The sequence below is a fragment of the Podarcis pityusensis genome (genome assembly GCF_964106645.2).
Source record: "Podarcis pityusensis genome assembly, chromosome: 8".
Taxonomy (NCBI): domain Eukaryota; kingdom Metazoa; phylum Chordata; class Lepidosauria; order Squamata; family Lacertidae; genus Podarcis; species Podarcis pityusensis.
The window spans coordinates 27,727,929-27,788,104 of NC_138033.1; the positions used below are offsets into that span (position 1 = coordinate 27,727,929).

The 60,176-nt window shown below is 44.1% G+C and overlaps 4 protein-coding genes across 6 annotated transcripts in view; 3 read left to right on the plus strand and 1 right to left on the minus strand.

Annotated features, from left to right (window-relative positions):
• The first annotated feature begins 326 nt into the window (after positions 1–326).
• On the plus strand, positions 327–12,698 carry FUCA1 (alpha-L-fucosidase 1). Its single transcript, XM_081015612.1, has 8 exons — positions 327–725; positions 3,373–3,507; positions 3,639–3,776; positions 4,847–4,952; positions 6,433–6,633; positions 7,915–8,105; positions 9,365–9,464; positions 12,108–12,698. The coding sequence occupies exons 1-8, from the start codon at positions 355–357 to the stop codon at positions 12,246–12,248; spliced, it is 1,383 nt and encodes a 460-aa protein (XP_080871738.1). The 5' UTR covers positions 327–354; the 3' UTR covers positions 12,249–12,698.
• Positions 12,699–15,573: 2,875 nt separating this feature from the next.
• On the plus strand, positions 15,574–29,870 carry HMGCL (3-hydroxy-3-methylglutaryl-CoA lyase). 2 transcript variants are annotated; one of them, XM_081015625.1, is made up of 9 exons: positions 15,574–15,729; positions 18,466–18,549; positions 20,538–20,645; positions 21,277–21,372; positions 22,793–22,941; positions 23,470–23,533; positions 24,451–24,639; positions 25,875–26,000; positions 27,016–29,870. In XM_081015625.1, the coding sequence occupies exons 1-9, from the start codon at positions 15,694–15,696 to the stop codon at positions 27,115–27,117; spliced, it is 954 nt and encodes a 317-aa protein (XP_080871751.1). In that variant the 5' UTR covers positions 15,574–15,693; the 3' UTR covers positions 27,118–29,870. The 2 variants fall into 2 exon arrangements, with proteins under 2 accessions (XP_080871751.1, XP_080871750.1); XM_081015624.1 differs by lacking the exon at positions 15,574–15,729 and adding an exon at positions 17,287–17,413.
• A 6,786-nt stretch (positions 29,871–36,656) lies between these two features.
• Positions 36,657–44,257, minus strand: LOC308483623 (uncharacterized protein). Its single transcript, XM_081017679.1, has 4 exons — positions 44,230–44,257; positions 39,870–39,902; positions 37,027–37,188; positions 36,657–36,923 (listed from the first exon to the last, which is right to left on the minus strand). Exons 1-4 carry the CDS (start codon positions 44,240–44,242, stop codon positions 36,847–36,849), a joined length of 285 nt encoding a protein of 94 aa, XP_080873805.1. The 5' UTR covers positions 44,243–44,257; the 3' UTR covers positions 36,657–36,846.
• Positions 44,258–51,905: 7,648 nt separating this feature from the next.
• Positions 51,906–60,176, plus strand: part of GALE (UDP-galactose-4-epimerase) — a 16,403-nt gene continuing 8,132 nt past the window's right edge. The window contains exons 1-2 of one of the 2 annotated variants that reach the window (XM_081015622.1): positions 51,906–52,022; positions 59,731–59,857. In XM_081015622.1, coding sequence (XP_080871748.1) covers positions 59,737–59,857 — 121 coding nt within the window. In that variant the 5' untranslated portion in view covers positions 51,906–52,022; positions 59,731–59,736. Of the gene's footprint in view, positions 52,023–52,596; positions 52,618–59,730; positions 59,858–60,176 lie in introns of those variants that run through there. The other variant, XM_081015623.1, reaches the window with a different exon arrangement.

The following is a 60,176-nucleotide window of genomic DNA, read 5'->3' on the forward strand; positions in this document are numbered from 1 at the left end:
TTTGACTGTTGTTACGCCTTTCTATCTTAACCTCGTATGGAAACCGCCTTGGGAAAGACTTCCGTCTAGCGAGTCTTCTAAAAAAAATGAAATACTGTACAAGCCACACCGCCCATTTCCTTTCTCGAGACCCAAGCCCTTGGGAAACTGCTTGAGTTCCGCTCCTGCCCGTTATAATGTATGCCACTCTCACTCCCTCGCGCTATCAGCTGCTCGCTTTCATCGCCCGGGCGGGTCGCGCGCTTACTATGCATGATTTACATATGGGAGCGAGGCTGCGATTGGCCGAGGGAAGCGCTTAGTGGCGCCAATAGGCGAGCGCCGTTTTGAGCGGCGATTCCTGAGGGGAAAGACATGGAGACGGGCCGGGGGCTTTTCCTGCGGGCGGCGGTGGCGTGGCTCTGCTTCGTCGAGGCAGCCTCTGCCTCGGCGCCCCCTCAGCGCTACACCCCCGACTGGCCCAGCTTGGACGCCCGGCCGCTGCCGGGCTGGTTCGACGCCGCCAAGGTCGGCGTGTTCGTCCACTGGGGAGTCTTCTCGGTGCCGGCCTGGGGCTCCGAGTGGTTCTGGTGGCACTGGCGGGGCGAGAAGCAGCCCGACTTCGACCGCTTCGTCCAGGCGCGCTTCCCGCCAGGCACCAGCTACGCGGACTTCGCCCCGCGCTTCACCGCCCACGACTTCCAGCCCCGGCAGTGGGCGCAGCTCTTCCAGCAGGCCGGCGCAAGGTCAGCAGCAGACGGGCGGAGCGGGCAGCAGAGGCCGCTTCTGCATAGCGGCCGGCCTGGGGCTTAGCACGACTGAGCAGTAATAATAATAATGGTGTATAATAATCCATGTGACAAACAGCACAGCGAGGACTGTGTTAATCGCAGTTGTTGTTATGAATTTCCCGCCCTTCACCCTAAGGTCCCAGGGTGGGCTACAACATAAAAAAGAACATCAAAAGCAGTTTAAAACAACAGTCACAGAAACAATATCAGGAATATATATATATATATATATATATATATATAGTACAATATTTTTTATTGCGTGGCATTTTCATTGTTCTGCGATGGATAAAATACTCTTGCATAGAAAATTATTGTTACTACACACCGTTGCTCTTTCATAATAGAAATCATTGCAAAACTATTATAGCATTCATAATAATTAGGATATAGCTATATTTTCTAGGCTTGAGTCTAGCTTGAGTACAGTCTTAACCTGCAGAAGAATGAAGGTGTTGCACTGAACTGTGTCACTTCCTCTTCCAGCTTTACCTGGAGATGCCAGGGAATGAACTTGGGATCTTATGTCTGCAAAGCTATGGTCCTTTCCTAAATTCTGTCACAGCATCACCCAATAAAATTGACATGCAGTGGATTTTGGGACTTCCAAAAATGTAAAATACATACTAAAACACATAATTAAGTTTTGAAATTTCCTGCTGAAAGATGTGGCAATGAGAAAACTATTGCCTTCAGACATGTCCTGTTTGGGGACTTCCCAGAGGCATCTGGTTGGTCATTGTGGGAAACAGGATGCTGAACTAGATAGACAATTAGTCTTATCGAGTTGGGGTGCAAAAGGTTTTGCTGTAGTCCTCCCTCAGTCATTCAGTTCTTGACCAGCTAGCACACCCTATCTCTTGGTGAGGCTTCTTACGAAGCTGGGCTAGCCATTTTCCAGACATTGCTGTTGGGATGATCTAATTTAAAATTATAGGCTTATTGAGGAAACACCTCAAAAGGTATGTGCCATACAATTGTATCCAACTAAGTCCTACTTCAAGTAGACCCATTGAAGTTAATCGACTTAAGTTATGTTCATTATCTTCATTGAGTCTGACTCTGTCGGAATAGCATTGTATACAACCCTTGATTTAAAAGGACTTATCCATAGAATACAATACAGTAAAGGGAGGGGGAGGATACAAAAGGAAGTGGAATGGGGAAGTCAATGCAGAAGTTACAAGAGGTCGAAGATTTTGGGGAAGAAGTTCAATCACTCGCAGAAAGGAAGAGATAGATAAGAAGGGGCCAGAGTATGAAAATAAATAAAGAAAAGTAGTAACTGGACAAAATGTAGGGCAATGAAGAAACAGAAGCCAGCAAAACAAGAAATGGAAAAAACCCAGCTGTACAGGCACCAGAAATAAGAATGGAGGAGAAAGGGTGAATCTGAGTGTACAAAGAGAATTTCAGTCATCAAACTGGGAAAATAAAAGAAGAGATCTGTGTTTTTGCAGAAGATAACAGAATACACGAGCAATAGTTGTTTGTACAGTGTCTTGAAGAGTACTGTACACAGGGAGAAGGCAAAATAGAAGCATTACTTAAGTGTCTTTCAGGCCAACTTGTTTATTAAGTATTTGTCCTAATTTGGTTGCAGGGAGATTAGATGCCATTGGCTATTTAATGAGCATTCATTCTGATTTGTTCGTGGGGTGGTTGAATGCCATTGCATCAAAGCAAATGTTATCCCAACTTTCCAGTTCATTTTCCTGTCGCTTATCGCAAAAAGTCAGACCTTTGGAGGAAGCGGATTTGCTGCGAGACCTCCCAATCAGCTATAATTGTACAACCTGAATTAGCTGGTACATGATTGAATCTCACATGAAATTAGTGACAGTCTGGAAGTGCAGCCAGAGTGAGAGAAAATGAAGTGATTTAACAAAGTTGGGAAGGCCCATCTTGGTCTAGTCTCTCCAGCTCTCACCTACCCTCCCTGTTAGATTTGGGAATATTGTTGATTAATTTTGCATGCTCTGGTTATCTCCCGCTTGGATTACTGCAATGCGCTCTACGTGGGGCTACCTTTGAAGGTGACCTGGAAATTACAATTAATCCAGAACGCGGCAGCTAGACTGGTGACTGGGAGTGGCCGCAGAGACCACATAACACCGGTCTTGAAAGACCTACATTGGCTCCCAGTACATTTCCGAGCACAATTCAAAGTGTTGGGGCTCACCTTTAAAGCCCTAAATGGCCTTGGTCCAGTATATCTGAAGGAGCGTCTCCACCCCCATCGTTCTACCCGGACACTGAGGTCCAGCACCGAGGGCCTTCTGGCGGTTCCCTCACTGCGAGAAGCCAAGTTACAGGGAACCAGGCAGAGGGCCTTCTCGGTAGTGGCGCCTTCCCTATGGAACACCCTCCCACCAGATGTCAAAGAGAACAACAACTACCAGGCTTTTTGAAGACATCTGAAGGCAGCCCTGTTTCGGGAAGCTTTTAATGTTTGATGTATTATAGTATTTTAATATTCTTTTGGAAGCCGCCCAGAGTGGCTGGGGAGGCCCAGCCAGATGGGCGGGGTATAAATAATAAATTATTATTATTATTATTATTATTTTCTTCCCTTCTAATCCTGTGTCTTTGGTTCCTACAGATATGTGGTGTTGACAACAAAGCATCATGAAGGCTTCACCAACTGGGGGTCCAACGTGTCATGGAACTGGAATTCGATAGATACGGGGCCCCATCGAGACTTGGTGGGTGAACTGGGGGATGCTCTCAGAGAAAGGTATCTATGTGGGTTAACAAGTGGGGAGAGGAAGCTTATTGCTGTGCAGGGTCCTGGGCTTCACAGCCTTCTGCTGACACCCAGACCTATCTAATTCTATTACTGTGTTTCCCCCTTTGTTTAATCTTTAGGAACATACACTATGGACTGTACCACTCCCTCTTTGAATGGTTTAACCCGCTCTATTTATTGGACAAAAAAAATGGCTTCAAGAGTCAGTTTTTTGTCTATGGCAAGATCCTGCCTGAGCTTTATGAGCTTGTCTTGAGGTAAGATTGAACAACCTCCACTTACATGCTTGCTCCCTAGCAAGCCCCATTGAACAAAGTGAGACTTTCAAGTAAATTGGGTTGCTCAGAGGTTTCCCCTTGCTACTTGTTGCCGTGGTAGATTGTTATTGTTCTTGCAACACTTAACAGAGTGTATGGGGCTGTATAAAGTTACATAGGCCGCCTCTGCCATAGTCCCAACATTTTACCACCATGTTTCCTACATTGAAACCATGACTTAGCTATGAAATCTCAAATGGTTCACTATGTGTCCCCTTAAACTACCTTGGTGGGTTGTTATGAGGATGAAATGGGTAAGTTCATAAGCAGTGTCCTGATCTCCTTGAAGAAGGTCAGGATATATATGCCAGGGCTATATATGCTTGTATTGTTTTGATAGTCTTAGAGGGGGAAATAGCTGGGCAAGCCGCTGAAGCTCTTCCTCTTAGGCCCTGTCATGGTTACTTATTTAGAAATGGTAGCCAAGCTTTGCCCCATCCCCTTCAGCTCTTTGTAGGCATGTTTACTCAGATGGAAATCGTACTGTGTTCAGTGGGGTTTGCTCACAGGTAAGGGTGCATAGGATTGTAGTCTTAGTGAGTGTAAAAGTCAACCCCTTTTGTTTTGCCCACAGTGGCTTCCAGAATTTCAGCAAACAATGCTGACAGACTTTCAAACATATCTTTACAGACGAGAGAGCTAGGAACATTAAAAAAACAAAAAACACCACTCAAGTTCTGTACCTGGTGTCCAATTTTATGCTTTATGGAACTGCAGTACATATGCAACCCTATAACTTTGTCATTTCTAAAACATGTTTGTAGTGCACAAAGAACTCCAGTTTTGTAATAAGAATGTAGGTTTCTTGCGTGCAGACCACTGGCACAATAGGCTTCTGTCCACCCGGTCATTTGTAGACAAGTGTAGTTATCACACTTGGTGTAGAAAGGTGGGGTATAAATTGTTGTAATACATTTACAAAATAATTCAATACCATAAGCAGCTATTAGTGGCTCATCTCTGCAGAAAGACCAACTCGGATTTATGACGCAATGGTACTTCCATCTTAGATACAAGCCAGATCTCATTTGGTCTGATGGAGACTGGGAGGCACCAGATACTTATTGGAACTCAACCTCTTTCCTCGCCTGGCTTTACAATGACAGTCCAGTCAAGGTATCTCAATTTCCTTCATGTTTACTGATCAGTTAAACAGGTTAAGAACTGGGTAGTCTCCTTGTTTGCATTTGAGATGAATCTCTTAGAATGGTTTCTGGTATATGGGATTGTCACATTTTTTGTGCTCCTTTGTAAGTTCTGCCCCTTTCCCTTTCCTCCGGGGTGAGATGTATTAATTGCTTGTGATGCAGGATCAGCTTATGGTTATGATTATATATGTGTTGCTTTATTATACCCAAAGGTCTCATGGCAGTTTATAAACAAATATTTAAACCTACAACTACAATAACTAAAAAAGATCACACTATGTGTCCCTCCAAGAGTGCACTTCCTGCCATAAAATTAATCACACACAATCACCGTAAAACCATAAGCAGCTAAAAACCTTCCATTGAGCTAGCGAGAGAATGATGTCAGTATTCAAATATTGGGGTTTACAGTATTTTTTTTAAAAAAACCAACCCGACAGAGAAAAGATGTTAGATTTGCAGCCAGGTGCACCTTTCTGGGGAAGGTAATCCAAAGGCAGAGGGCCTCTAAGAGAAAAGGCACTTTCTCACGTGGCAATTCTCTGCACCACCGTTGGAGATGGTATTCAGGAAAGGGCTCCAGAGATGACCAGGGGGTTCAGAGCAGGTTCATAAGGGAAGAGACACCGCATAAGCCTTAAGGCAATAGAGTGTTCATCCATATGACACTTTATAGGTTAAAATTAGCACTTTGAATTTGGCCTGGAAATCAGCTGAAAGCCCGTACAGATGGCACTGTTATTAGATTATTCATCATCCCAGTTCCACTTATAAATATGGCAGCCAGATTTTGCATCAGCTGAAGTTCATGAAGCCTCTTCAGAGGTAGCCCCACATGTAACATGTTATACTAGACTTAATGCGATGTTACCAGAGCATAGGCAGCCTATCCCCATCCAGCACCCTCATCCAGTCTGTCACTGCAACTAGGCAGCTGAATGGGTGTACAAACTCAGCTGAAAGGCATTTGCTTAAGGTGAGGTGATACAGAAGTTCCATCAGCAGTGGCTCATTCCCACATGCAGATTGCCACCCAATGCTGCAGTCATCTGGAAATGGGCAGACAACAAGCCAGGATTCTGTGACATTGAAACTAAACTGTAGCAAAGTCTTTTTCCTCACTGCACTGTCAGGGAGCTGGGTGCAAGCCCAAGCCTTTGTTAAGGCTCGTTCCAGCTCAGGCACAAGTCATGGTTTTGTGTGAATGAGGCCACTTTCTTCAGAGTGCTAACAGGGATTCTACAGCCATCTATAGGGCCACGTGTTGCTGTCCCCCGTCTTTGATCCAAAGCAAAGTGGACGAACAGAACACACTGGATACTTCCATTTTTATCCTGAAACATTAAGCTCTGTTTTATCTGGAGGATTTCACACGCACCTGTAATTATTGAAGATTGTAGCATAAGGCAAAACAGCTGCAGTTATTTCATATGAATCTCTCCCTCTAGGATACTGTAGTGGTGAATGATCGATGGGGCATCAATTGCTCTTGCCACCATGGAGGTTTCTATAACTGTCAAGATAAATACGAGCCTGGCACTCTGCCAGACCACAAGTGGGAGATGTGCAGCTCTATTGACAGAAGATCTTGGGGGTATCGAAGCAACATGCAAATCTATGAACTCATGGATGAATCCAGCATCATTCAGGTGAGCACTTTGAAGTGTAAACAAAGGCCAAGGATTGGCCATCCAGCAATGATGTTGCAAAAGCTTGCAGAGAGTTGCCTGGAGGTTGCAACAGCCGGAGCAGAGATTTGAATTGAGCCTCATCTCTAGTTAAAGTAGGCCACATTCTTTAGGAAAATGCTAGATACTTTTGTACTTCAGCTTAAGCACATGTAAATGGTGCTGGACAAGCTCAGTATCTTTTTTTAAAAAAGGCTTTTTCAATCTTCCCCAAACTGACTGCCTCCTACAACCACAGATGAATACCTGAAAAGAGAACAAACCATGCAAAACCATAAGCAGTCATCCTTTTTGTTGACTTTTGAAGGGACTGCATAAGATAGAAGGTGAAGGAGAGGATAAGAACTGGCATGAAATGCCACCACCACACCTGCTCAGACAGGCCCTTTTCCTTCTTCCCAACTTATACTTAAATCCCCCACAAAAGTTCGAGGCATCAAACATGAGCATGCAAGATATTTATGTTTGGTGAAAATTTTGCTTTGTATATTTATCAGAATCAGTTTGTTGAAATTACTGCAAGAGCAGCAGGATACATTCTGCAATGTGAATATTTTACTATAATGTTGGATACTTGTGAGGTTATGGAATTTCCTAAGTCAGGAAAAAGGAGGCAGGTGTCTGTGTGTTGTTCTACAGCAGGGGTGGCTGATGTGTTGTCCCCCCAGATTTTGGACTGCTGCTGCTACTACTACTATTATTATTAACATTTGTTAGTTGCTTTATCTTGCCCAATGAAACCCAAAACGACTTATGAACAGACAGTAAACCCAACATAGATACATTAAAACCAAGAGGAAAGAGAAGGACATTAAAACATCCCATTTGCTTCTAAAAGGTCACAGATAGTTAAAGGCTAAAGACCTGTTTTTGCCTGACACTTAAAGATATGTAGTGAAGGTGCCAGGAGAGCCTCCCTGGGGAGAGCATTCCACAAATGGGGGAGCCCCTGCAGAAAAGGCCCCTTGTCATGTTGCCACTGTCCGGACCTCTAACAGAGAAGGCACATGAAGAAGGGCCTCAGAGGATGAGTGCAGGGTCCAGGTTGGTTCATATGGGCAGAAGCGGTCTTTGAGGTATTGTGGGCCATGTTATCTCCCCTGTTCTAGAGTATCCTTTCTCAGTGTAAAGGACTGGACTAGTTAAACAGGCACTTGCAATTTTATTGCTGCTTTGGGGAATGACTTTCTTTCTCTCTTGACTTAAAAATGTTTATATGTTCTGTTTCTGTCTTTACCACAGGAACTTGTGCAAACTGTGAGCTATGGTGGAAACTATCTTCTCAATGTGGGACCCACAAAAGAAGGGGTGATCGCTCCAGTCTTCCAAGAGAGGCTCCTAGCCCTTGGGAAGTGGCTAGGCATTAATGGGGAGGCCATTTATGAATCAAAGCCATGGAGAATACAAAAGGAGAATTGCACTTGCAGCACATGGTATGGCAAAAACTAATACAAAAGTGGGCTTCTTCTTGAAGATTCAGGGAGGTAGCATCTAATGCTTCAGCTATCTGTAGTTAACCATTATTTGCATAGCAACAAGAGGATATGTCACAGTGTCTTCATGTATATTTGGTTGCAGTGTTGGCCTTAATGTGATGAGTAAACTGTGTTAGAACCTCTTTAGGAACGAGCACACTTGCACAAAATTCCTTTTGTAGTATCTTACACAAATTCAGGTGTGAAAGAAGATCTAGTCTCTATAAGCCTTTATTACTAGACACTATTTTACTGAGGTAGTAAGAAGGGCAAACCTTTTGCATGTGCTGCAGTAGTTCAAAGGAAACTGAAATGCAAGAGGCCTCACCTTAGAAAAAGAAATAAAGTATTGTCAATCACAGGTGATGCAGGCTGTTAAAGTATTTGATTGGACTGCACTTCTCTGCTCTTTCAGCACCCAAAGCCCATGAAGGTGTGCTATTCAGATTAATGCTTTCTTTTCTTACTGTGCTTTGCTTTATTTTACTTAATGAGAAGGTTTGTGTTAGATTTAACATCTGAAGCCACAAATGGCTTTGTTTTGTTTAAATTCTGGTTACACTTTTAAATTTTCTTGGTTGACTTTTTGGTATTTGCTACATTGGGGGTAGTTATTTTATTTATCTAAAAGGTGCACAAATTGTCAATAACCAATTATCTCCAAGGCAGCTTTTTGTAGATCACAGAATTGAAGAGTTGGAAGGGATCCTGAGGGTCATCTAGTTCAACCCCCATTCAATGCAGGAATAATTTTTGCTATTAAAAGCTCCCTCATACATCAGCTATGACATGGTGATTCGCTAAATCCTAAGTAGAGGGAGAGATGAGAGAATACCAATTCTGAAAGTCTTTCAGGAGCAGAGAACATTTAAAAGAGAATAGCCCAGCATAGAACTCTAATGGAAAGTTTCCACAGGCCCCTGCCAGACCCACCTCCATGTTGGTGACGGCAGCAGTTGAAAAGCAAGGACAGACCGTCATGCAATGTTTGCTTTTAGGGGGTGTGAGTGTAAAGGTGGACTTTGAGGCTTTCATCATTCTTGGCCACGCAGCCACAACATGAGAAGGTGGAAGAAGCGCTAGATCCCTGCAAACATCAGCAAGGGAAGGTATTTCCGAAACAGATGTTCTGCTCCTACAAAAGATGGGTGCTTTTTCTTTGCTTTGGAACTTTTGTGTCTGTTTCCACAACTTTGCTTTGCTATATATTTTCTCAGGTACACTTCAAAGGGAGAAACAGTCTATGCCATCTTCTTGACTTGGCCAGAAAGCAGTGTGTTGATTCTTCCATCACCTGTCTCATCTGCAACCACTAAAGTAAGGAAAGAAGGGAAAGCAGGCCTGAAAATTGCGTCTACTGGCATCTCAGTAATTTTTAACATTTCTTGAGCCTTTGTTATGACAAAGAATAATTTTAATGGCTCTAGCAGGAACTTGAATACCCCGTATTCAATACAAATATGAAATTGCCTTAGTCTGGCTATTGGTCTGTCTATTCCAGGCATGACCAAATAAACGCCCTCTCAGTTACCTTTGCCAAGATACAGTAGAAGTTGTGCTGGATTTCGCTTGAAAGGAAATGCACCACAGAATCTCCATATCAGATTCATATGCATATTTGCTCTGGAAAGGCAAAGTACCCCTTCAAGTATCACTTCATATCATCCATGTTCATGTGCTCCATACATGGGTACCCATTTCTGCTAAATGATGGCAACTTAAAGCCTGACTGACTAAGAGGAGGCTGGATTGTTCCTGATCCTGAACGTGGCTGCTGGTGGTCTTGGGCAAAGCTCTCTCCTAGCTCTGCTTCTTGAGATCTTTTTAACTGGAAATACCAGGAGTTGAACCTGCATCTTCATGCTGTTAGGGCACTTCCCCAGTTATCTGATTAGCTAGGTTTAACCTCTGAGGGGCAGGGAAAACTGCCCAGCATGAAGGCAAGTAGCTCCTTCCATCTCCCCCACCCCATGCACTGCTCTTGTTGCTCTTGCCCACTTTAGGGCTGTAGATTTGCTGGACTTCCAGCTGGCTCCAGGTCACTATGATGCCCACACCGGAAAATAATAGGCTTGCATTTCCCTGTCAGTCATGTGTCTTCCTAGATTCTCTTCTTTTCCTTTTGTGAGGAGGCCACAAATTAACACAGAGGCTGCAGCCTCTGCTCCCTATAAGTAATACAGTTGGGTGAGGTGGGCAGCAGGAGAAGTAGTAACTACAGTGTAGGAAGGCAGCCTGTCAGTGGTTAATCTAGTCGCTGAGTATTTCCAAGAGATTAATTTATCTGGGATATTTATAATTAGCCAGTCTCAGAAAGAGCTCAGGGTGATACACATCAAAACATATCAACAAAAATGCAGCAAATATAACTAAAGCATATTCAAATGAGGGTGGAAATTGTAACAGCGAATTAAAACACATATATTGATGCTCAGGGTAAATCTTCTATTATCAGACTACAGAAATAAATTGAACTGAAATTCACTTGTAGAGGAGATCATTCCAGAGATGTGGTCTTACCACAGATAAGTTCCTTCTATACATCCCCTCACCCTGAATCCTGGCGGGGCCTGTGAACAGAGCTGCTCCCTCCACCTCCCCACTGGCTGATCTTAAGATCAAGCTGTCTGGCATTGGAGGAGATGCTCTGGCAGATATTTGGGCCCAAAGCTGGTTAGGGCTCTTAGGCCATCTCTAACGCCTTGAATCATGCAGGCAGTGTAGAGCTTTCAGGGTTGGCACATGTTCCCATCTTGCTGCGCCATCTGGCAGCCATAGGTTTTCCCTCCTAAAATTGCCCTATGACTCTTCAGAAAATTAGATTGCTGCAAATAATCAGAGAAGCTCCTTCCTTCAATAGGCAATTGTAGCTAGATACTTGCCAGAATGTTCTGTAATAGACTTAAACAGCAAAATGCCATCTGAAAACAGAATTCACATCTTAAAATGCCATTTTATAAGAATGTTATTTGCTTCCTCTTGCATCCTGTGTATGTGGTCTACCCCGTGCTCTGCAATCACTTTTTAATTATTCATTTCTGACAAGAGATCAATCTATGCAGATGGATACTGTGTCCTCTTGTTGGGAAGGAAGCAGTGGTAGTTTTGTGCCTGTTCAGGCTACCCACAATCCCTAGACTCTTCAGGCCTTAAGCCAGTAAGCAAGTGCTTGGCAGATGTCTGTGCCTTAAAGTTATTTTTTCTTGGCATTTTCTTAACTGCAGTAAGCTTGATAAAGGCAGTCCCCTCCTTACAATCTTGGTACAGTTTGTTTTTACACTGGTACAGTTTTCTCTTAAAGAGCACAGTGAAAACCTTATCCCTAATTGAAACTTGCCATTTCCATATTCTTCCTTTCTTGGAAACTCTTACGAAGCAGAGGATATTTCTGAAATCATTGTGCTTTATTCTGAACATTCCTTCCACCCCAATTCTGAATGGTTTGAAGACAGTTGAGTTGTTTAGTGCAATGGGGATCCTTCTTGGAGTAGTTGTTTGTTTATATTTCTCATGTTTATATCCCACCATTCCCCCAAGAAGCTTAAAAGCAGTACATTGTGCTCCCCCACTCCATTTTCTCCTCACAGCAACCCTGTGAGGTAGGTTAGACTGAGAAACTGTTACTGGTCCAGGATCGCCTAGTGAGCTTCATGGCTAAGTGGGGATTTGGACCCTGGTCTCCCAGTCTAACACTAACCACCACTCCTCACTGGTTCTCCCCATGTGATTGACACACAGTACCTGCATTGGGCTCATGGCCCAGCTAGGATGCTGCGGCGGGGTGGCCATGTCACTGAGAAAAGATGTGCAATCATAATATACATTACTAGTCAGGTTATGAGCTGTTTGGTGGTTCCGCAAGACCAATATGGAGATTGGTAGCTATGTGAACCAGCCTAATTATCTTACAATGTTTTTGTATAAAGTAACAAATAAACAACTTTTGTATCCTTGTTGTAGGTGACTATGTTGGGATTCTCTGAACCTTTGAAATGGCAGGTAGCCCCAGACAAAGGACTGAAGATCATGCTGCCCTCTGCTGTTCCTTCACTTCTCCCTCTGCAGCATGGCTGGACTCTTAAGCTCGTTGGAGTGGCATGATGGTGAAGTTGGAAGGAAATTGAGGAACGTCTGTTTCTCTCTCAATGACGAACCATTCAAGCTGGTGTGATTAGTGGCATGAATGGGTTTGAATGGTGGGTGGTTGGGGCTTAAAAGATGGGTCTGCAATGCAATGCAGTGTTTATGTGTTAGCAATCCTCAGGTGTTGCATTTCAGTAGGGAGAAACCGAAGAACGGGCACTCTCCCGGCAGGATTTAATTTGCCTGACACAAATGTCCAAAAGCACTCTGCTGTAGTGCATTGAGCATCATTTGCACAGAATGAGAACTGTCTCCAGTAACTTCTCGGGGAAATCAGCTTGGGCTGTGATGAGTTCCACTTCACTTACATGTTATGGGAAACTATACCTAGTGGCTAACTGAACACCAAAGTTATTGTGATCTTGGCCACTTAGCTTGAAATAAACTGTGATCCTTGACTTAGCATTATACCTGAAGCAGAAATTGTGGTTTGTTTCAGTCTCAGCATACCCTGATCTGTAGCCAAGGTTTGTCCTTGGCTTACTGATGATGCTTTGTTAGAGCAAAAGAAACCATGATTCCTGGCTTAGCATTACCTCCAAAGCTGGGGTCATGGTTTGTTTTGCTCTAATGCTAAGCCAGGGATAATGGTTTGGGTCCACTTGCAGGAAAGGGACAAAAGCAGCTCTGAAAAGCACATTCCAGCAAACCATTACCTGGTATACTGTGATATGCAAACGTAGGCCATCGATTAGAGGCAAAATGAGCAGAGCTCAGCAATTGATCTCAGTTGAATTAGAGCAGGTCTCCCATTTATGTATCGCTTTACACAGGAGGAGTCACAAAGCAGTTTCCAGAGACAACAGCATACAATCGACAATAAAAAAATATCAAAATGAAACATATATGAAGTATAAAACAAAATAACTATATTAAGTGTTCATTCACAAAAATCACTCAAAAACATGAATAACTGCCCCATCCAATAAGTATGAACAGCAAAAATATATGTCCAAAATATAGACCATTAGTATTAAGAGGTACTAATTAGAACTTTGAAAGCTTCTGAAAAGTGTTTTGCTTGGAAGTGGAAAGGAGAGGCCTTGTATCTAAGTTCACAAACCAGCAAAGTCCAATGGGAGGGAACACAGAATTAACTAGAATCACTGGTAACAAGCCATCAATACATCACAGTTGTGGGGCAATAGATAATTAAATGCCAGATTTTGGTGCAGTGATTTGAGGGGAACAAAACAACTTTGTTCTTGGAAGGCAGTGATGATATGACCTTCATGCTTTCAGAATTGTGTAAGTTCATCTCTTGCAAAAAGTGGAACGTGAGCCCATGTAGAACAGGGAAAGGACTCTCTTAGAATGGGTTTCAAGGTCTAGACTTACAAATCAATTAAGAATTCACTTGTAAATAAGAAAAGTAGCTGGTCCCTCACTTGCCTTTCTCATGCATTCTATTGATGAAGAGTTAATGCTATCCTGAAACATCCAGTTAATTCATATTGCTGCAAATGGCATTAAGTGCCTTTTCCACAGGCATGGCTGGCAAAATTTAGAAACTTTCACCATTGGCTGCTCATCTCACCCCATTTTTCCTTAGCTAGTCCCTTCCCTTATGTCAAGGGTAGCAAATCTGGTGCCCTCCAGATGTTGGACTTGAACATCCTTGACAACCGGTCATGCTAGCTGTGACTGATGGAAGTTGTAGTCCAACATCAGGAGGATACCATGTTGGCTCACCCTTCCATAGCATATAAACTTACCTTCTAAATGAATAAACATACAAGATGGGGAATACGATTGCAGGACCTTTTACCCCATTTCTTGAGGGACGTTCTTGTGCTCTGGAAGTACAAGCTAATCATGCAGTCGAGGGCAAATGTGGCTCTGAGTGAAGGGTATGAGTAATTGGGTTGAAATGTTGACCCTGCAAGGGATGGATGTGGGATCTGTAGCACTACAGATGTTAGTCCTGCTCCCATCTGCACCAGCCAGTTGAGGATGATGGAACTTGTAGCCGGGCAACATCTGCAGGACTACAGGTTCTCTATCTCTGCTGCAAGGGTTATGTAACAGTTAACTGCATTCTGCCACCCCCACCATGGTCTCTAGACTATGATCAAGCAATGCAGTAGATCCCAGCAAGTTTAAGGAGTGTGTTGCAGTTGCTTAGCAACTATAACAGGTGATTTCCTCACCTCCATCATATGGCCTATCATGACAAAATACGACAGACAGTATATTTCAAAGAGAAACTCGTACGGTGCAACTCTGTAAATGAAGGACTTTAAATCAGATGTTTAAATCTTATATATATATATAAAACCAAACTGCTAGATTGAACCACATGGTATGAGTGGTCCTGATGTGTTGTTCTGCAATGTATTGATCACAGTGCCTTTTCTGTTTTTCATATCTGATTTGAAATGTTGGTTTTGCAAAAATAATAAAACATTGGAATTGAAGTAAAAGCATTGCATGATCTGAATATAAGGCATTGCAACAAGTGAGGTTTGGAAGCAAAATGGGTAAGAACTTGGGAAGGGGTAGGCAGCTATTAGAACTGGCTTGTGAGAATACCCTTTGTGGTGTCCAGTTTTTCTGCACATAAAATGCAGCTTTTCAGTTATCCTTTGGAATAATAATAATACCACATTTAATCACCATCTTAGTATTATTATCTCCATAATAGATAAGCATAGGATGAGAGAATAGGGGATTTATCTAGGACTTAGCAGCTCACAGCATGGACACAGGTTCTTGAGAAAGCCAAGGAGACATCAGAGAGGTGCCATTGTTTTACTCCAATACTTTTCAGAGGTATCCATTACCTCTGAGGCAAAGAAAATCCTCTCCCAACCCTTTAGTTACCTTCAATCATTTCTAAAATTATTTTTAACACATTCAAGGGGAAAGACCTATGCGTGTTCCAAAGAAAGGTGGTTTCCAATGAACATCCTGGTTCAATCATTAATTGCAGTGCTGTGAAGTAACAGTCAACCTCAAAAGCTCAAGCTCAATGCCAGCTAGGGGGATCCAAAAAATGCAATTGATGTCATCTGTCTCCTGGCTTGGGGACATTGGCAAATAGCTTTTGGCATTGATCATCCCTTGCAACATACTGAGGAAAATGCCACGATGCTAAAATACTGAGTATATACTGGGCATACAAACTCTCTTGGCACTGGGTTGCAACCATTGTGAACTTTGGTGGGAGGGAGGAGAATATAGTAACACACCTTTTTGCTTCATTCCATAGATCCTTGGATAAAGGGAATATCTCAAGTAAATAAAATTGGCAGTTTTAGAGCCAAAACAAATAGCTCTTATCTCAGAGCCACAGGTTTCTGTTGCTTTAGTGGTATAAATGCACATAGGGCAGTGCTGCAAGTCACCCGTGCGGCCAAGCTAAGTCAAACCCCTGTGTGAGCAGGAGACACCAGAGTGCAAAATGGGACCTTTACGAAGAGGAAGCCTGATGGGACAGGTATATTTTTCAAAAATGGGTGCAAATAGTATGTGTAATGAGTTGTTTAGAAAAAATCATGGTTATCTCTTGTATCTTCTATGCCCACTTGAGAATTTGGGTACACCTGAAGAAAGATGCATAGTACCATACTGTATAGGTTGGGGATTTTTTTTGAAGGCCACTATAAATATGTTAGGCTGATAAGTGTAGCAAGCAAAATGAGGTGTAATTGATTATGTGTCATTACATTGCTTTCTTCAGCCTCTAAGTTGTGAAGAACACAAAGCAGGGCAGAAAGGTGGGGTCAGCAGCAGCAGTTGAGAGTGGTCAAAAGCCATGTAGGGCTGCCGTTCCTATTGTGCATAAGCTCAGATTGTTAGCAGGAAACTTCATAGTAGCCATGTGACTAATGCTAAGAGGTGGAAAAGTTATGGGGCAGAGAGATAATCAGGCTTGACCAGGAAGAGCTTTGAAGGTGAGGGATTTGCTTCGGATGTTGAGGTTCAAGCATACCTCAAATATGCAAAAATGTGAAACTGATGGGGAATTCTTTTATGGCACAGTATCCTGTCCATGTTGCTTGTGTGTCGTGCTTACCTTTGTCAAAAAGAATCCTTGTTATGCTTGTATGAGTCTGGTGTCATTTTATACATACAGCGAGCTGGATTTAGGTTTGATGAGGCCCTAAGCTACTGAAGGTAATGAGGCCCTTTATATGTCCAGCTGTCCTTTGTCAACAACAAATTGTCACTGTTTTTTGTGTTGAATATATGCTATATGGTAATTTCTGGACCTAATAGGTATCTAAAGCCATTTGCACATAACAAATAGGAGCCTACACAACACAAAACACTGCTGCTATAGGTTCTATTTTATTTGTTTTTTATCTTATACTTCGGAAATGTACATCAGTTTTTTTCCTTTTACTTTTTTGGGGGCCCCCAAGAGAGAGGGGCTCTAAGCTATAGCTTGTTTAGCTTATAGGTAAATCTGGCACAGAGCTCTAACAGTTGTAGCCGGCCAGAAAATACAGGAAGCGCCTATTCCCTTCTTGAAAGCCTCCCGGGGGCAACGCCTGCTTCGAGGCGGCAGCTACTAATGCCAAGAGCAGGCATAGGCAAACTCCGGCCCTCCAGATGTTTGGAACTGCAATTCCCATCATCCCTGACCACTGGTCCTGTTAGCTAGGGATCATGGGGATTGTAGTCCCAAACATCTGGAGGGCCGGAGTTTGCCTATGCCTGGCCAAGAGGATGTCTGCCACAATAGGCATTTCGCCCAATTCAGCAAAGCACTTCTTACGCTGTCCTCTCAAGCTCTGGTTCTGGATGCCGCACTCCGAGCTGCGCGGCGGCTGCACTCCCAGCTGCTACTGCTACTTAGCCAGGGGCGAGGGAGGCACTCTGCACATGCTCAGGCGCAAAGGGCATAAAACAAACCGCCCCCCTCCCGTGGCGGGGTCTCCCATTCTCGGCCACTTGTCAGGCAGAGATTCACCAGGTGAAGCCCTGCCCACATTCCTGGGAAGGCGAACGCGCCAGCGCCGCCCACTCCGCCGCACGCGCATCGAGGGAAGCGGGTCACGTGGAGGAACAAAGCCACCGTCACGTGACCCGCTTCCAGTCGCTGGAGAAGAAGGAGAAGCGGCGACATGGTGGCGGCCAAGCGGGCGCTCCCGCGGCTGGTGGCTTCGCTGCGGCCGGTGAGCGGGAGAGCAGAGCTGAGGCGGGTCCAGGTTGGGAAGTGGGACGTTGCTGTTGCTGCTGCCGCTTCGGGCGCTGCGGTTGTGGCGGCTCTCCGTGGGGAGAGGTGTCCCTAAGCTGCCCTGGCAGCTGCTATGGGGTGTCCTGCGAACGGCAGGGGCCACCTCCAGTTGTTTTCTATATCGTCCCCAGACAGGCTGCTTTTAGGGCCTGTGGGGAGGGCACGCTTCAGGTTACTTGTTGCACTGCAACCTCCCGAGCTCCAGCAGCTGCAGCCCAGTGTGCAAGGTAAACACTTGCAAAGGCGCGCAGATTGAGACTGGCAAGAGCAACAATTGCGCCTTTGCCGAAGAATGGTAGAGGTCCGTTTCGTTTACAGGTTCTCCAGAAAAACAAAGACCAGTTCCAAAGGTTTTTACTAACTTGTGAATCACTGAACAAGAACATGTTTTATGTACAGGAATATAGGGTTTTTTTAAATGATGCACTTACCCAGGGGTCTCTGGGGAAATACATGAATAAAGTGCTGTGAGGCATGAATAATCATTTGGAGGTGGGCTTATAGTCCTTCCACGCACAAACCCATTCCAGTTTAAGCTTTCTTCATTTCAGGATATTAGGATTCACGCCCCTCTCCGGGGATGACATTTTGTTGTTGCTATTCTGAAACAATTGGGAGTCCTTGCTGATCTACTGTAAATCTCCCAGAGATCTACCAGTACTGTAGATCATGGTCTACATTCTGCCCACCCTTCCAAAAATGCTAGAAGGGCAGATGTCAAGCTTAGTTGAATCTACTCTATATTTTGGTTTTTGCCCTCCGTGAATTGGTTTTAACCTCTATGAATTTGTCCTGAACCCCATTTAAAGCCATCCAAATCGGTGACCATCGCTACATCCTTTAGTTTAGCTATGTACTGTACCAAGATGGACTTCCGTATGTCTTTTCATTATTTATTCATTAGGCATGTTGACTGATAAGAACATTGTGAAAATGTATTGTTCATCCCAGTTGTAAATAAATAAATTTATCATTTTTCCCCCTCTACAGCTCAGCTCCACAGCAGCTGGTACGCTTCCCAAATATGTGAAAATAGTTGAGGTCGGTCCAAGAGATGGCTTGCAAAATGAAAAGGTAAATGACTCCTGATAAGCTATTTGTCTTGTCGTGAAACATACAGTAATTTGTTCTTATGAACCTGCTCTTTCAACATCTGTGCTGTTTTGATTTTGCTGCCAACTAGAACATGGGTCACAGCTCAAAAATTCCATCCTCAGCCTTTCACCCTACTTTGTCTGTTTCTGGCAATTCCTGTATATTGATCACTAGAAATGCATCAATCCAGGCTGATGGGTCACATTAGACTCACCTCAGAGACTTACGCCTGGGCAAACTGCAGTCTCTGCTGCTCAATTTCTCATTTGTTCATTTCAATACAGCAGCTTATATAAATTAAATCAGTCTGTGAAATGGGTACAACCTACTGCGCAGATGATGCAAAGATGCCATGGACCATCATAAGGAGCACCTGGAGAGATAACATTTCATAACATGCTCTAATCTAACATTTTGTGATCTTTGTTGCATTTCATCAGATTCATATGAGCATGCACAGTAGTATGTATAATGTTTGCAGGCTCTGGTTGAAAAGCACTCTGCATTACACAGACCTTGATAGTTTCAATTTTTAAGGATTTAAGGTGGCATTGTGATGAGGAGACTGGCACCCTAATGAGTGATGCTGACAATAACATTTAGTATTTATGTCCCTCTTTCTTTGCTCAAAATGCTTTTGCATACCTTATTTTTGTTCAAACAGCAAACATGTAAGGTAGGTCAGTGGTGTTGTACCCATATTGCAGATGGCAGATTGAGGCTCAGAGAATAGTCTGCCCTAAACTACTTCCATAGCAGAGACAAGATTTGAACTGGGCTCTTCCTGGTTCATAGCATCCTTAGCTTCTTAGCCACTACGTTTTACCAGCTCTTGCCTTGAAATGGCATAATTCAGAAATATCGAAGGATTTCTGTACTAGGAGGAGAAGCTGCAAGAGCCCAGGCATGAAGTCATAATTGTCCTGTCTGCCTCTGGCTTCATGGGAGTCTTTTCAGCTTGTAGGATGTGTATGGTTTTGTTTATGCCTGTGAACCATATCTTGGAAGTTCCGTTGGGGGATTTTAGCAGTCTTACCTGCACCCCATGGAGATACTGACTTCATAAAGGCATAATGAAAAATCCTGTTGGAATACCAAGAATACGTCCCCCTCAGGCCAGTGTTCTGTCTAGCCCCACACCCAGATTCCCAAGTGGCCCACACAGTGCCCCTGAGAAGCCCACATGAGAGTAATGGGCCTCTCCTGCTGCTTTTGCTTCACAGCAACTGGTATTCAGAGGCATAATGCTTCTAACCTGGAAGGTTGCTTATTGGCATCTTGACTAGCAGCCATTGATAGACCACTTCTCCTCCCTGAATTTTTCCGATCCTCTTCTAAAGCTATTTAATCATTGCAGGTAGCCAACTAGATAAAACAGTACAAGTTCTGATCTACGGCAACTGTGGAGAGGGGAAAATATCTCCAAATACACAGAGTCAGAGCCAGGGAGTTTGTTTAAGGCTTGATGTGAATGTTTACCCATTGCAAAGTCTGTCCAGCATTACCACGTTGCAAAACAGGAAATCTTTGTCCCTCTGGCAGGCTGTGTGGTATGCAATACAGTGATGCAAAACTGACTAACCACGTAAGCTCCACTGAGTTCAGTGTAGCCAGTTCTTACGTATTTATTGTTTATTATAATAGGAGATTTTTAGTCTTCTCCATTCTCAAAAGCTGAAGGTCAGATGCAGTTTAAAAATTAAAGAAATGCAAAAAGGTTGTGGTAATTCATCTATCTGTAAAAAATAATAATAAGATCATTGTATCAAGATCCCAGCCATTTCCACTCCCTTGTCTCCAATAAGAGGCATCCTTCTTGCCTTCCAGTTTGTGATCCTCCACCTCAGTGGCCTTCCCCAACCCTTTGAAGCCACTTTTGTTCTACTTCAGGGAAGGGTTTGATTAGACTTTCTGGAAGGGATTGTGGAATTGCTATAAGTGGGAAATGTGTTTCTCTCTTTTTGTAGAACATCGTCCCCACCCATGTGAAAATTGACTTAATCAACATGCTGTCGGAAACGGGTCTTTCGGTCATAGAAGCTACCAGTTTTGTGTCTCCCAAATGGATTCCTCAGGTCAGTATGGGTGAGCCTCAAATTCACGTTGCTGACGTGTGAGTCTCATAGTGGGATGCAGTAAAGAGAGCGGGTCCCTGCTTCTCCCGTAACCTTGCTGGGTGGCTTAGATAAATTACTGTGTCTCAACTTGGTTTCTTTCATAGGCTGCATTTGCATAGAGGTAATTCCAAACTATAGTTTAGTGCAGGTCTGGGAAGCTGGGAGCCATTCTCTGATTCTCAGGACTTCCCCCCCAGGGCTGCTAAGCGTAATGTGGCTATGCAGCAATTTAACACAGCAGCATGCAGAGGCGGTTGTTTCTGTTATAAAAAGTTTCTGATCTTCGTAGATTACTGAGCATTGTTCTTAAAGCCACCTGTTATTGTAAAACATTGTTCAGAAAGCTAGAGTCCCTCTTTAAAAACCAGCTAATAATGGAAGCGGAGATTGCAAGAGGAGTCTGCTTTTCATTGAGGAAAGTCTGTCTTGAATATGCCAACATTTTAAAAATACTTTTCATTTGCCGCCTCACAATCCTATTTCTTTTTCTCATTTTGGTCTGCGGGGGTTTGGAAGCTTTAAGGTGCTCCCCTCTTTTACAGTGGAAAATTAAAATCCTGTCTTCTCCATTCTTTGTTTTGCAACTTAGATGGCTGATCATACTGAAGTCATGCAAGGGATTCGGAAGGTTCCTGGGATCAGCTACCCTGTTTTGACTCCCAACCTCAAAGGCTTCCAAGCAGCGGTAAGGAAGATGGCAGTGCAGAAGCTCTGAGGCCATGGCTTTAGTAGTGAGAAATACACAACTATGACTATAATTTCATATCCTGTTCCTGGTATGGTGCACCTGGACAGGCAGCTCATTTATTTAAATAGGGGAGGCACATCTCTCCCACCCACCCACCCCCGAATTGAACTCAGTGAAGGTGCTTGTATATGTAAAAACCTGTAGGCCATGCTGGGAAAAGTCTCTCCAGCATCACAGGAATCTTAATTAGCTCAATGTAGCCTTTAATCGGATCAACTAGACCCATTTTGGTACGATTTTTGTACATTATTTATTTGTTGATTGTATTGATTTAGTTAATTTTTTCCAGAAAGGTGAACTCAGGGTGACTTACAAATAAGAACTTTAAAAACGAATGAAAAGAAGAATAAACACAACCTAAAATGGTTGTGCCAATAATACATATAATAGATCAGATCCACCCCACTAAGACAGAGGTTCCCTACTCTGCACCTTGCAAAGGCTTTCACTGCTGTCCCAGGCTCTAAGTTTTTTATAAAAAACAACAACAACCCAGTCTCTATTCCTCATAGGAAGAAAGTTTTGGGGCAAAATGTTTAGGTACCTTCTAATCAATTTCTGTGAAATGAGAGCGAGTGTGATGTCGCCACCTGGTGCTGCGAAATGCCTTCTGTTATTACACAGTAACATCATTTATACGTGTAGAATCAATATTACGTGATCTCCACAACCAGGAGCAGCTGGACGTAGCTGACTTCCCATGGTTAGGATAAGGTTGTTAGGGAGGTACCATACTTTTCTGTCTATAACACGCCCCCGTGTATAAAACTACCCCTCAAATTTTAGAAAAAGGGAGTAGATGGCTCAGAGTTGTTGAGCTTTTTTTTTTTTTTGCCAAAATGTGCTCACCGACACGCGATGCGAAGTCAGCCTCCCATCTGTCCCATCGCCAGCAGAAGCTGCCAATTGCCCACCCAACTGCTAGGATATCAGCCAATCAACACCGTTCATTGACACAGCAACCAATAACATGCAGAATAGTGATTGACAGCCGCGGCAGCAACTAATCAATCATCCACCCTATGTACTACCCATGTATAAGACAACCCCCACTTTTTAGCATAATTTTTAAAGAAATAAACACAGTCTTATACACGGAAAAGTACAATAATTAATTCTGAGTTATGCCACGCCGCCCCTAGCCATTTTGTGACTGGCCCCCCACAGCGCTTCTCAACATTCAAAAAGTGCCCCCGATCCAAAAAGGTTGGCGACCCCTGCGTTAAAAGATAAGCAGAAAATCAAGATTGCTTGCAGTCACTACCTGAGTTTGACAATTAAATTGTTGTCACTCACCAGCACCTGAGTTCACGTATCAGAGGGAGTGATATATAGGGCATATTCCCTGTATTGGCAGGTGGCAGCAGGAGCTAAGGAGGTGTCAATCTTCGGGGCAGCATCAGAACTTTTCACAAAGAAGAACATCAACTGTTCCATTGAGGAGAGTCTGGACAGATTCAGTGACGTCCTGAGTGCAGCTAGAGAAACCGGCATCCCGGTCCGAGGGTAAGCTTTAGGGCTATGTGCTAACTGAGGTGTTGAACGTTCCTCTCTACCTGCTAATCTACCGTGATTTATTTATTATTGTTATATTTACATTTACAAATGGACTGGTGAAGTTCGGGAGAGGTGAGGGGATTCAGAACCAAAATACTGGACCATCTCTGAGATGGCCTGAAGGAGCTTTCCATAACGCGGTCCTGATGAGCCATAATTGGTGTGGGGGGGTTGCCATCGGTCACTGTCTTTCATGTATGTGAGGAATTAGCTGCCACTCCCCAGTAGGTGAGTGAGGGAGCTCTTCACATTTTATGTGATGGAGTGAAGATTCTCGTGTATATAACAGGCTGCGGTGAAGTTTTCATACCACAGGCTTGGTCGTAAATCCCTAGGAGCTACTCTTATTCTGCAAATGATTTATAGGTCATGTGTGAGGCTGGTGGTCTGAGGCTGCCATTCTGGTTGTGTAAAAGGCATTTGAAACTCCTGCATGTATTGGGTATAATAATGCCTGTTCTTTCCCCCTGCATGCAGGTATGTCTCCTGTGTCCTTGGCTGCCCATATGAAGGCAAGATTTCTCCTGCTAAAGTAGCAGAAGTGAGTATACTAAAAGGCATTTGTGGGCTGTGGTGGCCTTCTGGATTTGATATTCTTGGTAACCTCAGTCACGCACCAGCACTGCATGTTGCAGCTGCCGTCGTTTCAGTTCTCATTGCAAGGTGGAAAAAGCAAAAGGCGCCTTTTTCAAGATGGAATTGCATTTTGCAAAGAGCATAGGGCTGCCATCCCAAATGGCAGCCCTGTATCAAGTTGGTACGTGTATATATGTGATATAGGCACACACACACACACACCCCATTCACCTTGCACTGTGTTCTGACAGCAGTGCAAGGATGGGAAGAGCCCAGTACTGGGCCAGGTGAAAGAATGGGTTGACTTAGTAAAAGGCAGCTGCATGTATTTCATCCTCACCACCAGCAGCCAACAATGCGAAGAGCAGGAGAACGCACACTGTAATATTGAGACATGGGGTGAACGGAAGTATATGTTATGCAAAGGGAGGATGGAACTCAGCCAGGGGCTCCCGCTTTTTGCTTTGTCCCTGTGCTCTTTACATTGTGTAGCTCAAACTTTAAATGGTAGGTCTGCATGGGAAGCGCAGTAGTAGAGCACATGCTTTGCTGCGCAGAAAGTCACAGATTCGGTCACTACCCTCTCCAAGTAGGTCTGGGGACAGCCCTGTCTGAGATCCTGTAGAGCCACTGCCACTCACTCTAAACCAGGGTTTCCCAAATGTGGGTCTCCAGCTGTTTTTGGACTACAACACCCATCATCCCTACCTAGTAGGACTCGTGGTCAGGGATGATGGGAGTTGTAGTCCAAAAGCAGCTGGAGACGTAAGTTTGGGAAACTCTGCTCTAAACAACAGTGAGCTAGATGGGCCAGTGGTCTGAGTTTGTGTCAGGCAGCTTCACGTGTTGGAAATTCTGTAAATGTTCTGTTCTCTGCCGCAGGTTTCAAAGAAAATGTATGCCATGGGGTGCTACGAGATTTCCCTTGGGGATACCATTGGCGTTGGGACCCCCGGCAACATGAAGGACATGCTCTCTGCTGTCATGAAGGAGGTGCCTCTTGGAGCACTGGCTGTTCACTGCCATGACACTTATGGGCAGGCACTCGCCAACACACTGGTAGCGCTTCAGGTGACTTCCTCGCTGTTTTCATAGCTCAAGACAAAATTCACTAAAATGGGTGGCACAAATCAACCGATCCAATCCACTTGCTAGCCATGAACAAGCCCTGGTCATTGGCCAATCTTGCCTGAGATAGAGATTATCTATTTATTTTGACTGTTTATGTATCACTTAATTAGAATTGCCTGTAAGCCATGTACAAGAAAATAAATTGAAACAAACAAAAGATTAGAATTCTGTTAAAATGCCTGCTGGAATAAAAAGCAGTCTTCAGTAGTAAGTAGTAACAAAGAGGGGACCTGTCTGACCTCAGCTGGAAGGAAGTTCTATAAAATTGGGTCCTCTGAATGCACAGCCTCTGGCACATATAAGCCGTGCATCCATAGGCGCCGACTCCATAGGGCCTGAGGGGGCCCGAGCCCCCTCAAAAATTAGTTTGGGGGGGCTCCGCCCCCCCAATAATCTTGGGCGCCCCTCCAGCAGAGCGCCACCGCCACCCCTCCCCCAGCCCAAAATGCACAGGGTCGGGCTGCATGCCTCCTGCCCTCCCTCCCGAGCAAAAGCTCCACCCAATTTCCTTCGGAGCTGATTAATAGGCGCAGCACGCTCTCCCCTATTCGCTCACGAGGAGGCGGCGCCACTTTATTTGCATATTCATGAGCTCATTTATTATTCATGAGCTTTCGCGGGCTCCCCCAATATTTTTTATAAGTTGGCGCCCCTGCGTGCATCTGAGCCATGGGGGACCACTAACAGTGACTCTCCAAAGAGCTCAGTGACCTGGAATGAATAAAAGGGTCCCTGGGGCATGTTTTGGCCCCACAAAAGGCATTCGGACTACATATAAAACAGGATCCACGCAGAAGGAATGCTCTTAGGAGCCTTTCCAGCATACATCCACCTTCCCCTAACCATACAAGAATTTCTGATACCCTGGAAGAAAGGGAGGCGACCTATTTTTATTTTATTTTTTGCAAAAGAAAAGGGAGGCAGAACCCCTTACCTGGATTTTCAGTCTAATTCAGCGATGGGAAACCTGTGGCTTTCCCAGTTGTTGGCTCACAGCTCCCCTCATCCCTGGCCATTGGCCATGCTGGTTGGGACTGATGCGAGCTAGGAACCACCCACATCAAGAGGGCCACCGCTTCCACATCCCTGGTCTAGTTAATCAGCCCATAAGTGGCTATTTCACTGGACGGACCAGGCAGGACTTTTCCTTAGAACGTCTCTGCTTCTGTTTGCAGATGGGCGTGAATGTGGTCGATTCCTCAGTCGCTGGCCTTGGTGGCTGCCCCTATGCCCAAGGAGCATCTGGGAATGTGGCCACAGAAGACATGGTGTACATGCTCAACGGTCTTGGCATCCACACTGTAAGTACTTGGTCATAGGAGGGGGACACACTTGTCTTGGCTTTGGGAGTTAGTACCAGGCTTTGCTTTGATAGAGATGGGTGTCTGTGGCCCTCATTGGCTGATCAGCTGCTATTGTACTTGATGTCTCTCTTAACTAGAGCATCCAGCCAAGCTTTATCTGCCACTGTGTGTAAAGTTGTATATGTGTTGGAAACAGGTTGTGTGAAGTTTTACTACATGTGGTCACTGCATGACTTGCCTGAAAATTATATTCTTCTGAGTAAGAGATGTATCTTTGGTCACCTTCATACCATCCATTTAAAGCACTCCTATGCCACTTTTAAGTCTATCCCCACCCCCCAACAAATCCTGGGAACTGCATTTTGTTAGGGGTGTGCATAGCTGTCAGGTGTAGCTTTGTGGGGGAAATTTGTTGTTTAGTCGTTTAGTCGTGTCCGACTCTTCGTGACCCCCTGGACCAGAGCACGCCAGGCACTCCTGTCTTCCACTGCCTCCCACAGTTTGGTCAGACTCATGTTTGTAGCTTCGAGAACACTGTCCAACCATCTCGTCCTCTCTCGTCCCCTTCTCCTTGTGCCCTCCATCTTTCCCAACATCGGGGTCTTTTCCAGGGAGTCTTCTTTTGTCATGGTGGGGGAAATAGGGGGTCTTCTAATGAGCTCTGTTAACAAACTACATTTCCCTGGATACTTTGACGGAAGCCATGGTGGTTAACACAGTATAGGTGTACTTTAAATTCATGGTGCGGATGTGACCTCTGGGGAAGAGCACATGTTTTTGGGTGTAGATGGTCTTAGGTTCAATTCTCTGCATCTCCCCTTTTTTAAAAAAAAGAAAGAAAGTGGGAGGACCTCAGTTTACTGGGCTGGAAAGACCAGTGTCTGAATCTTTGGACAGCAGCTGACAGTCTAAAGAGCAGGCAGTACTAGACTAGATGGACAAATGATCTGACATCATTTAATGCAGCTTTGTATGTACAAGTAAGCAGCTGTGTCTCTTCTTCCCTATGAAGGGTGTGGACCTCACGAAACTTCTAGACGCAGGAACCTTTATTTGCAAGGCGTTGAACAGGAGGACCAATTCGAAAGTGGCACAGGCCTCCTGCAAACTGTGAAGCAGAGCAGCGCCTTTACGGGACTTGTTGGAAGCAAAACTACAAGCGACACTCTGGAATCTGCCATGTTTGCACTTGGTCTCCTCTCCTAACTTTATTTAAGCACTCTCCGGACTCGACGGCAGGAAGATGAGTCAGCCAAATTTTACCCTGAAAAGAGACATTAAAAAAAGTAGTCTAAAGCACTGTATTTGCACTTGGTTGGATATCTTGGGCTTCGCAAAGAACCTGAGTCCTTTCCACTGGTCACAACTTGCCTCCAAGGAACAGATTTGTTGCAGGGGGTCATAAAAAGAGCCCTGCTGGGTTGGGCCAAAGGCCTATCATGGTCCAGCATTTTGTTCTCACAGTGGCTAACCAAGAGTCCTATGGGAAGCTCACAAGCAGTACCAGAGTGCAGTGGGGCCCTCCTCACCTGAGGGTCACTCCAAATGATATTCGGAGGAATCCTGCTTCTGACAGGGGAGGGAGAACCTAGCCATAGTGGTTCATAGCCTTATCTACCATGAATTTGCCTTTTAAAGCCATCCAAGTTGGGGGTCGTCACTACATATTTTGGGAGCAAATGCCCTAGTTTAAACTCTGCAGTTTGTGAAGAAGAACTTCCTTTTTCCTGTCTCGAATCTTCCATCTTCAATGGGAGCTTTTTAAAACATTAGTCTTCATGGGAGCACCCTGAGTTCCTATATACCTCTATTCCTATTTGTATTTTTGGACCTTGCATTTGCTTGGGCCATAATTTATCTTTTCCTCTTCTCTCATTCGGAGTCTCCTATGTGGCGTTGTGGTTGCGTCAACAGTGCGCTGTGGAGTACCCTCCCCCCCAACCAGGATGCCTTTCTCAATCAACTCGTCGGGATATAAGTGGGCAACCCAAAACAGGCAATAGTTTTTGCCTTCTGTTCACCACACCTGTCCCAAGGTTGCCCAGCTTGCAAAAAAGAATTAACCAATTAAATATGCTACTTTCTATATCTAAAAGCAAGTAGCCTCTCTGAAACCTTTGCTGAAATCTTCTTGTTGGGCCTCAGAGGGTGGGATCCTGGTCTGACCCCCAACTCCTGTCCCCTGAAGACTCCCTCTTGTAGAACAAGCCCATCACAAGCTCCTCCTGCTGCCAGTATCCGTGCCAGTTCAGCCTCCCCACATGATCTTCCTTAGGAAATGTGGGGCATGCTCAGTTTCCTACTCGCTCTTGGAGAATGGTGTGCAGGCCTTCATTCCTTCTTGTGCCAGTATGGGATGATGGCTTCCAGTCTTGGGGGAAGAGGTGTAGCATGGATTGTGTGCCACTGAGTGATGGTGTGCCTGCCCCTAGATTTGGGCCTCTGCAGCTGATTGATCCTTGTGCTGTTCCAGCCCATGACCCATGGATGACACAGCTGATAATGCCAAGGTTGCAGGTTTGATCCCCATATGGGACAGCTGCACATTCCTGCATTGCAGGGGGTTGGACTAGATGATCCTCAGGGTCCCAACTCTACAATTCTATGATTCTGTGTCATCCTAATGTCCATATGGCGCTCGCCCTTTTGCTTCCCGGTTCCTTCACTGCTTATAGTTCACTTTCCCTTTCTTTGTTAGGCTCTTAAGTCTTTCTGAAGATGAGGAACAGCAAAGGCTCCAGGGCTTGATAGCTTTCTGGCAATTCTAACAGACCTGTGCTGGAGGCATTGGTGCCAAATGATTGTTAACTTCTTGTTGCTGGGAAATCCTTCAGAACTGGTTAGAGCAGAGGTAGCAAACCTGTGGCCCTTCAGTTCTGAGACTCCCCAAACAGCCCATGCCTTAGAGCAGGCATGGCCAAACTTGGCCCTCCAGCTGTTTTGGGAATACAGCTCCCATCATCCCTAGCTAGCAGGTCCAGTGGTCAGGGATGATGGGAATTGTAGTCCCAAAGCAGCTCAAGGGCCAAGTTTGGCCATGCTTGGGTTAGAGGTACATGTGGTGTTCAATATGCCAGGCACATGTGTTGATACTCATGCTGGCTAGGACTGATGGGAGTTGAAGTCCAGCACATCTGGAGGGCACTCGGTTGGCCCCAGGGGGGAGGGCTGAAATAGAATATATGGAAAGGGGTTGTTCTGGTTTTCTATATAGAAGGTAAAGGGAAGGGAATTATTAGGTAAATAAGCAAGTTGTGCCTGGTCCTGGACAGGGTTGGCTTGGCCACTGTGACCCCTATATTGGTAACCTCAAGACTGGACTGTTATAACACACACTGTGTGGAGCTGTTCTGGAAGCTGCAGCTGGTATGAAATGCAGCTGCTAGGCTGCAGGCTGGGGCAACATGTGCATGTTACATTAATCCAAGGAGTTGCACTGACTGCAAACAGGCTGCTGGGCCAGGCTTTTAAGGATTTTGGTAATGACTTCTATTGCCCTAAGCAACTTGGTACCAGGATACCTGAGGCTCTTCCTGTTGGGCTGCAGCCTATGGAGCTACAGTTTGCAGCCACTGGAGGGAGAGTCTTTTCAGTGGTGGCACCCATACTATTAAACCACCTGCCTTCTGAGAGTGGAAAATACAGTATGCCTAAACCTCATTACTTTGCACATCTTAAAACCACATTGTGCCGTCAGGATTCTGGTGCCATTTGGTCTCAAAATAAAGCTACCCTAGATTTTCAGTTGTGTTTCTTTCCCACATTTTAATGTTTTGATAATTGTATTTTAATATTTTTGTACACCACCGTGAGACTTGATGTGGGAGGTGGTATAGAAATGTTTTAAATAAAGTATTAGTTATAAAATCTGTTGTTCTTTTTTGGAATTGCTGTGGATGGGCAAGGGGAGTGGAATGGAGGGCGTATCAGGATCTTAATGAGGAGCACAAGCTTAACATGAGCCAACAGTGTGATGCAGCAGCAAAAAAAACTAATGTAATTCAAGGCTGCATCAACAGAAGTTGTCCAGATCAAGGAACATAATAGTGCCACTCTATTCTGCCTTGGTCAGACCCCACCTGGAATACTGTGTCCAGTTCTAGGCGCCACAATTTAAGGAGGATATTGACAAGCTGGAACATGCAGAGATTATCAAGAGTCTGGAAACCAAGCCTTATGAGGAACAGTTTTAAAAAATGTTTTCAAGGTTGGCTCCCCTGCGCCTTTAACGACAACCTGAAAAGCACAAATGTAACACAGCTTTCCCCATCTCTGTGTATATCCTTATGTCTGGAAAAGCTACACCTGCTAGGTTTTTTTGCAGGAGGAGGGCAGTAAAAATGTTGGCGGCTCAATTCCTACATTGCTGCTTTTGCAGGGAAGAAGAGAATTAAGCTCCGTGCCCGTTCAATCTACTTTCTGGTCCCCATCGCAGGTATGTTGAAACACAGTCACACTCTGTGGGTGTGCAGAGTGTTACGATATAGAAGCAATGCAGCTGCAAGCTGGTAGCTTGAAAACATTTCCCACTGAGGACAATTCAGATGATGATGATGATGATTTTACTGATTACAGTGGTACTGAGAGTGACAGTGATAGTTCAAAGAGCTCAGTTGACACAGTCATTGAGAGGAAATCTCACACAGTGGCTAGACCTTCACACGTGAAGGATGAACCACTGTTTACCATTGGAACTGGTTCTCCAAAGAGTCCTATGACTGAACCAGTGAGCAGAGAGGATCAGCACCTCATACGCAGGTCTGAGAGAGTTACAAAGGGCATACCACCCAAGAGGTATTCTAAAGAGTTTGCTAACTCAGCCGTTGCATGTGTTACTATTGTTGACAACTCAAGACAGGTTAAAGGTGTGTCCAAGTCAGAGACAAAGACACAACAGGGAGTTGCTAAGCGTAACACTACATTCCCTAGCCAAGGTAATGCAGATGCACTCATTCCTTGGAAGTCAGACAACCAGAGAGGTACGCTGGTGAAACCAGTGGCGGGTAGTTCCAAGGGTGGAACTGAAACAACGGGATTGTTATATATATAACAACTGTTTGTTTTCTTCTCTGGATCAAGCTTTGTTCGCAGCGCACATTGATTCATATGGGGGAGTATGTTACAATATAGAAGCAATGCAGCTGCGAGCTGGTAGCTTGAAAACAAAACATGATGGAATGTTGGGACTGTTCCGTGGGAAACAGAGGGACAGTCAATTCACAGGGCAATGCACCGGAATTAGCTCAGAGTGTAATATGAACTCTTCTTCTTGCTCTTGTACAGGAAGTACAGGAGGTGTTTGTCCCTCGACTGCTGGAGCTTGAAGAGAGCAGTCATGTTTTCTGTAATGCTGCAAAGACAGGAATAAAAGCATGTAAATACATTTCTGTCTATCTCCTTTTCCCTGCCGGGGGGGAGCAGGAGGGAGGGAGTGTGCTCTTCCCACGCTGGGAAGGGTCGCTTATCATGACCTAGCCTGGATCTTGCTGGGAATGCAGCCAGGGAGGTCAACAGGAGATGAAGCCGGGTGCCTGGGAGTGTTGCCAGTTACTCCCGATATAGGCTTGATTTCCAACACAAAGTCAGTTACATGGGTGGGAGCCAACCTGCTTCAGAAAACAGGATATGGAGACACCAAAGTCACACAGTTCCATAAAAGGGGGAGTGGCATGATGGACTGGAACTCACCTGGGCAGGCCAGATACCTGCAAGTGGAAATAAAGCCTTAGGAGGAACAGCTGAGGGAGTTGGGTAAGTTTAGCCTGGAGAAGAGAAGGCCGAGAAGTGATATGATAGCCATCTTCAAATATCTAAAGGGCTGTCACATGGAAGATGGAGCTGTGCTTGTTTTCTGCTGCTCCAGGGGATAGGAGCTGAACCAACGGATTCAAATTACAAGTAAGAAGATTCCAAGTAAACATCAGGAAGAACTTTCTGACAGAGCTGTTTGACAGTGGAACGGACTCCCTCGGAAGTGACGGACTCTCCTTCACTGAAGGCATTTTAAACATTGATTGAATGGCTATCGCTGCTGCTGCACGCAATGGCCACGCTGTAGCGCTCCTCCGTGCAAGGAGGAACATTGGCACAATCTGTGGGAGATTAGCAGCCAAACCCAACAAGTGCATGTTCTGGCTAGTTAGCATGAGAAGGGGCTAAGTCCACAGAGTTGTATTGCCAATAGCCAGATACTCAGCCCATAGAAATGCAATTCATAGAGAGGGCTCTGTGTGATGTCATTTCCCCTCCTCTCCTGGGGAGGAAGCAGCATATAGTACTTCCTGTTCTTCTCTCTCCTCCTTTGACCAGTGTTGGACGCAGGCATGCCTCTGCTTTCCCCATCTTTAGGCACAGGCCTGAAGCTGGTTATATTGTAAATATAAGTATCTTGCCTGCATAGTTGTTACTGCCATGTTGCTGTGAACCAATCCATGATTATAAAGTAAGTAAATATATTTTTAAACTTACTTCCTAAATTATTCCCTGATTCTTTATTAAACAGGGTAAGAAGGGGAAAGCAAGCTTACTTCAGAGTTGGACTTGCTCCAAATAAGGTTTTATAGCTAAATTCCCTATGCTTTTAGTTTTGATGCCAAGTATGGGATTTGGAAACTCTGTTCAACCCACATGCATGGGTGTCTGGAGGGATACATTGTAATCAATATATCCTCTCCAGCCCATTGAAACCCATTCCACAAAATCAAAGTCCACCCCCTGCATAGAGGGGTGCCCGCTGTGTTTGGCTGAGGCATGGGGTGGGCTTGTTGTTGTTGTTTAGTCGTTTAGTTGTGTCCGACTCTTCGTGACCCCATGGACCAGAGCACGCCAGGCACTCCTGTCTTCCACTGCCTCCCACAGTTTAGTCAAACTTATGCTGGTAGCTTCGAGAACACTATCCAACCATCTCGTCTTCTGTCGTCCCCTTCTCCTTGTGCCCTCCATCTTTCCCAACATCAGGGTGTTTTCCAGGGAGTCTTCTCTTCTCATGAGGTGGCCAAAGTATTGGAGCCTCAGCTTCACGATCTGTCCTTCCACTGAGCACTCAGGGCTGATTTCCTTAAGAATGGATAAGTTTGATCTTCTTGCAGTCCATGGGACTCTCAAGAGTCTCCTCCAACACCATAACTCAAAAGCATCAATTCTTCGGCAATCAGCCTTCTTTATGGTCCAGCTCTCACTTCCATACATCACTACTGGGAAAACTATAGCTTTAACTACACGGACCTTTGTTGGCAAGGTGATGTCTCTGCTTTTTAAGATGCTGTCTAGGTTTGTCATTGCTTTTCTCCCAAGAAGCAGGCGTCTTTTAATTTTGTGGCTGCTGTCACCAACTGCAGTGATCATGGAGCCCAAGAAAGTGAAATCTCTCACTGCCTCCATTTCTTCCCCTTCTATTTGCCAGGAGGTGATGGGACCAGTGGCCATGATCTTAGTTTTTTTGATGTTGAGCTTCAGACCATATTTTGCACTCTCCTCTTTCACCCTCATTAAAAGGTTCTTTAATTCCTCCTCACTTTCTGCCATCAAAGTTGTGTCATCTGCATATCTGAGGTTGTTGATATTTCTTCTGGCAATCTTAATTCCGGCTAGGGATTCATCCAGCGCAGCCTTTCGCATGATGAATTCTGCATATGAGTTAAATAAGCAGGGAGACAATATACAGCCTTGTCGTACGCCTTTCCCAATTTTGAACCAATCAGTTGTTTCATATCCAGTTCTAACTGTAGCTTCTTGTTCCACATAGAGATTTCTCAGGAGACAGATGAGGTGATCAGGCACTCCCATTTCTTCAAGAACTTGCCATAGTTTGCTGTGGTCGACACAGTCAAAGGCTTTTGCATAGTCAATGAAGCAGAAGTAGATGTATTTCTGGAACTCTCTAGCTTTCTCCATAATCCAGCGCATGTTTGCAATTTGGTCTCTGGTTCCTCTGCCTCTTCTAAATCCAGCTTGCACTTCTGGGAGTTCTCGGTCCACATACTGCTTGAGCCTTCCTTGTAGAATTTTAAGCATAACCTTGCTAGCATGTGAAATGAGTGCAATTGTGCGGTAGTTGGAGCATTCTTTGGCACTGCCCTTCTTTGGGATTGGGATGTAGACTGATCTTCTCCAATCCTCTGGCCACTGCTGAGTTTTCCAAACTTGCTGGCATATTGAGTGTAGCATCTTAACAGCATCATCTTTTAAAATTTTGAATAGTTCAGCTGGAATACCATCACTTCCACTGGCCTTGTTATTAGCAGTGCTTTCTAAGGCCCATTTGATTTCACTCTCCAAGATGTCTGGCTCAAGGTCAGCAACCACACTACCTGGGGTGTACGAGACATCCATATGTTTCTGGTATAATTCCTCTGTGTATTCTTGCCACCTCTTCTTGATGTCTTCTGTTTCTGTTAGGTCCTTACCACTTTTGTCCTTTATTATAGTAATCTTTGTATGAAATGTTCCTTTCATATCTCCAATTTTCTTGAACAGATCTCTGGTTCTTCCCATTCTGTTGTTTTCCTCTATTTCTTTGCATTGCTCGTTTAAGAAGGCCTTCTTGTCTCTCCTTGCTATTTTTTGGAAATCTGCATTCAATTTCCTGTATCTTTCACTATCTCCCTCGCATTTTGCTTGCCTTCTCTTCCCCTCTGTTTGTAAGGCCTCGTTGGACAGCCACTTTGCTTTCTTGCATTTCCTTTTCATTGGGATGGTTTTCGTTGCTGCCTCCTGTATAATGTTGCGAGCCTCTATCCATAGTTCTTCAGGCACTCTGTCCACCAAATCTTAATCCTTAAACCTGTTCCTCACTTCCACTGTGTATTCATAAGGGATTTGATTTAGATTGTATCTTACCGGCCCAGTGGTTTTTCCTACTTTCTTCAGTTTAAGCTTGAATTTTGCTATAAGAAGCTGATGATCTGAGCCATAGTCAGCTCCAGGTCTTGTTTTTGCTGACTGTATAGAGCTTCTCCATCTTTGGCTGCAGAGAATATAATCAATCTGATTTCAATGCTGCCCATCTGGTGATGTCCATGTGTAGAGTCGTCTCTTGTGGTGTTGGAAAAGCGTGTTTGTGATGACCAGCTTGTTCTCTTGACAGAACTCTATTAGCCTTTGCCCTGCTTCGTTTTGATCTCCAAGGCCAAACTTGCCAGTTGTTCCTTTTATCCCCTACTTTAGGATTCCAATTCCCTATAATGAGAAGAACATCCTTCTTTGGTGTCATTTCTAGAAGGTGTTGTAAGTCTTCATAGAATTGGTCAATTTCAGTTTCAGAAGTAAAAAAAGTGGATCCGTTGCACTAGGGCAGGGATGTCAAACTCCCAAGAAACTGCGATCTACTTACAGAAGAAAAAACTGACAGTGATCTACCCCTTTTAGAGGGGTTCAGGTTAAAGTTGTTGAGCTTTTTTTTAGGGAGGAAAGCCAAACTTGTTGACTTTAGGGGGGAAAGGTAAAAGTCGCTTACCAAAAGAACGCTCAGGAACATGGTGAAAACTGTCTTCCGTACTAGCGATTATGCACAAATGGAGGACGGGGCAAGGGGGCGGGACCGGATGCTCTTTTGCCCCCGCAAAGGAAAAAGAGCCCAGTTTGACATCCCTGCACGAGGGGAAGTGTTGTTTAATCCACTTAAACACATAGACCTTACGTTCCACTTTGTGCTGGAATCACACATAAAATACTGACCATCTGGAAGAACCCTAGCTCTCCTGTTTGTCAGTCCCAGTGGTGTTCCAATTCTGTCTGGTGTTTCCATTTAACACTGTTGCTTTTAAGTAGCACATACCCAAGTTCAAAAGTTCTCCAAATACAGTGGTACCTCGGGTTACTTACACTTCAGGTTACATATGCTTCAGGTTACAGACTCCGCTAACCCAGAAATAGTACCTCAGGTTATAAACTTTGCTTCAGGATGAGAACAGAAATTGTCCAGTGGTGGCGCAGCGGCAGCGGGAGGCCCCATTAGCTAAAGTGGTGCTTCAGGTTAAAAACATTTTCAGGTTGAGAACGGACCTCCAGAACGAATTAAGTTCTTAACCTGAGGTACCACTGTAGTTTGTGGTGTGTGCTGAAGGACCACCCTTGAATGCTGTCAATATAAGTTTTGTGACGCTTAACAGGCAGGCCTGTCCCATGCTTGTTCCCACTATATTCTGCCCAATGTTCCAAATAACTATTGTGATTAATAGTTATCAACAGCCCTTGGGGGTCATAGAAGCATAGAGTTGGAAGGGACCCTGAGGATCATCTAGTCCAACCCCTGCAATGCAGGAATATGCAGCTGTCCCATATCTGCCATCCATCAATTGGTCTGATCCTCAATTATTACTTTTTAATGTCCCCTCAAAGCTATTGACTATCACAACTTTGCAAAGGAGTGTTTTCCTCTATTGGTTCTGAATCTGCTGCCAGTTAATTGCACTAGGTGAATCCGAGCTCCATTACTGGGGGCCTCAGTACATGTCTGGACTCCAGTCAGAATGGGATTCTCAACTAAGAAGCTCATAACTGTGGAAAGAGGGGAAATGGAGTTTCCCCCAGTGCAGCACAAAACACTGAAGTCAAAAGCCTGCTAAGGAAAACATGGATCTTTTCCTCATGGGACAGCAAGTATTTTACATGTGCGTTGTGCGATGCCACCAATCAGCTTTCTTGCTAACACACTTCTTGTTGTTTAACTCTCAAAGCTTTATTTGTTGTTGCATATCTTGGCCAGTAGGAATAACGTAGCATTGATTAAAATCACATTTTACTGAAGGTAAATCAAGTGAGTTATGTCGTTGACGGCAAAGCATAATCTTCCAAGTACTGCTTTTCCAAGTAGATATGGCCTCTGCGTATGTGTGTCTTCTTCTTAAGGGAAGATGGCAGCCAGCAGTGCTCCACCAGCTGTCACTGCAGCTGTGGTAGCAGTGGACAGCCCAGCAGCACCTAGAAGAGGATTAAGGCACACAATTATTGTAATGAAGTTCTCAAGGTGCGGAGACTGGCTCTGCCAATCATGGGGTTCTTGTCCTGAGAGCAGCAGACATACCGACTGACTGAAGCGCGGCAACAGCGCTCCCAGCTGCTACTCCTCCACCATTGGCGATGGCCGCTGCCGACATCATTTTTGCAGCCAGAGAGCCAGCTGCAATTCCAGCTCCAGTGAAGCCTGCTGCTCCCAGTGCTACTGGGGCACCAATTGTGGCCACTGCTGCAAGAACACAGAATAAGGTATATGTTACATGATAGAAGTAGGGGAACTGACTATGATAAATCATCATCATCATCAAACCTTTTATTGACATCACATACAAACATCCAAAACAAATCAATACAGAATTACCACTTCCCCAGTGGCACAAAACATTTGCTAAAAGAAAGGAGGCAGAGCAGACTATCATCACATCTCTAGGTCTCCAGGGAGATCAGACGTCTGCAGTGTATTTCAATGACAAAAAACCAAATAGCTATATTTAGCCACTAACTTGGTGAGCTCCTGATCATTCCCCAGTAAAATAAAATGTATGACCTCCAACTCTGGTTTCCATTTGGGGATAGAGAGTTGCTCTAGAAATTGCTGAAGGAGATCAGCATATAGTTTATAATGAAGAACCATGTGTGGAAGGGTTTCCACCAGGTGGTCTTCACATGGGCAAGTTCTTTCTCCTTCCACCCTGCCTCAGAACCTTCCCCTGCCTGAGGTTTGATGGATTTGAATTAAACCTGGCCAGCGAAAATGCCCTTTTTCTTGAGGGTTAAGCAGAAATTCAAGGTAATTGTGGTTAGTTTCATGTGCCCAAGAAAGTTGAAAATAAAGAGGGAAACATGTTTCCTCTGCTGCTGCTGCTAGTTCTTGGCGTTCAATATCCCACAACCTAGTTTTTAATATAGCCTTGGCAGATGGCTATATTAAATCGATCGCAAAAGTTCCACTGACAGCCTGAGTTGCGGTACCTTCTTGTTAAACTGTTGTAGCCCTGGGGAAAGAAAGGGATCTAACAAAACATCGCTGAGGAGAGGATCTTTATCTGATGTAAGGCAGATGTTTAACCAGGATAGAAGAAATCTTGCCCAGGCGACAGCCTCTACCTTGTGTTGACCTCCCTCTAGACACAAGGCTCCATAGGGTGCACAGCGTGGGACTACTATGATATGTAGATATATAGGGCTTCTTATAAAAGCCCTGTACAATGGAACCAAACTGCAGGTCCGATGCGGTCGACAGGGACAGCTATCGAACAGCATCTAGATGACTAGGGGGGGTGAGACAGGGTTGTATTTTGGCCCCCACATTGTTTTGTCTTAAATGACCTAGAAGAGAACTTAATGGACCCAGATGGACACATTCCAAAAATAGGAATGAGAAGGACCCCTTTGTTGTTGTATGCTGATGATGCAGCCATCATCTCGCATTCCAGACAGGGTTTGAATTATCTGTTGAGGAAATTTTCTGGTTACTGTTCTGGAAATGGTTTTTCCATTAATTATGAAAAATCTAAAATTTTAGTCTTCGAAAGAAGATTCTCCCAGTCTAAATGGGTGCTGGATGGCCATAACCTTGAACAGGTAAAATACTTCAGTTACCTAGTGCTCGCATTCCATCATACAGGATCTTGGAAGCACCATTGGCAAACCTCCCTTCAAAAGGCGGAGATTACAAAGCTAGCCATACATAGATTCTTCTTCACAAAGGGCGGCAAATATGTTCCAGCAGCCTTAAGGGTTTTCAACGCAAAGCCCGTTTCCCAACTCCTGTATGCAGCAAATGTCTGGCATAATGGGGACCTGCCAAAGCTAGATGGCTTTCAGGCAAAATTTATACGATCTCTGCTGCAGGTACCTAACTGCGTCCCCAACTCCGTACTTCTGTTGGAAGCTGGTGAATGCCCAATTTCAGCTAGAGCGTGGTGGGCTGCCCTAAAACATTGGCTCAGGATTTCAGTGTTTAATCTAGGGAAGGGTCTGTACCAACATTTGACCAATGAGGAATTTGTCAGCAAATGGCAGAAAACCATGGCTAAAAAAGCCACCTCTATTGGTCTGTCTCCCCCCCCAACTGTATTACCTGGGTTATGAAGGCGCCCAAAAGGTTTTAAAGCAAAGATTATGGGACAATGCACACAGTGACTTGCGATCTCGATCACACGCAGTATGTAGTCCGCTGGCAGCAGGAGTTCAATATGGGTATGTCTTTGAGTTAACATCTTACATCAAAAACCTGACAGTACCTAACTATCGAAGGCTTTTCACCAAAGCCAGACTAAATGTCTTCCCCTCTGCAGTGCTGGATGGTTGGTTGAGAGGAGTTCCCTACCAGGACAGACTTTGCTCGTGTGCTCAAGACATCGATTCCATAAATCATATTTTCTTGCATTGTGCGAAGTATGAGCAGGCCAGGGCTGAACTGATACTACCCTTGCTGGTGCCTTTCCTGGGAAAATCAGAGGCTCACTATGTCAGGTTACTACTGGAAGACCGGACAAAAGCTAGAACGTTGGCAGTGGCAAAGTTTTTATCGGTGGTTGCAAGAACAAATGAGCCCTATATTCTAAACAAAATGCTTGATTAACCTGGAGGTAGGCTGTACGAACTGTGTATTTATTTGTAATGTTTTGTTGGGTCTCTGGACCGTAATAAAGATTGTTGATGATGATGATATGTGCTTAATGCAGAAAGGGCATCCAAATTTTGTTAAATTTAATGCTGTTGGCTATCCCTTCAGTTATTCTGTTTTGATATGCCAGGTGTTCTGTCAAAGCCATTTCACAGATCTCATCAAGCCAGACTTTCATTGTGAACTCCACCATTTCCAATGACTTGCAAGCTTCATTCATGCTGCTGCAAGCAAAATAATCACCAAAATTTGCCCAACTGGAAATCCAGATTACTTACCCAAGCCGGCTGCACCTCCCAAAGCTCCAATTACTAAAAGAGAGACTTGTTTTAATAAGATACAATGGATCTCAAGTACATATACAGTCATACCTAGGGTTACGAACTCTGCGGGTTGCGCGTTTTCGGGTTGCAGACCGCACAGAACCCGGAAGTACCAGAACGGGTTACTTCCAGGTTTCGGCGCTCACTCATGTGCAGAAGCACAAAATGATGCCACACGCGTGCGCAGAAACGCCGGATTGCATCGTGCGCAGACGCGGCACTTCAGACTACGAACACTGCAGGTTGTGAAGGTGCCTCCCGCATGGATCATGTTCGCAACCAGAGGTATGACTGTAAAATGCAAAAAAGCATCAGGTGAGCTACAACTGTGATGGGCATATTTGTCAGTTTCAGTTCCTTTCTGTTCCTCGTTTCTCAATCTCAGGTTCAGTTCACATTTCCATATCACCTTGATTTAAAAGCAAATACAAACAAATTCTCATGAAAATTTACCAACATTTCAATGCTGATTTCTCCTAATATATACATTTTTATGCAATATTCCTTAGTGCACACATTTTTTTTTGCAAAGCAATTTCTCTAAAACAATACATTTTAAAAAATGTTATTTTTACTAATCTACACATTTTTAAGGACAGTGTGTGCCTTTTTGTACACATTGCTTGGCTGAAGAACTGCACTGCAAAATTCAGAGAAGTGCACATCTCAAAGGGTTGTTGTTTTGGTTCTTGTACTGCTTCTGAAAGTGCAAGTTAGGGAGGTTCACCTCCAATTTGAAAGGAAATGAGTTTCTCCCCCATCCCTACCTGTGGCAGAGGGAAGTGGAAGCTATCAATTGGCACTGTGCCCAGAAATGAACTGCTATTCAGTGCAAATCTTTTAATACTGGGCAAGATATATTTCAAACTGGCATTTTCCAACATAATGGCACAGTTGCATTTCTTAACCAGCTTCTGTTTCCGTGCTGTCTTCAAAAGCTGCCCAAGATGTGGTCTGTTACATTAATCTAAGATGTTACAAGAGCATGCAACTGCCCATGCAGAACTAGAAGAAAAGTATTTCAGATTTGTTCAATTCTTTCATCTAGTCTTGGTCACTATGTATACAGTTGTACAAGATTTTGAAATACAGTGGTACCTCGGGTTACATACGCTTCAGACTTCGCTAACCCAGAAATAGTACCTCAGGTTAAGAACTTTGCTTCAGGATGGGAACAGAAATTGTGCTCTGGCGGCACGGCAGCAGCAGGAGGCCCCGTTAGCTAAAGTGGTGCTTCAGGTTAAGAACAGTTTCAGGTTAAGAACGGACCTCTGGAACGAATTAAGTACTTAACCCGAGGTACCACTGTACTTGCATTCATACCCACAAGAGACGTCCAGTTTCAGGAACGGAGAAGTTCTAATTGAAGCATGGGGCAACACACACATTTAACCAAGTACTGCCTACTAGTGTGCATGAACATTAAGATAGATTTTGGAAACATAAAATTAAAAGCACTCCTATGCGGATGAAGGCACACAAATACATTCACAGAAACAGTGTCTGTGTACTGGGATGGAGGTGGCGCTGTGTTCTAAACCACTGAGACTCTTGGGCTTGCCGGCGGTTCAAATCCCCGCGATGGGGTGAGCTCCCATTGCTCTGTCCCAGCTTCTGCCAATCTAGCAGTTTGAAAGCATGCCAGTGCAAGTATGAAGAAGAACCTACGGGGATGGGGGTAGGCCAAGGCTTTGAAAACGGTATAAGTGCAATTTATTCAGAACAAAAGGCTAAACTAATTGTAAATAATGTGGTGACGGAAGAATTTAAGATAGAAAAAGGGACACGACAAGGTTGCCCAATTTCCCCATTGCTTTTTATATCGGTCCTGGAGGTTTTGCTGAATATGATTAGAAGGGACCAGTTGGTTAAAGGTATACAAGTCGGAGCCAAACAGTACAAATTGAGAGCATTTGCAGATGACTTAGTATTGACGTTACAGGAGCCAGAATCTAGTACCAAAAGGGTTTTAGAACTGATTCAAGAATTTGGTCAGGTTGCAGGATTTAAACTGAATAAGTTAAAAACCAAGGTTTTAGAGAAAAACTTAACACCGATTGAGAGAGAGAGGTTTCAGAATGAGACAGGTTTAACAGTGGTTAAGAAAGTGAAATACCTGGGGATTAACATGACAGCAAAGAATGGGAATCTATTTAAAGACAACTATGAAAAATGCTGGGCTGGAGTGAAAAAAGATTTAGAAATTTGGTCAAATTTGAAGCTTTCACTGCTGGGTTGTATTGCTGCGATAAAAATGAATGTATTGCCTAGAATGTTGTTTTTGTTTCAAACATTGCAAATTGTGGACAAAATGGATTGCTTCAAGAAGTGGCAGAGAGACATTTCTAGATTTGTCTGGCAGGGCAAGAAGCCCAGAATAAAATTTAAGATATTAACTGATGTAAAGGAAAGGGGTGGATTTGCCCTGCCAGACTTTAAACTTTACTATGAATCAGCAGCCTTTTGCTGGTTGAAAGAATGGCTGCTTCTTGAAAACACTGACATTTTGGATCTAGAAGGTTTTAACAATGTATTTGGATGGCATGCATATCTGTGGTATGATAAGGTCAAAGCACATAAAGCATTTAAAAACCATATTGTCAGGAAAGCATTGTTTAATGTTTGGATAAGATACAAGGACTTATTGGAAAATAAAACCCCAAGGTGGCTGTCACCGATGGAAGCGAAAGCTCTGAAAAAGCTCAATATGGAGGTCAAATGGCCGAAATATTGGGAAATTTTGGAAAAGATGGAGATAGACTGAAATTGCAGAGTTTTGAAAAATTAAAAAACAAAGTGCGAGACTGGCTTCATTATTATCAGATAATGGAGGCATACAATTTGGACAAGAAAATTGGTTTCCAGGTGGAAAAATCAAAATTAGAAACAGAACTGTTAGAACCCAAAACTAAGATTTTGTCAAAGATGTATAACTTGCTGTTGAAATGGAATACTCAGGATGAAACGGTGAAATCTGCTATGATTAAATGGGCACAAGATGTTGGACATAACATAATGATGGCTGACTGGGAACAGTTATGGACCACAGGTATGAAGTTTACGGCATGCAATGCCTTAAGAGAGAATATTATGAAAATGATATACAGGTGGTACATGACTCCAGTCAAGCTCGCAAAAATCTATCATTTGCCCGATAATAAATGCTGGAAATGTAAAGAAACTGAAGGTACATTCTTTCACCTTTGGTGGACGTGCCCAAAGATTAAGGCTTTCTGGGAGATGATTTATAACGAATTGAAAAAGGCATTTAAATATACCTTCTTGAAGAAACCAGAGGCCTTTCTCCTAGGCATAGTCGGCCAATTGGTGCCAAAGAAGGATAGAACTTTTTTTATGTATGCCACAACAGCAGCAAGGATACTCATTGCAAAGTATTGGAAGACACAAGATCTACCCACTCTGGAAGAATGGCAGATGAAGGTGATGGACTATATGGAACTGGCGGAAATGACTGGCAGAATCCGAGACCAGGGAGAAGAGTTGGTGGAAGAAGATTAGAAGAAATTCAAAGACTATCTACAGAAATATTGCAAAATCAATGAATGTTAGAATGATGTTGGATAGAAATTAAGTGGTTTTCAGCTGTAATACTATAAGGGAATATGAAAAATGGATTATGAATAGGTAAAAATTTAACGTTACAATATTTTAAGATTAAAGACTAGGATAAACAAAGAGGGTAAGGATTTGCTGAGCCAACAAACCGAACTGGAATACAAAAAAGGGAGGCGTGAGGAGGTCCGGGAAATAAGTTAATGAAAAATAAGTAATGGAAAGATTGAGTTGTTTTTAACCATTTTTATTTTGTATTTTCTTCTTCTTTTATTTTTATTTTGTAACATTTTGAAAATCTCAATAAATATCTTATATATAAAAAAAAGATAAATAGATACCACTGCGGCGGGAAGGTAAATTGCGTTTCCGTGCACTCTTGCTTCCGTCACAGTGTTTGCACCAGAAGTGGTTTAGTCATGCTGGCCACATGATCCAGAATGCTGTCTGTGGAGAAATGTCAGCTACCTTGGCCTGAAAGTGAGATGAGCGCTGCAACCCCATAGTCACCTTTGACTGGTAAAGGTCCAGGGGTCCTTTACCTTTTCCCCTTACCTGTGTACACATTAATGCCATAGTGTCAACAGATCCTAACAGTGAAGCATGCTTCCAATTTTAATCTGCGCTGAGTGGGGGTGGAGGTGTGGAGAGTTTGTGTCACTGACTGAGAGTTTGAGACAACTCCTTTGGACTATACGGTTACTGTTACCCAATCCCCAAGAAAGTAAACAGGCTCTCTTACCTGGCTCAACCATGCTGGCTTCCTAAAGACCTATATAGAGATGCCAGAAACTCTTGTTAGGATAATGCAGTGTACAATTGTGTGATAAACTCTGGAACTCAATCCCACAGGAGGCAGTGACGACCACCAATTTTGGGTGGCTTTAAAAGTGGACTGGACAAATTCATGGAGGACATGGCTATCAGTGGCTACAAGCCATAATGGCTGTGCTCTGCCTCCAGTTCAGAGACTGCAGTGCTTCTGAATACCAGTTGCTGGAAACCACTGGAGTTGCGATTGCGGGTTTTCCAGATGCATCTGAATGGCCATTGTGAAAACAGGATTCTAGACTAGATGGACCATTGGCTTGATCCAGCAAGATCTTATGTTCTTAACCAACAACCACTCAGACTCCCACAGCGTCCAGAACCCACTCGCACATTATGCCACTGCACTGTTAAACTGATTTGCTTAAAACAATTCCCAAGGTGGGAAACTGCTGTGTTAATTCTGTTTCACAGCAAAAGCAACCAAGAGTCTCATGGTAACATAAAGACTAGCAAATTATATCCTGCATAAGCTTCCATGAGTTAAAAGAGGACTCTGGTTCATGGGTGTAGCGGGGGGAGCAGCTCCCCTCCGATCAAGTAAAACAATATACTGTAAATTCTTAACTAACTGACCAATCACGTCGGTTCTGCCCCCCCAAGAAAAGTCCTGACCCCCCCCAACAAAATCCTGGCCCCCCCACAAAGATCCTGGCTACGCCCATGTGCTGGTTGACGTTATTATACCACTTTAAATGGTCCTCATGGCTTCCCTCAAAAAATACTGGGAACTATAGTTTGTTGAAGGTGCTGAGAGTTGTTCCTGTTCCTGTTTGAGAGCAACAAGTATCAAAGTGGTTTAACAACCACTCCCTAAATAGTTACAGTGACAATTATCATCCTCTGCTGGTCTCTGTTTCGGGAAGTTTTTACTGTGTGACATTTTATTGTTTTTAAAGCAGCCCAGAGTGGCTGGGTATTTATACCCAGAAGGGCGGGGTATTATTATTATTTCCCTTTACACAATTACCAACTGCCTGGGGTTTTTTCGCATTTTGTTTCCCTCTTGACCTCTCCATACCCTCTGCCTCCCAAGCATTTGTGTGTACATCACTTGGCCAATTTAGGATAATTCTGTGTATCTGATAAAGTGGTTTAGCAATCAATCCCTCTTCCCAGGGAACTCAGAAAATGGTGTCCCCTCGAGGAATCCTGGGAATTGTAGTTTGTCAGTTTGTAGTTTGGCATGCAGATAAACAAAGTGCTGGGAAGAGGGTTCCTCACTCTGTCATCCGCCTGGCAGGAAAATATTCAGAGACATTTCTGCAGGCCAGGCTGCTGCTAAAAGGCATAGAAGAGCCAGTAAGAAGGGCACTGGTGGAAAAAGTTAGTTGGATAAAAAGTTAGTTGGGGGTGAGGGTGGGGAGGGTAGCCACGTTTTTTGCTGCGGGTGAAGCCTCCAGAGGGGTGTCATTTTTATTTTATTTTTATAATATTTTTTATTAATTTTCAATCATAATCCAATAATACCCTAATTATAACAATACCAATTTATAACACAATTAATAATATCAATCATTAGGATACCAAATTATATAATTTAGATAAGGTGGCCCCCAGGTGCTGGAATTGATGATTTGATGATTTTCTTGATTTTTGTGTTCCAAAATCCTACTGATTTCAATTACTTTCCGGTCATAATAATCCCTATCCCGAGGGGCGTCATTGAGGCTCCCAGCCTCCGGGGCTTCAGGGATTAGCTTGCGTGCCCAGCCTTCCTGTTCGTAAGAGAGCAATCCTGATTCACGTTTCCATGCATGTATATTGTTCTTTGCACCCTTATTCCCCACCCACCCCCATCCTCAGTCAGTTTGGCTCTGGCCTTTAATATATAAGAACAATTTCTTTATCTCACAGCTAACCTGCAGCAAAAACATTATAATGCTCTAAATAGATATAAATTATATCCCCTAAAACTGTAAAAAAAATGCATAATTTTTATTACTTGTTGATAAAAGTTATTTTGGATATTCTGTTGTGTAAATTATGCTGGGGGGGATTTTTTTTTAAAGCAAAACTTTGTATTCAAATAATATTTTGTCTACTTGTTACGAACAAATGTGTTGAGATGTGTTTGTGTATGCAAATGCCTATGGCGTGTTTGTGGGTGTGTGTGCCAAACTGTGTCTTTGACCTCAGTGAAATAAAGCATAGTTTCACCCCTGAATACTGTACTGTGCTTTTAATATAACCAAATGTAAATTTAATATGTGCAAACTTATATGATTAAAAATTAATAGTACCAGGAAAACAACCAAAAGCCACCAGGTTATACTCAGGTGAAGTAAAGAACGTCCTCACAGCCAAAGAGTTAATTTTTAGAATTTCCTACCTAACATTTCCATATGACTTTAATCCAGAAATTTAACAAGCGGCTGCCAATTATAAGAGGAGTCGGCTTGTTTCAATCTACTGTATCCTATATATGTTGCATTAAGCTAACAAATTGCTAACGATATGAGCAATTGTATAAAGTTACCTCTCACCAGATTTTCTTTTCTTAAACGAAGGTATTGTTGCTTTTAAAAAGGCATTTGGTATTTGTGTTGAAAACAACCTATTAACAATACTTTAACAGTTAGAGCTTTCATTTTAAAAACATCCTTAATATTGTCTAACAGCAAAACCAAGGGGGCAAGGGAAGCTCACACCCTGCTTTTTCCTTGATTCCTTTTATGATACTTTGCCAAAAACACCACGTATCTTTACCTCCCCACCAAATACAGTGGTGCCCCGCAAGACGAACGCCTCGCAAGACGGAAAACCCGCTAGACGAAAGGGTTTTCCGTTTTCAATGCGCTTCGCAGGACGAATTTCCCTATGGGCTTGCTTCGCAAGACGAAAATGTCTTGCGAGTCTTGAGATTTTTTTTTCGCTCCCCCTCCCCTTTTTCTAAGCTGCTAAGCCTTTAATAGCCTTTTAGCAGCTAAGCCGCTAAGCCTTTAATAGCCGCTAAACCGCTAATAGCGCTAATCCGCTAATAGGGTTGCTTCGCAAGACGAAAAAACCGCTAGACGAAGATACTCGCGGAACGGATTAATTTCGTCTTGCGAGGCACCACTGTAAGCTTAAAAGCTACTCAATTCTTGGAAAGTATACATTCTGAGAAGTGATACTTGGTCTTGCGTATTAAGAAATATTTCTACGAAATAGAAACATCTCAATATTCAGCTGCTGGGGAAGGAACTGATGGAGTCACCAACTTCCCTTGCTTACCCTTTGGGTAATCCTCCGAGAAGTTCCTACTCATCCACTCCGCTTCTTGCGTATCTGCAGCCACTGCCACCTCTTGTTTATATCCTTCTCTGTAGTGGGGAGAGGCTAGTGACAGACAGCATGCTCCACCAATGTAAACAGAATCTGGACTCTAGTTCCATGCTGCAGCCCTGCTCCAGTTATTAAGTAACGTCCAGGGACCATTCCACAAACCTTTAGGTTTCTATTTCCCAGCCCTCTGAGGAGAAGGAGGGAAACGAAAGTGATACACAGATATTTGAGCAAGATTGGATGACAGTCTCTAGAACACGAGACTCTTAATCTCAATGTTGTGGGTTCGAGCCGTTGTTGTTGTTTAGTCGTTTAGTTGTGTCCGACTCTTCATGAACCCCATGGACCAGAGCACGCCAGGCACTCCTGTCTTCCACTGTCTCCCGCAGTTTGGTCAAACTCATGCTGGTAGCTTTGAGAACATTGTCCAACCGTCTCGTCCTCTGTCGTCCCCTTCTCCTTGTGCCCTCCATCTTTCCCAACATCAGGGTCTTTTCCAGGGAGTCTTCTCATCTCATGAGGTGGCCAAAGTATTGGAGCCTCAGCTTCACAATCTGTCCTTCCAGTGAGCACTCAGGGCTGATTTCCTTCAGAATGGATACGTTTGATCTTCTTGCAGTCCATGGGACTCTCAAGAGTCTCCTCCAGCACCATAATTCAAAAGCATCAGTTCTTCGGTGATCAGCCTTCTTTATGGTCCAGCTTTCACTTCCATACATCACTACTGGGAAAACCATAGCTTTAACTATACGGGCCATTGGTTTTTAAAAAAAATAAAATAATATTTATTACTTTTCCAACAATTTAAACACTACAAAAACAATACAATACAATACAAAAACACTATATAACACTAACACATTAAACTAACAAAACAAAGCCAAAACAGTTTAAAACACATCAAACAGTTTCAATATCTTATCTTTCATTCACTTATTTCCACGACCTCCTTACACCTCCCTTTTTGTATTCCACTTCTGTTAATTATTTCAGCAATTCCTTTCCATCTTCCTCTGTTTTCTATCCTATAATTATCTTAACACATTCTAACCTTATTTTTTCCTTTAATACTCTATTAATCTATTTATACTTAATTCCTTATAACATTTCTACTAAAGCCATATAACTTCATTCCAACATTTTTCTAACATTCATTAATTTTACAGTATTTCTGTAAATAGTCTTTAAACTGTTTCCAGTCTTCTTCCACCAACTCTTCTCCCTGGTCTCGGATTCTGCCAGTCATTTCCGCCAGTTCCATATAGTGCATCAACTTCATCTGCCATTCTTCCCAGGTGGGTAAATCTTGTATCTTCCAATACTTCGCGATGAGTATTCTTGCTGCTGTTGTTGCATACATAAAAAAAGTTCTATCCTTCTTTGGCACCAATTGGCCGACCATGCCCAGGAGAAAGGCCTCTGGTTTCTTCAGGAAGGTATATTTAAATACCTTTTTCATTTCATTATAAATCATCTCCCAGAATGTCTTAATCCTTGGGCATGTCCACCAAAGGTGAAAGAATGTACCTTCAGTCTCATTACATTTCCAACATTTATTGTCAGGCAGACTGTAAATTTTTGCAAGCTTGACTGGTGTCATGTACCACCTATAAATCATTTTCATTAAATTTTCTCTTAGGGCATTACATGCCGTAAATTTCATACCTGTGGTCCATAACTGTTCCCAGTCAGCCATCATTATATTATGTCCAACATCTTGTGCCCATTTAATCATAGCTGATTTCACCATTTCATCCTGAGTGTTCCATTTCAACAGCAAGTTATACATTCTTGACCAATTCTTGATTTTTGGATCTAACAATTCTGTTTCCAATTTTGATTTTTCCACCTGGAAACCAACTTTTTTGTCCAAATTGTATGCCTCCATTATTTGGTAATAATGGAGCCAATCTCGCACTTTGTTTTTCAATTTTTCAAAACTCTACAATTTTATTCTGTCTCCATCTTGCTCCAGAATTTCCCAATATTTCAGCCATTTGGCCTCCATATTGAGTTTTTTTCTGTGCCTTCGCTTCCATTGGTGACAACCATCTTGGGGTTTTCTTTTCTAACAAATCCTTATATCTTATCCAAACATTAAACAATGCTTTTCTAACAATATGGTTTTTAAACGCTTTATGTGCTTTTACCTTATCGTACCACAAATATGCATGCCAGCCAAATGCATTATTGAAACCTTCTAGATCCAACACGTCAGTATTTTCAAGAAGCAGCCATTCTCTCAGCCAGCAAAAAGCAGCTGATTCATAGTAAAGTTTAAGATCTGGCAGGGCAAATCCACCTCTTTCTTTGGCATCAGTTAATATCTTAAATTTTATTCGAGGCTTCTTGCCCTGCCAAACAAATCTGGAAATATCTTTCTGCTACTTCTTGAAACAATCCATCTTATCCAAAATTTGCAATGTTTGAAACAGAAACAACATCCTTGGCAACACATTCATTTTTATCACAGCAATTTGGCCTAACAGTGATAACTTCAAATTTGTCCATATTTCTAAATCCTTTTTAACTTCAATCCAACATTTTTCATAATTATCCTTAAATAAATTCACATTTTTGACAGTCATGTTAACCCCTAAATATTTCACTTTCTTAACCAATGTTAGTCCTGTCTCCTCCTGAAACTTCTCTTTCTCATTCACAGTTAGGTTTTTCTCTAAAACCTTAGTTTTCATCTTGTTCAACTTAAAACCTGCTACCTGTCCGAATTCTTGAATCAGTTCCAATACCCATTTAGTATTAGATTCTGGCTCCTGTAAAGTCAATACTAAGTCATCAGCAAATGCTTTCAGTTTGTACTGTTTAGCTCCCACTTGTATACCTTTAACCTCTTGGTCCTTTCTAATCATATTTAACAAAACCTCAAGGACTGATATAAAAAGCAATGGAGAAATTGGGCAACCTTGTCGTGTCCCTTATCACAGGTCAAGGAAATGAGATTCCAACCAGGCACAAGCAGTCGAGGAGGGCCTGGAGTAGGACCAGTGTGGAGTATGGCTTGGGGTAGAGTCTGAGGGCCCCATTCGGCCCCGGGGCCAGGCGTTCCCAACCCCTGTACTTCGAGAATTAAGTACAAGAAGGTAGATCTCAGTTCGCACATTCGGCCACTAGGGAGCAGTGTGGTCTAAGAAGCAGCCGCTGATACAACGCATCCAGTGAAATTAATTTTTAAATCAGGTAATGCTTGTGATGTGATTTTCCGAAGAGGTAACGGTGTCTCTCCCACTTTTTGAATATAAACTTATTTTCATGAACAACAGCAAAAAGAATTTTGTTGGGCGGGGCGGAGTCATGCGGGAGTAAATAGTTATTTGTTCTATTGTTACTTTATGTATTGCATTCATCAACCTTTGCAATAATTGATTCTAAAATGACACATATCTGTATTACGGAAGACATGTTTATTATTCTGCACCTCGATATTCTTCTTGAAAGGAGAGGAAAAACAACAGCAACTATGCACTTTGTTGTTGTTGTCTAGTCGTTTAGTTGTGTCTGACTCTTCGTGAACCCATGGACCAGAGCACGCCAGGCACTCCTGTCTTCCACTGCCTCCCGCAGTTTGGTCAGACTCGTGCTGGTAGCTTTGAGAACACTGTCCAACCATCTCGTCCTCTGTCGTCCCCTTCTCCTTGTGCCCTCCATCAGGGTCTTTTCCAGGGAGTCTTCTCTTCTCATGAGGTGGCCAAAGTATTGGAGCCTCAGCTTCACAATCTGTACTTCCACTGAGCACTCAGGGCTGATTTCCTTAAGAATGGATACATTTGATCTTCTTGCAGTCCATGGAACTCTCAAGAGTCTCCTCCAGCACCATAATTCAAAAGTATCGATTCTTCGGCAATCAGCCTTCTTTATGGTCCAGCTCTCACTTCCATACATCACTACTGGGAAAACCATAGCTTTAACTATACGGACCTTTGTTGGCAAGGTGCACTTAGGGCATCCTTTCTCAGCCTTGGGTCTCCAGATGTTGGACTACAACTCCCAGCATCCCTCACCGCTGGCCCTGCTGGTTAGGGATGATGGGGTAGCCCAGCTGCATCTGGGGATCCCTTGTTGGAGAAGGCTGCCTCCGAAGCCAAGCAGAGAAGGTGCTCAAGGCCAGTCACAATGCAGCTTGGAGTTGAGCAGGTCTCTGCCTAGCCGGTGCCTGGCTGGGAGAAGAACAGCGCCGACTTGTCTATATCCAATGGCTGATGGCTTGGTTGTTTTTGGCTCTTGCCTCTTCCCGTAGCGGGGGGCGGGGACGGGGCGGGAAAAGAGTGACACGTTTCCATGGGGAAGCTGCTGCGTGTCGCCACGCTACGGGCCGGGGCGGGGCCAGGAGGGAACAAGGGAGGAGGGGGACCCAGGAGCTCTTAAAGGAGACGCGCCGAAGAATGCGCCCCTGTTGAATTGGAGGCGCTTTCAGAGCTGCTGGTGAGTGTGGGAGTTTGGGAGGCGGTACCGGGCAGTGTGTGTGCATTTTTATATATTTGTGAATGAAATGGAGGGCCCTGGCAATTTGAAACCTCATAGGGAGGAAGATGCTGCTGACTGAGGTTTTGATTTAATACATGCGATGCTGTTCGAGGGATGCTGCTCATCCTAAAAGCGGGGTGGGGGAGTTTTTAGGGGGGGGTTAATAGGATCTCTTGGTGTTCAGCGAGGGAGGTCAGCAGCCCGGGTAGCCTTTGTGCAATCAGGTTGCCACCTTTTCCTGATGGCTCTGCTCGTGTGCCTTTAACAGCAGGCTGGAGTATTAGCAAATGAGCAGCCTTTCCCGGCCTGCTGTACCTCCATGCAAAGGAAAGCCTTCACCTGATCGTTTCCATCATGTGTCCACCTGCTGTGAAACAATACAGCTGTCTCCATTTACTTCCCGATACCTGTCTTAAACCTATTCAAGGGCAATAACTCAGTGGTGGAGCATCTGCTTTGCACCCAGAAGGTGTTAGGTTCAATCCCTGGCATTTCCAGATAGGGCTGGGGGCTGGCCTGTGCCTGAAACCCTGGAGAGCCACTGTTAGTCAAGGTACACAAGATGCACGAATGATTTGACTCGGTATAGGCAGTTCTCCGTATTCCTACATTTCCTGTTTGCTTTTATGGGTAATTACATTGCAAGAGCTAGTGGAGGGTGAGTGGGGAGGTTAGTCTGCATTCCTATTCTTGCTTTCTCCTGAATCTCCAGAAATTAAATATCCGGAGGCAGAGCTGGCATCTTGCTTCTAGTAGTATGCAAGCAAACAACTGTGTGTTAAAATCAAAGCAAGCCATGTTTATTTGCTGTTTCCGCATGCTGGTCTGGATCACTTCAAACGGTGGACAATCCATTATATTTATAACCGACTTTCGTCGCACCTAATAAAAGACGAACAAATTACTCAGTGGAAGCTTATGCCATAATAACATTTGTGCTTTTCCTCTAAAGTTATAACCAGCTAAATGCTGGCTATGGCAAAGGGCAGGGTTCAGTGCCTGGGGCACATGCTGTGCATGCAAAAGGTCCAAAGTTCAATGCTCAGCATTTCCAGGTAGACCTGGGAAGCATACCTGCTTGAAACCCTGCAAGGCAGTTACAGTGGTACCTCGGGTTAAGAACTTAATTCCTTCCGGAGGTCTGTTCTTAACCTGAAACTGTTCTTTACCTGAGGTACCACTTTAGCTAATGGGGCCTCCTGCTGCTGCTGCCGCACGATTTCTGTTCTCATCCTGAAGCAAAGTTCTTAACCTGAGGTACAATTTCTGGGTTAGCGGAGTCTGTAACCTGAAGCATCTGTAACCTGAAGTGTCTGTAACCAGAGGTACCACTGTAGTTGCCTGTCAGTGTAAAAGACAATAATAAACTAAATAGACCAATAGTCTGACTCTGCAGAAGGCAACTTCCTATGTTTTAGAATAGGAAGTAGTAGGAGAAACCAGTGTGTTGCAGGGAGCCAGGTGTGTTCAGTGTACCCCAATGTTTTCTTTACACAGAGATGCACTTTCCCCATTACATAATCTCTGTCTGTAGGTTTCAGATCGCCTAGCATCACATATAGAGGGAAGATTTTGCTTCTCTGCAGTGATGAACTTTTCTGTAAAGGAAAAATTTCCTTCTAGTAGCAGCCAGCATGGAAATATCTGGAGTGTGGACGATGTCCTCAAAGTTGTGTCTATACAAGCTGTTACTCTTGAGTTTGGCATATTAATACATTGTAACAGATTACTAAAGGGTTTGTTAGATTAGAGGATGCTGTTGTTGTTGAAGCAATGTGGTTCTCATGTATTTTCTTTCATTAAAATTGATGTACTTGGGATTAAGCCCCTTGCTGCACGTGACTTGTGCTGGGAGTATATTGTGGTTTGATGGCTGTTTGGGGTGATATTAAGGTGTGTGGCAAAACATTTCCTATCCCCCTGAGGCTACACCTGTGTGCTTTGTTTGGAATGCAAGTTCTTTTTTAAAAATTGTTTTTATTAAAGAATTTCTTGGATCACAAATATGTTTTCAGATCATAAAGTCTTTTTTTTTACAGATCGTTTTTATTCAATGTGAAATTTGAATGCTGTATACAGTATATGGTGGGGGGGAGATGGGGAGAGAAGGGGGTAGTAAATATTCATTCTTTTACATAGTGTATGTGTGATGTTTTTGGAACGTAAGTTCTATACAGGATATGTTTCATGTTATACTCACTTTCCCCTTGTATTTGAAATTGAACCATAAAATAAAAAATCAAAGATATCATATTGAAGTCATTCTTGGCATTGTAACCTGTGGCCCTACAGATGTTGTTGGACTCCAGCTCCCATTAGCCTCAGCCCGCATGGCCAAAGGTGAAGGATGATGGGAGCTGGAGTCTTAACAGTTTCCCCACCCCTGCCCTTTCGTTGTCAGGAAGGTTTGGTGCACTTTCAACTTTATCCCAGACTGAGCTTTCACATACAGAACTGGGTGAGTGAGTGCCACTGAGAAATGAGCAAGTTGGACCTGCATAGCTCCATCCCTTCATCTTCATATTCTTGCATCATGTTGGTGTGATACTATGGCCAACAAAGACTTTGCACATCATGCTGAGCCAAGCCATGGATTAGCACAAATGCATGGGCTGTGGGAGAAGAGATTGAGGTCACTTTGCTCCCTGCCAGTCAATCTGTAGATGTGCCAGGACAAGCTACTGTTTGCCTTACTTAGCATGTTATCTGAAACAGAGCTGGTGGTTTGAACCTATGGTTTACAGCTCATGGTTAGTCCAGGGGAGCTAAACCATGAGCCTGGGTTCAGACAACATGTCAAGCCAAACCATGGCTTGTCTTTTTGGTTAACTAATTACCAGCACTGCATAGCTGCCTTGAAGATAAGGGAAGTGGTTGAAATTTCCCTCTGGTGCTATTTCCTTTATCGAAATCTTTGCCCCTGCCCCTGCCCCCTCCAGCATACAGGTTTCAGAACGAATAGTGGTTGGAAGGGGGAGATTTCAGATTAAGGAAAAGGCACCCCTTCAGCGATGCAGATGCTGTGAGCTGTGAGCATGCTTGTAACCCACAGTCCTAGGATAAATGTTGGCTCTTGCCAGTTAATAAACGGAAGCTGTACAAGGTTCATTAATGATATGACAGAAGATTTTTCTGGTCATTACAAGAATAAAGAAATTTTCTAGACATGTCTCCACAATCTGATTTAAAGCAATTTGTACCTGTCAAAATTCACAGACATGCCAATAAAGACCTGTCTGTATTATACATGCTTTTGTGTTCCTGCTAGTTGATCTACTACCTGGATTTCTGCATCTTGCCCATCACAGTGTCTCTTTCTGTTGTTTGTACAAGGTCTGACTCAAATCAGCTTTCTTCCTGCTTCTCCTACAGTTGTTGACAGCTTGTGGTTCTTCTCACATAACTGAGTCACCTTAACTTGTCCTCATTCATTGGGCTGTTAGAGTTGCGCTCAAATTGTGGAAGAGAGGGCTGTGTGTACTCAAGGTGTGCCAGCAGAGCCAGATTGTCTTGGTGTGGCACTGCTGGTGTAGCTACACTACAGCTTGTATACCTACCACCTTCTAAAGTCTCCTCTGAACCAACCTGGACCCAGTGAGTGTCATCTGAAGCCCTTAATCGTGTGTTCCTTCCTCAGGATGTCCAAGGGTGGCAACACAAGACCGGGTCTTTTCTGTGGTGGCTCCCAGCTTGTGGAATGCTCTCTCCAGGGATGCTTGCCTGGCACCATCATTACATAGCTTAGAAAAACATTTGGCTGTTAATTATCTGTGGTCTCCTTGATAGAATCACCCTTTTGATTTTGCTTCAAATGTTTTTCTTTTATGCTGGTTTTACTGTACAGTGGTACCTCAGGTAACATACGCTTCAGGTTACATACACTTCAGGTTACAGACTCCGCTAACCCAGAAATAGTGCTTCTGGTTAAGAACTTTGCTTCAGGATGAGAACAGAAATCATGCTCCGGCGGCACAGCAGCAGCAGGAGGCCCCATTAGCTAAAGTGGTGCTTCAGGTTAAGAACAGTTTCAGGTTAAGAACGGACCTCCGGAACAAATTAAGTACTTAACCCGAGGTACCACTGTATGTGTTTCTTTGCTTATATACCATAAGTTGCTTTGAGTTACCTTGGTAAAAAAAGGTGACCAATACATCTAATTAATAATAATATGAAAAGTCCATGCCTGAATCCATCTACTATTCTAATGATTACTGTTTAGGAGAGTCTAATTATCATAGAATTGTAGAGTTGGAGGAGACTCCAAGTTCAGCCTCCTGCAATACAGGAATTACAGATAAAGAATCCCTGAAAGATGGGTAGTCAACCTCTGTTTAAAAAACCCCACTGAAGGAGAGTCCTTCAGATATTTGAAGATGGCTATCATCACTTCTCGGCCTTCTCTTCTCCAGGCTAAACTTACCCAACTCCCTCAGCTGTTCCTCCTAAGGCTTTATTTCCACTTGCAGGTATCTGGCCTCCCCAGGTGAGTTCCAGTCCATCATGCCACTCCCCCTTTTATCTCTGACCAGGAACTGTGTGACTTTGGTGTCTCCATATCCTGTTCTCTGAAGCAGGTTGGCTCCCAGCCATGTAACTGACTCTGCACACCCACAGGGTGTGACTGTGTTTCAACATACCTGCGATGGGGGCCAGAAAGTAGATTGAACTGGAACGGAGCTTAATTCTCTTGTTCCCTGCAAAAGCAGCAATGCAGGAATTGAGCCAGCAACATTTTAACCTCCCTGCTCCTGAAAAAACAACAACCACCACCGGCAAGTGTAGCTTTTCCAGACATAAAGATACACAGAAATGGGAAAAGCTTTCTCTGTTACATTTGTGCTTTTCAGGCTGTTGTTAAAGGCGCAGGAGCAGAACCTGTCAACATATTTTTAAAAGTTGGCTAATTTGGAGGGTGCTGGGAACTGCACGGTTGTCGGAAGCACAGTATATCCATTGCCTGTCCTGGCAATCAAAGCTTAAACGTTAATCACCCTGCAGCAAAGGTTGCAGATTATAAAGCAGAAACGGATTGAAAACATGGTTTTGGGCGGAGGCTCAAGTGAGGTTACGCCAGGGCAGTCCCAGAAGGGGCTAAGCAGATGGTCTGTTCAGCCAGGAGAAATGGCAGGGGGGAAGCATCATAGCTGCTGGCTATCACCAGGGCTTCTGTTTTGGCTAATCATGATTTAAAATAGTAAAAATAATAATCCAAATACTATATTGGATCAAATGTGCTTGCAGGAGCGCCAAAGTCCATACAACTGCTTTGTTATGGTGTGAAAATGGGCCTGAGGCCCTGGAAGAAGCTCATATGCTGAGTTTGTCATAGGAGCTTATGAACATGGGAAGCTGGTCCTTCTTGCAACTAGCAGTGGCTCTGCAGGGTTTTGTATGGGGGTCTGTCCCACTTGGAGAAGCTGGGGATTGAACCTGGGATTGTTGGCATGCAAAGGTGCTCGACCGCTGAACTGCAGTTCTTTTTGCCAGCCATAGTCACGCCATAGTCATTTGCCAGCCATTTCCTCACGCCTGTTCCTTTTTCTCTTTTAGGAAGTGGTGGGGATTTTGTGGTGGATGCCTTTGTAAGAGTTATGTTAATGGGCATCAGATGTACACTTGGGTCCTTCGTATTTCCTCTGCTGGGTGTCTAAACCAGCCTTTCTCAACCAGGTGCTCTCCTCCAGATGATCTGGGTTCCATCAGCCTAGCCTAAAGCATCTGGAGAGAACGAGGTTAAGGGAGGCTGGCCTGGACATTAGGCATGTTTCTGGTTTCAGATTGCCATGCTCTGCATCTCTTCCATGACCTTGTTCTCACCTTGTTTTTAGTCTAGTTTTTAATCGTTCATTTCCATAGTGGTATCAGCACTTTACAATGTATAAGTCATTGCCCCCATGGCATTTCCAATCTGTAATTTGACTCAGTGGGCAGCAGATGCAACAGAGGAAGGGAGGAAATGGGGATAAAATATGTATCCCTTTCAGTTGCATGTGGCTTCAGTAGGATATTGGGGTGGGGTTGTGCCAAATATTTCACAAAAATGATGGGGGTGGGTTTTGAAGGGGGAGAGGTGGTATCAGGCTGGCATTGTAGGAGGCAGTTTCTAGCAGACAGAGGAAGAATGAAATCTTTTGAGAAAACGTTTGGTTCGTTGAGGGTGGTGGAACTGAAGGAGGGAAGATCATGGACAAGGGTTTATTGAATACTTTGAGCCGTGGGATGAGGAGGGGGCAAGGCCAAGAAGGGCTTTGAAGCTAAGGACAGGGCGCTCTTGCTGGATCCAGAAATAGACAGGGACCCAATGTATTCCCATTTTGCAGATGAAGACTACTGAGGCTCTGGGGTAATCTGGCCAAGGCTGCTCAGGAGCATGCCTGAGGCTCAATTTGAACCTTAGTCCAAGCCTAACAGCCCAGCCACATCTCTGCGATGATTTTTCCCCAACATGAATGCTTTTCTCTGTGTATGTGTGTTTGGATATTCTTTCCGTTGGCCTTTGGAGTGAGCCCAGTTTGTCTAGTTGGCTTAGTCTTCTCAGCTGCTACTCTGAGGGCTTCTATTCCAAGCAAGACGCTGAACCTTGCCAGCTCAAGAAGACTAAAAGCTTGTCTGTTCTCTGGGAAAAAAATTGTCCATTTGGGAGGATGAAACACCCGTCCACCCCTTCCTGCTCCAGCCCCGCCTTTCTCTCCAGGGAGCAGAAGGACAGAAACCTCTTTCAGTGGGCAGAAAGGTGGGGCTGACCCATGTGCCTGTCGACTGCGAAGAGGCTCACACGGCCAAAGGTGTGCTTTTGGGCAGCTGCCCTGTGGTGTTGGCAACCCACTCTTTGGTTCTTGGGCAAAACAGGGTGGATCTCAACAAAGTGACTCATTGCCCTGGTCAGAGTCCAACTCCCCCTCCCCCCCAGTGGTTGATCCTGTCCTCTCCCAGATGACTATATTTTCGCCACTCGCACGAACTGCAAGTTTCTTTGGTCCCTGGCTAAGGACAGTGTTGGTTCTGTATGACATCTACCACACAGAGGACCCCAAAGGAGTGGGAAATAGATGATGAAATAAATGTTGCAATTTACTCCAAATTGTATTGAGGTGGAGGGAAGATGTGGGAAGGAAGGAGGCAGGCTTGGAGGGGGTTTCATCCTGTGACGTTAATGTCACATCTTCAGAGAAGGTAACACTCCCCTATTTCTGTTTAGCATGCAAAGGGCGCCAAAAGGCATCATGGTTCTCTTCACAACAACCCTGCCTGTCTTAGCGCAGTTTTAATGTCCTGAGTACCTCAGCGCCACTGGAAGCCCATCTTCTGAAACATCACCAGGCGCCGTCTGATTTCCAAGCCTGCCGTTGCAGTCTTAAAGAATAGAAACTTGCTATGTTCCCTTATTAAATATGAGCCAAAACACTCAGGATGCTGACTTCTGGGCCTGAAAAGAATGTCATGATCTCCCCAGTGCCATCACGATATATGAAAGCTGTGTGCATTCATTCTATGCAACACCTGCCTTGACTCAGGCTGGATTTTCGTCTCTTGTGCCATCCAGGCAGATATCAGTTGGGGGCACCTACATCCTTCCTAGGTCCTCCGTGAAAGCTTCTGCAGCCCTGAGGTTCCCATGAAGGCCCCCATCCCTCCTCTCTCAAGCAGCTTCCATGTCCCCTTTCAGGTGACGATGTCGGAAAAGATCCTTGTGACGGGCGGAGCCGGCTACATCGGGAGCCACTGTGTTCTGGAACTGGCTGAGGCCGGCTACACCCCTGTGGTCCTTGACAATTTCCACAATGCCATCCGAGGTAAGGAGGCAGCCAAGGCCAGGGCTGGCAGCAACTAGTTTGACGGGGATTTAGAGAAGGGCCATAGCTCAGTGGTAGGGCACCTGCTTTGGATGCAGAAGGTCCCACGTTCAATCCCTGGCAAAAGAGGCCTGCTAGATCACACCTGATGCTTATCCAGAAGAATGGAGAAGTCCCATCTCCTGAAACCATGGAGAGCTGCTACCATTTCATGCAGACCAGCCTTCTTCAACTGTGGGTCCTTTGATTCTGTTGGGACTGCACCTCCTATTACCCCTGGCCATTGGCAAAGATGGCTAGGGATGATGGGAGTTGTAGT

What these genes read in the sequence shown, in the direction of transcription:
- FUCA1 (XM_081015612.1), top strand. Translation starts at nt 355, where the DNA reads ATGGAGACGGGCCGGGGGCTTTTCCTGCGGGCGGCGGTGGCGTGGCTC. An exon ending in TTCCAGCAGGCCGGCGCAAG is followed by an intron (nt 726 to 3,372) that starts GTCAGCAGCAGA and finishes TGGTTCCTACAG; the next exon opens with ATATGTGGTGTTGACAACAA. An exon ending in TCTCATCTGCAACCACTAAA is followed by an intron (nt 9,465 to 12,107) that starts GTAAGGAAAGAA and finishes TCCTTGTTGTAG; the next exon opens with GTGACTATGTTGGGATTCTC.
- LOC308483623 (XM_081017679.1), bottom strand. An exon ending in GGGAGGTGCAGCCGGCTTGG is followed by an intron (nt 37,189 to 39,869) that starts GTAAGTAATCTG and finishes GTGTTCTTGCAG; the next exon opens with CAGTGGCCACAATTGGTGCC. An exon ending in TGCCGCGCTTCAGTCAGTCG is followed by an intron (nt 36,924 to 37,026) that starts GTATGTCTGCTG and finishes ATCCTCTTCTAG; the next exon opens with GTGCTGCTGGGCTGTCCACT.
- HMGCL (XM_081015624.1), top strand. Translation starts at nt 17,363, where the DNA reads ATGGTGGCGGCCAAGCGGGCGCTCCCGCGGCTGGTGGCTTCGCTGCGG. An exon ending in TCAAAGGCTTCCAAGCAGCG is followed by an intron (nt 21,373 to 22,792) that starts GTAAGGAAGATG and finishes CTGTATTGGCAG; the next exon opens with GTGGCAGCAGGAGCTAAGGA. An exon ending in ACGGTCTTGGCATCCACACT is followed by an intron (nt 26,001 to 27,015) that starts GTAAGTACTTGG and finishes TTCCCTATGAAG; the next exon opens with GGTGTGGACCTCACGAAACT.